Source organism: Nerophis lumbriciformis, linkage group LG05, assembly GCF_033978685.3.
Source record: "Nerophis lumbriciformis linkage group LG05, RoL_Nlum_v2.1, whole genome shotgun sequence".
In the NCBI taxonomy this organism is placed as follows: Eukaryota; Metazoa; Chordata; class Actinopteri; order Syngnathiformes; family Syngnathidae; genus Nerophis; species Nerophis lumbriciformis.
This window is the reverse complement of record NC_084552.2, coordinates 44,745,608-44,806,555: the sequence shown is the minus strand read 5'-3', so window position 1 is coordinate 44,806,555 and position 60,948 is coordinate 44,745,608. Positions and strand designations below refer to the sequence as shown.

At 43.2% G+C, this 60,948-nt stretch overlaps 3 protein-coding genes across 5 annotated transcripts in view; 1 reads left to right on the top strand and 2 right to left on the bottom strand.

Annotated features, from left to right (window-relative positions):
• Positions 1 to 2,872: 2,872 nt before the first annotated feature.
• On the bottom strand, positions 2,873 to 12,779 carry syt4 (synaptotagmin IV). The gene is made up of 5 exons (XM_061959261.1): positions 12,542 to 12,779; positions 6,316 to 6,899; positions 5,925 to 6,248; positions 4,551 to 4,671; positions 2,873 to 4,199 (listed from the first exon to the last, which is right to left on the bottom strand). The coding sequence occupies exons 1-5, from the start codon at positions 12,576 to 12,578 to the stop codon at positions 3,880 to 3,882; spliced, it is 1,386 nt and encodes a 461-aa protein (XP_061815245.1). The 5' UTR covers positions 12,579 to 12,779; the 3' UTR covers positions 2,873 to 3,879.
• Positions 12,780 to 24,813: 12,034 nt separating this feature from the next.
• LOC133605640 (carbohydrate sulfotransferase 12-like) lies at positions 24,814 to 34,059 on the bottom strand. 2 transcript variants are annotated; one of them, XM_061958871.1, is made up of 6 exons: positions 33,861 to 34,059; positions 33,655 to 33,777; positions 33,291 to 33,463; positions 33,001 to 33,144; positions 28,104 to 28,411; positions 24,814 to 28,020 (listed from the first exon to the last, which is right to left on the bottom strand). In XM_061958871.1, exons 2-6 carry the CDS (start codon positions 33,770 to 33,772, stop codon positions 27,774 to 27,776), a joined length of 990 nt encoding a protein of 329 aa, XP_061814855.1. In that variant the 5' UTR covers positions 33,773 to 33,777; positions 33,861 to 34,059; the 3' UTR covers positions 24,814 to 27,773. The 2 variants fall into 2 exon arrangements, with proteins under 2 accessions (XP_061814855.1, XP_061814856.1); XM_061958872.1 differs by having other exon boundaries at positions 33,655 to 33,773.
• A 12,904-nt stretch (positions 34,060 to 46,963) lies between these two features.
• Positions 46,964 to 60,948, top strand: part of LOC133605889 (carbohydrate sulfotransferase 12-like) — a 25,206-nt gene continuing 11,221 nt past the window's right edge. The window contains exons 1-3 of one of the 2 annotated variants that reach the window (XM_061959260.1): positions 46,964 to 47,075; positions 47,161 to 47,279; positions 47,446 to 47,618. In XM_061959260.1, the coding sequence (XP_061815244.1) occupies positions 47,162 to 47,279; positions 47,446 to 47,618 (291 nt within the window). In that variant the 5' untranslated portion in view covers positions 46,964 to 47,075; position 47,161. Of the gene's footprint in view, positions 47,076 to 47,160; positions 47,280 to 47,442; positions 47,619 to 60,948 lie in introns of both variants that reach the window. The other variant, XM_061959259.1, reaches the window with a different exon arrangement.

Sequence of the window (60,948 nt, the reverse complement as noted above, 5' to 3'; positions counted from 1 at the left end):
AACTCATAAACTTTATTTTATTTTTTGCAAATAATAATTAACTGAGAATTTCATGGCTGCAACACATGCCAAAATAGTTGGGAAAGGGCATGTTCACCACTGTGTTACATGGCCTTTCCTTTTAACAATACTCAGTAAATGTTTGGGAACTGAGGAGACACATTTTTAAGCTTCTCAGGTGGAATTCTTTCCCATTCTTGCTTGATGTACAGCTTAAGTTGTTCAACAGTCCTGGGGTCTCCGTTGTGGTATTTTAGGCTTCATAATGCGCCACACATTTTCAATGGGAGACAGGCCTGGACTACAGGCAGGCCAGTCTAGTACCCGCACTCTTTTACTATGAAGCCACGTTGATGTAACACGTGGCTTGGCATTGTCTTGTTGAAATAAGCAGGGGCGTTCATGGTAACGTTGCTTGGATGGCAACATATGTTGCTCCAAAACCTGTATGTACCTTTCAGCATTAATGGCGCATTCACAGATGTGTAAGTTACCCATGTCTTGGGCACTAATATGCCCCCATACCATCACAGATGCTGGCTTTTCAACTTTGCGCCTATAACAATCCGGATGGTTCTTTTCCTCTTTGGTCCGGAGGACACGACGTCCACAGTTTCCAAAAACAATTTGAAATGTGGACTCGTCAGACCACAGAACACTTTTCCACTTTGTATCAGTCCATCTTAGATGAGCTCAGGCCCAGCGAAGCCGACGGCGTTTCTGGGTGTTGTTGATAAACGGTTTTCGCCTTGCAGAGGAGAGTTTTAACTTGCACTTACAGATGTAGCGACCAACTGTAGTTATTGACAGTGGGTTTCTGAAGTGTTCCTGAGCCCATGTGGTGATATCCTTTACACGCTGATGTCGCTTGTTGATGCAGTACAGCCTGAGGGATCGAAGGTCACGGGCTTAGCTGCTTACATGCAGTGATTTCTCCAGATTCTCTGAACCCTTTGATGATATTACGGACCGTAAATGGTGAAATCCCTAAATTCCTTGCAATAGCTGCTTGAGAAAGGTTTTTTTTAAACCGTAAAAAAATTTGCTCACGCATTTGTTGACAAAGTGGTGACCCTCGCCCCATCCTTGTTTGTGAATGACTGAGCATTTCATGGAATCTGCTTTTATACCCAATCATGGCACCCACCTGTTCCCAATTTGCCTGTTCACCTGTGGGGTGTTCCAAATAAGTGTTTGATGAGCATTCCTCAACTTTATCAGTATTTATTGCCACCTTTCCCAACTTCTTTGTCACATGTTGCTGGCATCAAATTCTTAAGTTAATGATTATTTGCAAAAAAAAAAAAAAAAAAAAATGTTTTTCAGTTTGACCATCAAATATGTTGTCTTTGTAGCATATTCAACTGAATATGGGTTGAAAATGATTTGCAAATCATTGTATTCTGTTTATATTTACATCTAACACAATTTCCCAACTCATATGTAAACAGGGTCAGTAGTTTATTATTACTATTTAGGAAATTATCTTGATACTAACAAATATCACCAAAGACGCTATAATGTCATCTGTGTCGAATAAAGCACTTGGTTTTCCTGAACAACAACAACAACTTAAGCATTTAGTTTCTGTTATGAAAATGGACATTAAAAATACGGTAGATTGGACAAACAATCACAACATTTATTCCTCGGACTTAACATGACGTTAGTTTATTTTCACAAGCAGGTCTTCATAGTTATATTTAGGCATAGCAACCACAAAAGAACACAAACTACTGCGATCTCTTGTCCTTTCTTTAGGTTTAGTTCTGCTCTCAAACACTACTAATCTAGTAGAGAATAAACTCGATTGCATCACAGAACGTTTCTCAAACAAATCAAATGTTCAAACAAACGTTTTACAAAGTGATCACTGCAGACACAAGCAGCCCGGATGTATTCCACAAGATGATGACAGTGATATTTTTAAGAGCCATTTCCTTCAACGCACTTTAGTTTTTTCCTGACTTTATTACCTTTATGAACAACTTTATTCGGGACTCTACGAAAGCTCTTTCATATCTTTCTATTTGAACGACAGGAACACCCAAGAACAGAACAGCAATACGATATTTTCTGCTCAAACTGTACACTCACTCTCACTTCTTTTAATGCAACACTCAAGCCGCTTGACCATCGTGTTAATTAAGCCGCACAGAAGAAAAACGGATATGACGTCAGATGCTACCCTCCTATTGTGCGTGCAACCTCCGCCGTGTTTTACTGGCGTGCTTTTATTTTGAAGGTCTGACTTTTTACTGTATGTTTATTGAGTGCTTTATTAAGCTGTCCTGCTCTGGCCGCCGACAGAACAGGAGAGGATTTGTTTTCCTATGGACATTAAAAATGCGAGAACAAGAAGAATGGGACAATAGGGGAAGTTTCCCCGGGGAAAACAGAAGGGTTGACAGTTATGCGCCGTAGACCAATAAAAACAGACCACTATCACTCATTTTCAAAGATATGTAACAAATGTACATAATCCTTCTAATGTCTGCAAATACACTCTCATTTGTTCAGCTTCCGGAAGCTTCCAACCTATTTTACTGGCTCTCATTAAGCAGTGCAAGACTCATTCCCAAGCCGATAATCCATTTCTTCCTGCACTCACACAGCTGACATATGAGCTTCCATTAAATCCAGTTAATTAGTGCGTTGTGGGCCCGTGCGACATCGCCTGGATGGATGGCGGATGCCGCTATGAAAAACGAGGGTCAGGGGCGCCTGTGCAATGTGGGTGTGGGGATGCTTTAAATTGTCTACCATTTCCATGATGACTCATCCCCTCCGTGGGTCTGGAGAACTTTCTGCAGACAAACAAGTTAAACGCTTTGCCGTTGGAGCGCACAGACAAATTGAATACGGCTCGGAACGTATTAAAGTCCCTTTAATGGCATTTCATGAAGAACTGCTGCTGTGCATTGTGGGTCAATTGCAGTCAAAGTCAACACACTGGCAACACGGAGTCAACATTAAATTAAATGATGGTGACTTCATCCATCGTCTCCGCAGACAGCATGTGATGATGTCATCCCCACAGGGTTCTTTTATTTATTATTCATGTTGTGTTGGTCTGCCTTCACTAGTTATCATGTTGAACCCAAGAAGGTTTTCATTTCAAGACCAACTGGGAGAACATTATTTGGAATATAAATGGCGCTTTTTAGAGAAATAAAGACAAACTGGTTCTCTTCTCTTGCTGTATTTAATTTGCGGGTACTTACACTTACATTTCGGCTGTCTTTGTGCTCACAGTAGAGGGGACACAACACAGAGTAAACATTGTACACATACACACGCACACACGCACACACACACACACACACACACACACACACACACACACACACACACACACACACACACACGCAATCATTTGCACATTCTCAAATTTGACGCGTCAAAAACAAAAAATGCATGGTCTGCTGCAATCCTCGCTCAAATTTAGGTTCACGATTTAACGCTATATGAATACCAAATATACTTACGAAACACGTTCAACAAGTCCACCCAGAAGAGTAGAAAATAATAAATCAATCAAATCTACATATTTTTCCGGTCTTGCCAATAATGCACATTTTCTTAACGGCTTTCGATTTAAGAGGAAGAAAGAGAAGCACACGGTTACCATGACGACCTGCCAGGTGAGTGATAGCCAGCTGATGTTGGCGACAGTCTGTGGGCTCCTATGGCTATGATGGACACACCCCTACCCTTTACACCTATAACTTCAAAGATGAGTGATTTATTGATTAATGACATCATTTCAGTCCCCTCCCCTCCTTTACGTCCAATGGGTACAGGCTAAGCAGGACGCTAAATCCCGCCCACCTTCATTCAGTCGCACTATTGGTTGCGCCAGATGGGACATCCGGCATATTAATCCTCCGACATGGCGTGCCACTTGGCGATCTGGCGGCGCGGGTGCTCGCAGATCTCCCGCCAGTGCTCGCCAGCAGTGCCTGCTGCAGACGTACCCATCGCCAGGCGCCCGAGTACCGGCTTCAGGCGGCGGGATTTGCCCTCATCAGAGTCCATCAGCAGCAGCTCCACGCTGGTGTCTCTCAACCCCTCTTCGGAGGGCAGGTCAAAGGTGAAGGGCTCGTTGAAGACGGGGTTGGGGGCGTACTTCTTCACGTGGGTCTTCTTTTTACACACCCGCTTCTTTCCGTGGTAAAGGTTGACTTTTACGTACGGATCTATGACGGAAGGAGCAAGACAAGAAGGACGTCAGGGAATCAATAAAATGGTGTTTGTCCTGCAGCGCTTGCAGACTCAAGCGATTCTTTAAGAGGATCAATACGGCGATCAATAGGACACACATGGATGTTCCTAATGATGTGTGTGTGTGTGTGTGTGTGTGTACACGTGTGTGTGTGTGTGTGTGTGTGTGTGTGTGTGTGTCACATAAGTGCTCTCGACCACAACCCGATATGATTACAGCTCTGCACTGCTGGTGTTACTACGGCAACCCAGCATCCTCGTTCTACACCAATGAACCCCAGTTTGGATCTTTTTCATTCAAGGCTATAAAGTCACAGCGAGCGCACCTGTGGGTCCGTTGTTGTCAGTCTTGGGCAGGTGACGGGCCTTGAGGACGACCACAGTCAGAGTGTTGGTGGTGGACTGGTAGCACAAGGAGAGGAGCAGTTCGCCTCGGCCAGAGGACATCTGTGTGGACAACAAGATAAGACTTGCTGCAGAGTTTCTCAAACCGTGGCTTTAGCTAGAAGTACGCCAAAGAATCACTTAATTAAATATTCAAACACAGTGTTACTGTTCGAACTGTGTGTAATGTTACAGTGGCCAAAGTATTTAATGTACTTGTTAAATAAACACCACTGCCTTGTTTCTAGTGAATATTTAGGCCTACTGCACCACTGTATTCTAATGTTGGTCATTTTGGTGGTACTTGGAGAGCCAAGTGTTTTCTGAGGTGGTACTTGGTGAAAAAAAGTTTGCCAACCACTGATTTAGAAGAAAAGAGCTATCCCACCAGACACATTTCGCAGTTCTCCCTGAAGCCTTGGATCATATCAGAAGCTTTAAACATAATACAGCTCATATTCCCCTCTGACACTGTTTGTACTCTCTAATTACAAATATTTTATTATAACACGGCACGTTTAGGAGCTCGACAGAATCTATGAGGTGTTTGTGGTTCGAGAAACATCATACTGGAACTAAACCGTACCGACCAGCCGACAACTGATCAATGGAGGTATCACTCTGTCAATTCAATACACCCTTGGGATTGTAATATGGAGTCTCCTATTCCCTTGCACTCTGGAAGTGCACTTTAGTGTAGTGTTTCCAATGCACAAGGCACATATTTTACATTCGGGAAATCTCACAGCACACCACCAAACAAAAGTGCTTTAGAAAGTATACGCCCTGGTTAGTTATGCACTTTCTAATGGAAGAGCATGTCATCATTGTTCTGCCTATCACATCGCTACAATAGATAGATTAACAAAGGTACATTTTCTGGTCATTTTGCTGGAATGGGATAATTTCCACACAAATGTGCCACAGCACGGTAGTTGAGAATCATGGCTTTGATAATATATTGAAAAAAGCTGATGGCTGTGCTATATTATCATAATGCAGTAGGGGTCAGTTTGATACATTTTGTGCATCAAATATGCTAAAACCAATCCAATGTAGGTCTGAACAAAACATCCACATCTTAGTCTTGTGACAAAGCAAATTACTGTAGTGTGTTAGTAAATGATCTAATAATATATACTGTGTTAATAGTGATTTCCTTTTGTCTTTACAAGATTCTGAGAGCTAACAAAAATACAAGTTGCGGTCTGAAAATGGTCCGAAAGCCTCACTTTGGACACCCCTGTATGGTCCCAAAACATGCCCCCTCGTGGATGGGAGTAGAATGACAGATAAATACTTGCTCTGGTGCTCACCTTGATATTTCTCTTGATGATTTCCCGGCTCATCAGCACGCGGCCCTCAGACAGGTCGATTCCTGACAGTGGCACCAGCGTCTCGCCGATGACCTCGTCCCGGGAAAACCTGTCAAAGCTCAGCACCATGAACTGGAGGGCCAGTTCCGACACTCTGGCCAGCGAGATCCCGTAGAAGCTGAATGTCTCATCAAACATTGGGTCCAGCGTCTTCCTCAGGACTCTGGTCTTCACCCGGTGCTTCTTCTCCGGCAGCAGCGTCAGCTTGATGTAAGGGTCAGAGGTCAGCGACTGCTCATCAGTCGGACTCAGGCCATGGGCTTCCTGGATTGAAAATCAATCAGTCAGGCAATTTTTTGTACAAAAAGTAGGAGAATGGACTTGAAGATACCTTAATATGGACAATGAAGGCCTTCTTCTCTGGTTGGTACTCCAAGGCAAAGTGGAGGGTCCCAAGCCTTCCCTCCCGGTCCTCCACCTGGGACTTGTCCACAGACGGAGTAGGTGCCTGGCTGGTGAGGGTGCTGGACGGCGAAGGGGCGTCCCGGTGGTCTGTCACACCAGGCTGGGTGAAACCGGTGTGTGGTGAGGGCAGCTCCAGGTCAGGGGAGCTGCGCACCTTGTGGTGGTGGAAGGGTTTGGTGGTGAAGTTGCCGTTTAGGTCTCGTTTCTCCAGGTCCAGATGGAGGTCCGCCCTGGACCCGTCTGGGCTCAGCTTGGGGCTTGGCGGCAGGTTTCCATTCACGTCCGTTTTGCTAGCTTCTTTGGCCAGCGCGGCGGCAGATGCAGCAAACTTTTTCTTGCTGCTGAGGCTCTCGGGGTAGATGTCCACCCCTTTGAGCATGTGCACAAACTTGTACGGGGGCGTCTTTTGGCTTTTGGTGTTTTTGCGCTGGCAGCAGATCCATGCAAAGGCCGAAGCGGTGAAGACGAGTCCGAAGACGCTCACCACTGCAACACCTGCTGGGACCGTGACTGTAGAACAGCACAAAAGGGGTAATAATTGCAATGAACAATGGAGTCCCACACAAAATACATAAAACCATTCTATACAATGCAGTAAAAGTAACAGTTAACAAAATAAAGCATATACAATACAAAATCAAATCCAAGTGATTTGGAATGTGGGACTGGTTTGACTGTCCAGCAGCAATGATTTAAGGCTAAGTAAGGTGGCTGGTCATGTATTTCAGTAGTTTCACAGAACAATGTGAAACCTTTACCTGTCCAAACGTGGGTTTTGCTTTAAGTTTATTTTGAACATGCATACAGTTTCAATATGATACATCGCATAATTACAGTTTTTCATTACAACATGTCCATTTTCCATTTTATAGCAATTACTAACCCATTTATTCACTTCCTGTTCTCAAATAGTACACAATTTAAATCCAAACATAATAAATACTAACGTTCTCAATAAATAGTTAAATAAGCTGTAATTCACATAATAAAATAAACAAGATTATCTAATTGTTCAACAAAGTTTAAAATGTTTGTCAGTATTCTTGTTCTTGTTGCTTTAACTGGATCATAATAGTAGTTAGTTTGATTTATTTGCTTAATCCATTCCATAATTTAATTCCACATAGTGACATACTTAAGGTCTTAAGTGTTGTACGTGCATACAAATGTTTTAAGTTACATTTTTCTCTAAGGTTATATTTCTCTTTTTTTGTTCAAAAGAATTGTTGTACAATTTTGGGTAGAACGTTATACTTTGATTTGTGCATCACTTCAGCTGTTTGCGAACGCACTAAGTCATTGAATTTGAATTATTTTGATTCAATTAAAATAGTGTTTAAAGGTTATCGATAGCAAATGTAATGTATTATTCTAACTGACCTTTAGAATTATACAATAAAAACGATTAGAGAATAAAGTGTACTTTGTAGTTATTTCCATATACTGTATCTCTACATTCAAATATGGTAACACTAGCGAGCAGTAGAGAATATGGAGTATTTATTTTCCAGGACTAATTTTGCTTTATTCATTATTGACGTATTTATTGTCGAATTGGGATTTCTGTTTATGGTGCCATTCAAGTCCTGTGTGTTAGAGGTGCAGGGATTTATACAAATATCAATATTATCAATAACAGAGTAGTGTCGTGTCGAATCAAGACAAGCATGAAGAGAATAATATTTTCAGTTTCCATCTGTGTTTAATTTTCATAAATATAATTTTTTTTGTTGCGTTGTTCAAATATATACCGTATTTTTCGGAGTATAAGTTAAAGTTAAAGTTAAAGTACCAATGATTGTCACACACACACTAGGTGTGGCGAAATTATTCTCTGCATTTGACCCATCACCCTTGATCACCCCCTGGGAGGTGAGGGGAGCAGTGGGCAGCAGCGGTGGCCGCGCCCGGGAATCATTTTGGTGATTTAACCCCCAATTCCAACCCTTGATGCTGAGTGCCAAGCAGGGAGGTAATGGGTCCCATTTTTATAGTCTTTGGTATGACTCGGCCGGGGTTTGAACTCACAACCTACCGATCTCAGGACGGACACTCTAACCACTAGGCCACTGAGTAAGTGGCTCCGGAGTATAAGTCGCACCGGCCGAAAATGCATAATAAATAAAGAAAAAAACATATATAAGTCGCACTGGAGTATAAGTCGCATTTTTGGGGGAAATTTATTTGATAAAACCCAACACCAAGAATAGACATTTGAAAGGCAATTTAAAATAAAAAAAGAATAGTGAACAACAGGCTGAATAAGTGTACGTTATATGAGGCATAAATAACCAACTGAGAAGGTGCCTGGTATGTTAACGTAACATATTATGGTAAGAGTCATTCAAATAACTATAACATATATAACATGATATATACGTTTACCAAACAATCTGTCACTCTTATTCGCTAAATCCCAACCTCTAGTCTCTTAGGTGAATGAGCTAAATAATATTATTTGATATTTTACGGTAATGTGTTACTAATTTCACGCATAAATCGCTCCTGAGTATAAGTCGCACCCCCGGCCAAACTATGAAAAAAACTGCGACTTATAGTCCGAAAAATACGGTATGTATAATTCTAACATATTCATCAGTGCTGTCAAAAGATAATTTTTAATCAGATTGAGCACACTCTTGAATGTTGAATAGTCTACATTTTTAACAGGTATTTACTCCCTCGCATATTTTAAACCAACTTTATAAAAAAGAACAGAATATTTGGACACAAATGCAGTTTTAGTGTAAAAATGTCAAATGGAAAATGTTTTAAATGTTTTACTTGAATGCATGTCATTTATTTGCTCAAAACCTTTTACAGTTGTATCTAAAGTCCAGTCAGGGTGCATTTTTACATATAATTTGCCAGCGAGAACACCGGTCAAAGTCTCAAACTGATGTATACATTGTACGTATCACTGGCCGTGTAACAACCGGCGCCACATTTCAGGCAATCATCCATGTTTAAAGTAAAGGAGCATGGACGGTCAAAATATATTGCGTGATTAATCTGCAAATACACATGATTATTGCAATAATTTGTTGTGATTAATACATGTGTTAACTCTATTTTTGACAGCTAATATTCATAAGTTATATTGTTTACAAAAAAGGAGGGTTTTATGCGGAGAAATCCAAATAATTTGATTGAGAGCCAATATAATTTTACAATTGTATCTAATTAAAGGGAATAAAGTAGATCACTGTTATTGGCTAGCCGAAAAAAATATATGTATGTTTTAATCAAAAAGCTGTAAATTAGTGGGGAAGCAAATGCTAAACTGCTAATAACAAATTATTCTGTTGATATTGTTATATTTTGTCTGCGATGAGATGGGGGCAGCTGGGATAGGCTGCATCCACCCCCGCGACCCCGAGAGGGACCAGCAGTAGAAAATGGATGGATGGATGTTATATTGTGTTAGATTGTTGTGGTTAGGGGAGGGCAGGTGAGGCAGAGCTTCACTTATGATGACAAAACAATAATGATAAGATGAACTAAATATTAAAGAAATAACTGTTACAAATGTTTTTTCCTTATGTTTCCAACCGTTTTTTTAACATTTTCTGAAATAAAAATCTTAAAATTTGCTAATTTCTTGATCAAATACAAAGCGGAAACCTAAAAAATGAGGGTACTGTGAGTCTCTTCTTGGCTTAGTGCGTGACACTCTTGGTGCACTTTGCTCAGCGCTGACGGCACTTGCCTCTATACAGGGTATGGAAACCTTTGAGGAGGCTGCTGCGAGTCTTTCCTCTCAGCTTAAGTGCGCAAGTAAGTGTTCTTCCTGAGTGTGCTAAGAACATGCGGTCGTTTCTGTCAGTATGTGGCCAACGTTATGTTATTACTGTTAAAGTGGCATCATTATTATTACTTAATGGACAATCAAATACAAACACAGGATACAGAGAGGGGTGTTGCTTCTCTTCCCCACCAAGAAGTGGTGTGGGCGTACGTTAGTTAACAGGTGCTAGTGTCTGCCATCTGTCAATAACAAAGCACAGCTAACAAAACCTGCTCAGTGGCCTTGTGGTTAGAGTGTCTGATCTGAGATCGGTAGGTCGTGAGTTCAAACCCCGGCCGAGTCATACCAAAGACTATACAAATGGGACCCATTACCTCCCTGCTTGGCACTCAGCATCAAGAGTTGGAATTGGGGGTTAATTCACCAAAGACCTTCGCAACTTAGATTCAATATCCCTCTTCAAATCAAGACTCAAAACACACCTATTCCTGACTGCTTATTCATTGTAATCATCTTTTCTTTGTTGCTGTTGTTGTTTTTTTATCCAATTTGATTTTATTGTTGTACGGTGTCCTTGAGTGCACAGAAAGGCGCCTTATAAATAAAATGAATTATTATTATTATTATTATTAAAGTGATTCCCGAGTGCGGCCCCCGCTGCTGCTAACTGCTCCCCTCACCTCCCAGGGGGTGGAACGAGGGGATGGGTCAAATGCAGAGGTTAATTTCACCACACCTAGTGTGTGTGTGACTATCAGTGGTTTAACTTTAACTACGGTGGGTGGGATCTTAGTTGCGAAACAACATTACAAAGCAGCTGACAGACTTTTATAACTGAAAGAAAATAAGGAGGACTTTGACAATGTAACAGCTGCTTCCTGGAAAACATAGGCGCATGGGATTCAAATAAAAGGTATGGTTTTCAGTTTCATAAAAAAAATGAGATGCGATGGAAAAGTATTTAGAAAACATTTTTACTGTAATTGAAGTATTTTCTTTTTCTTGATATCCCCATAATGAGCAGTTTTTGTTAACATTGATTAGTGCACAAAAAGTGAAAAGTTTGAAAAAGGTATGAAGCTGTCACACTGTATTGTTGCATTCAATATGTTAATATGGTGATAGAAATACTGGTTTCATTCAATTCTCTTGAAAATTGTCGGTATTGGTAATACGAGCCCTGTGTTCTTCCCCTACTGCGTGCAACATCTTTGTGTCGTCTTGTGCAGGATTAAATCCAACAAGACACTCCTGAGGAGGTTCAGTAATTCAAAAGAAACAACAAATGCCATGACAGGACCTAATGTATATTTTCTGCTGGATCTACTCTCTCTTTTATGCTGCCCTATTTTTTGTTGTTTTTTTGTTTTTTTTGCTGCAGCTGTTACATTGTATATATTATATGCAAATATAATATAATAATATATCAGTATATATTATATACTGAATATATAATATGTAAATATTACATATATGTTATATTTTATATTGCTACTATGGTACATTTTTAGTCTACCTAATACCTGCATTATCCTTTCCATCCTTTGTAAACTGAGCTACTGTGTGGAACAATTTCCCTTGTGGATCAATAAAGTTTGTCTAAGTCTAAGTTGTGTTTTTGGACTTTTTCACCCGATAGCAAAAGAGCAAACGGTATGTTATGAAACACCCAAAATGAGATTGATGCTGTTTTTAGTGTTGATGCTGTGCCACTGAGGGGACTATTTGGATGTTTAACATCATTATTCTGATCAGATACACTTTCATTCTTGTCCACGGTACTTCGCTCGGATTGTCGACCGGGGACCAGAATGCTGTAGCTTTTGTGTCTAAGTGTGACTCAACAGTTTAACGCCTTGCAGGCCTGACGGCTCCATTGCAATGAGGGCTATAAAGTATCTGTGCAGGTCTTTTTTCCTGCTTTTCTTCAGCCAAAAAGAGCCAAACGAGGAGAGAAAGAAACAGAGCGACTGCCGCTCTTTTTGAAAATATGTGTAATGTAACATTTATTTAATGGCCAACTGGTCTTAATGTGCGTTGATCAGCTGCCCCGCCCTAGTGTGTGTAGCTTAGTTGTTACTGCGGACAACAACATCAACTCACTAATATGGCATTTATGACATGACAAGCAGGCATCTACAGAAGACTACTTGGATGTTTTGTGGGTGACAACAGGCAGTGTGAGGGCTAGAATGAGAAAACTCTAAAGTACATTACAAAAATAAAGCCAGCAGAATACAGCAATAAAGATGTTATTGCCAATAGTATAATAGGCTTTATGAAAAACACACAACATAAAAAGAAAGCTTGACCCAAACACAGCAGCCATTTTGAAGTACAAAGAAAATGTGCTACATGAGATGAATTCATGATAACTCTGGGCAGCAAAAGATTCTAGACTCACCGGGCTGGGCTCTGTCCTCCAGCATCGTTGGAGCCATGGATGCTGTTTGAGGTTCTGATGGCTCCGAAGTACCACACGTTGGATTCCACTAATGATGAGGAAGAAGAGGATGGATGCTGGAAGCTGGAAGTACCCGGGATGGAGAAGGTTGTTTGGTCTCTCTCCACTACTGCTTTTCCTCTGTGTGTGTGTGTGTGTGTGTGTGTGTGTGTGTGTGTGTGTGTGTGTGTGTGTGTGTGTGTGTGTGTGTGTTTTTGCACAGAGGTGGCGACACCCACACCCCACCCTCCCTCATCTTCACCCACACGCTCACCCCTCCCTCCCTAATGTGCTGAGCTCATCGGTGTGCTGACGCAGTCGTGACGTAAGGGCTGCCAAGCATCAATCTGCAGATGGACCAATGCATTTTCGGAAGGAGCGTACATCTCTGATAAAAATGTGTTGGTACACTCAGTAACCATGGCAATATTTGATTTGGTTTAAAGAACATGCTTGAAAAAGCGGGAAAGTGCATCTGGACAGCCGTACATACACTGTCAAATATTGCTATGCTGACATCTGGTGTTCAGAAAGTAAAATGCAGCGTTTTGTATTTTAAATCATGGAAAATTCCAAAGCCTTTGTTGCAATGTTTGTGTTTGTTCCTCCCGAGTTAAAACAAAAGTTCCATCCATCCATCCATCCATCCATTATCTACCGACTGTCCCTCTTGAGGTTGCAGGAGGGCTGGAGCCTATCCCAGCTGCATTCGGGCGGAAGGCAGGACAAGTCGCCACCTCATCGCAGGGCCAACACAGATAGACAACATTCACATTCACATTCACACACTAGGGCCAATTTAGTAATGCCTATCAGCATATCCCGGGGGTCAGCAACCCGCGGCCCGAGAGATTCATGAGGCTCTTTAGCGTCGCCCGAGTGGCTCCCTGGAGCTTTTTCAAAGATGTGTGAAAATGGAAAAAGATGAAAAAAAAACAACATTTGTTTTACTATGGTTTCTGTCGAAGGACAAACATGACACAAACCTTCTTAATTGTTAGAAATCCTACCGTTTATGTTATACTAGTGGTTAGAGTGTCCGCCCTGAGATCGGTAGGTTGTGAGTTCAGTCATACCAAAGACTATAAAAATGGGACTCATTACCTCCCTGCTTCACACTCAGCATCAAGGGCTGGGATTGGGGGTTAAATAACCAAAAATGATTACTGGTCGCGGCCACCGCTGTTGCTCACTGCTCCCCTCACCTCCCAGGGGATGATCAAGGGTGAAGGGTCAAATGCAGAGAATAATTTCGCCACACCTAGTGTGTGTGTGACAATCATGGGTACTTTAACTTTAATACATACTTTACTGATGAGAGAATTTGGCAAGCGCCGTTTTGTCCTACTAATTTCAGCGATCCTTGAACTCACCGTAGTTTGTTTACAAGTAGAACTTTCTCCGACGCGGCCACAGAAAGACGTGCTTTTCTTCTTTGTCTCTTTTTGTCCACCAAACTTTTTATGCTGTGTGTGAATGCACCAACGTAAGCTTTGTTGATGTTATTTACTTGTTGGAGAGTCCTCAATCTCGTTACCTTGCGTAATGACAATAAAGCTGATTCTGATTCTGATTCTAATCAGGCATATTTGGTCAATGCATTGATTGATTGATTGAAACTTTTATTAGTAGATTGCACAGTACAGTACATATTCCATACAATTGACCACTAAATGGTAACACCGAAAACGTTTTTCAACTTGTTTAAGTCCACGTAAATCAATTCATGGTAATTCAATTCAATTCAATTCATGCATGACAGCAAGCTAATTGGTGCTAACATGCTAAATAGGCTAGCTGTGTTTACATATTGCATCATTATGCCTAATTTGTAGGTATATTTGAGCTCATTTAATTTCCTTTACTTACGTGTATTTAATTATATATGCATGTCTCATGATACGTTATCTGTATGTAATATTGGCTGCTATTCCGTTGTTGTTTGTGTGCCATGTTGTTCCAGACCACAGCAAATGTTACCTAGCTTGCAAAGATTGTATTAAATCTATTAGAAGAAGACTGCCTGCCATTTCCTTTAAAATTGGACACAGACATCTATACCGTTGGCCATTCTAAGCCAGTAATTTCCAGAACTTATCACATCCTGTGAGAAGCCTCCATTGTCACGGCGCATGCGCAATCCCTCATGCCATCTGCAGCAAGCGCAGCCGGCAGCTCAGCCAGGAGCGCGCCGGGACACGCCCCTGCTCGCTCTTCCCGCATCGCGGGCACGCGCCTGCACGGCTGCAGGCAATTATCAAACAGGCGCACCTGGGTCTGATGAGGGGCGATGGCATAAAGACCAGCGGACCAAAAGATCCAGTGCCGGAACGTAGTTCACTCCCCGTAGTAAGCATCCCGTCTCTGGCTTCCCTCTGAGTACCTGCTCTCTCTGTGCTTTCCCTCTGCCCGTGTCTTATGTCCTCTGTGTACTCCGCAGTGATCCCTCTGTATCCTGTGATCGAGCTGTGCGCCTCGACTCCCCTTCGGACTCTGGACTGCTTCCCTCGTTCCTCGACCCTCGCTTGGACACGGACATCTTCGCCTCTCTCCAGGCAACCCGACCTCTCGCTTGCCCGCGGACTGTCTTCTTGCCTTGCCCCTCTGGACGTCTGAAGGATTCATCCAACACGCACAACACCCGCTCGTGACATTCACATTGCTAACACTACACATCGTCTTGCACTATTCCCTTATAGTAGCATACACACCCCAGCATATCATCAGATTCAATAAACCTATTGAACTGATTCCTGCCGTTGTGTCGTCTCCTTCCTCCGCCATACGTAACATCCATTTTACTAATGATTTTCAATGTTGCAAAAATGTGTAGAATAAAAATTAAAATACAACATTTCTGTCAACGAAGATTTGCATCAGCCTTTGACAGGAGGCTATTACAGCTAATATAGATAATCAACATCATGTGTTGTCTTCATTATAACACTTATATAAGGCATTTAATTTTTTGCGGCTCCAGAGAGATTTTTATTTTTGGTATAATATGGCTCTTTCAACATTTTGGGTTGCCAACCACTGGAGGAAGCCAAAGTACCCGGAGAGAACCCATGCATTCGCGGGGCATACTTTTTAAATGTATTAATTTCATTCCATATTATCAGATGTTTACCACTTGCTGAAAAGACCAGCACTGATTTTCATTTTGTCACGTTTCCCGACCAAAGATCAGGACTGTAACAATAGGAATTTCTATTTGTGGTTATGTTGCACACAGACATATTTGAGTGGCGGACACATACTGTACAGTATGAGTCTATGTAGTGCATAGTTTATAGATAAGAAGACCCAGTGAGCTAAACTTCAGAGTTCTTGACAACCAGATAAGGACAACAGGGTGCATTAACATTTTTAATATGGTTACAGTCTGTTCTTTTTACTATAGACAACTTGTTTGGTCAAGTGTGAACGCAGTCCACTGAACGCAGAGCTGATGGCCGAGACCACCTGAGAGATGGGTCTCGGCCTGCTTGAAAGTGGACTCTAGTTCTAAGTGATGCAAGTGTAAACGGCGACTGCACCAACAAGTCAAAACACCAAAAATGATGTCACCAAACCCAAGCAAAACCAGAGCATGGTTAGCTAAGCCCATCATACAGTAAATATGTCATAATGTTTGCAAAGGTGGGTAGAGTAGCCAAAAATTGTACTCAAGTAGGAGTATTATCATTTTAGTGTAGTATGACTAACGTAAAAGTAAAAGTAGTCATCCAAATAATTAAAAGTAAGTATTCAGTGAAAAACAATACTCTAATACTGAGTAACCGGTGAGTATCAATCAATCAATCAATGTTTATTTATATAGCCCTAAATCACAAGTGTCTCAAAGGGCTGCACAAGCCACAACGACATCCTCGGTACAAAGCCCACATAAGGGCAAGGAAAAACTCACCCCAGTGGGACGTCGATGTGAATGACTATGAGAAACCTTGGAGAGGACCGCATATGTGGGTAACCCCCCCCCCCCCCCTCTAGGGAGACCGAATGCAATGGATGTCGAGTGGGTCTAACATAATATTGTGAGAGTACAGTCCATAGTGGATCCAGCATAACAGTAAGAGTCCAGTCCACAGTGGGGTCAGCAGGAAACCATCCCGAGCGGAGACGGGTCAGCAGCGCAGAGATGTTCCCAATCGATACACAGGCGAGCGGTCCACTCTGGGTCCCGACCCCGGACAGCCAGCACCCCATCCATGGCCACCGGACCTGAGTGTCTCCCCCTCCACAAGGGATAGGGGGGAGCAGAGGAGAGAAGAAAAGAAACGGCAGATCAACTGGTCTAAAAAGGGGGTCTATTCAAAGGCTAGAGTATACAAATGAGTTTTAAGATGGGACTTAAATGCTTAAATGAGTAGTGTTTTTTTTATAGTACTAGCACTACAAGCATAGTTGGTATGTGTGTGTAAGTTTGTGTGTGGGTGTATGATGTCTGTGTATGTGTGAGATATAGAAAAACACTAGTTTTAGAAAATAACAAAAGTAAGACTTTAGTGTCATGATGTGTTAAAAAAGGCCTTTTTTTTTAACATCTATTTGGCCTGTTTTAACGTCGATTTATACTTTAAGACTGATGTCTTCATCTCCAGCATCTCTCCCTGCACTGTGGCCACTGTTTGAATACTGTTTTACAATGGTTCTTAAAGTGGATTCCAGGGACTCTGTGGGTTCCTTTAGGGTGGTCTTTATACTCCTACACTCCTCTGGACTTTGTATTACTGTCTACCTTCTTTCTTTATTTCAATTATCCTGCAATTTTTAATGACTTCACTTCTGCTTTACTGCATACTTGCCAACCTTGAGACCTCCGATTTCGGGAGGTGGGGGGTGTGGTTGGGGGCATGGTTAAGATATATATATATATATATATATATATATATATATATATATATATATATATATATATATATATATATATATATATATATAAGAAATACTTGACTTTCAGTGAATTCTAGCTATATATATATATATATATATATATTTGTTATTATTTTTATATATATATATATATATATATATATATATATAAGAAATACTTGACTTTCAGTGAATTCTAGCTATATATATATATATATATATATATTTGTTATTATTTTTTATATATATATATATATATATATATATATATATATATATATATATATATATATATATATATATATATATATATATATATATATATATAAATAAAATAAATACTTGAATTTCAGTGTTCATTTATTTACACATATACACACACACATAACACTCCTCTACTCATTGTTGAGTTAAGGGTTGAATTGTCCATCCTTGTTCTATTCTCTGTCACTATTTCAGAACACACACATTATACAAATATACATTATAAAATCAATAATAAAACGGGAGCTCTAATTTGGGAGTCTGAATTAGGATCAGAAGTTCCTATATAAACATTGTGTACTCACGTCGCCATTTTGTATTGATTACTGCAGCTGTGCACTGGATTCATTCACAAATACAAACTACAACCCACAAACACTTTAGAGTTAGGCTCCACCATCAGAATGTGTACTTAAACTTATAAAGATCACATGGATATTATTCAGTGAGTTGATTCACCAAAACTAACCTGTTATACAGGAGGAAAAAGCACACAGGACGTTTCAATTGTTCACAGACTGGTCGCTCTCATCAGAGAATGACAAGACACTTCCGGTCTGCAGGTGATAGCATTCAATTGGGAAGAAACGCCCTACTGCCCCCTACTGACCAATGTGAATACTGATAAATGTGTAATGACAGCTCCAAAAACGAATTCAAACCACAAAATAAAATAAATAAATCAACACAAAAATGTGACACATTATGGGTGGGTCACATATGCATGTACAGCAGATGGCAGTATTGTCCTGTTTAAAAGTGTCACAACATCGCTGTTTACGGCAGACAAACTGCTTTACGGTCGACGAAAACTTGACTGCTGTTGTTGTGTGTTGTTACCGCGCTTGGAGGACGTTAATGAAACTGCCTAATAAATAAATAAACCAACATAAGAAACCAAGAACTCGCCCTCGATCATTCTACAGTTATAACGTGATTGGGCAGGCATGCTGTTTATATTGTGGGAAAGCAGACGTGAGAACAGGCTGTCAACACGTCATTCAGGTCCGCATGGAGCTGGAGGGGGCGTGGCCTCCAGCTCCGCCTGAATTTCGGGAGATTTTCGGGAGAAAATTTGTCCCGGGAGGTTTTCGGGAGAGGCGCTGAATTTCGGGAGTCTCTCGGAAAATCCGGGAGGGTTGGCAAGTATGTTTTACTGTGTGTTGTAATGTTAATGTGCCATTTTTGATCAGGCTGCACCGTGACCACCACTAGGGGTTCAGGCGGGGTCCTAGGCAACAGGACCAGTGGTGTTTTGACAGCAGTAGAGCTAACGGCTGTGTATAATGTATCTGTGGGCTGGGCTTCATTAAAAGTTCGAGTTGAGCATTATAAGGAGTAAGTCACTTTACTACACTGCGATTCATTTCCATGTTTATTTCTGCTTTAGTTGTTGCTTGCTTTGCAAACCTATCTGCTAGTCCGTCAGTTGAAGTATGCACATTTTACAGTCACTTATGACTTTTTAACAGGGCTACTGTTAGCATATAGCAGCTAAAACATAAAATACTGTACATCTACAACTTACCACAACATGTTTTCTGTCGTTGGAAGTGGAATTCTTGTAGACTGAAATGTGAACATTTCTACTGACACAGATGTATGCTGTACTTTTCTCTAGTTTGTAAGATGAACATATTGAAGGTGTACTGCCTCTTCTGATTGCGAGTCACTATTGTTTTCGCTATTGTTTTGTTAATTGCTGCAAGACAACGACGTAAATATGTCCCGTTTTGCGGTGAGGCCACGAGCCAAGCTCTATTTGATTGGTGAAGTGGAGTCAAAAGTCAATAGCGCTTAAGTTGAATTAGTGAAACACGGTCTTGTAATAGTGCTGGCTGAAAGTAGTGTCTCTGACTAACCAAAACAATTTAGGTATTTGTAGGCCGTAATCAATAGAATAAAAATAAATGCAGTGATCGGAATGAAACTTGGGTTTCATGGCTTTCTCAGCCAAAAAGGTTCTCGACTCCTGCTCTAGAACTTAGCTTTAATCACTTCAGGAAACCAGGCCATAGTGTTTCCAGCTTTAACACTGCATTGTGACAAATATCTACAGTTAAAAAGTATTGCAAAAAGAATGTTCGCTCTGGGGGTCTCCTAGCTAGCGTGTCACTCCAGACACAGGCTTTATCCCGCCTTCTTTCTGTAAATCACCAGGAGGTCGCTAATTTTTTGGTTATCCGGTCACATTGTACACCTGTTGTTCTCGGCCTTGTTTGGTCAAGTGTGAACGCAGTCCACTGAACGCTCGCTTACTGCTCGCTGTTTCGAAAAAGCTAAGTATCGTTCTATTTGTGTGCTTTTAAATTGTTCTGCAGCTTTCTTTATTACTTTCTCAACATATTTAGTAGTACTATTTAACTTGCAAATCACCCGATCTCTGTCTCTCCACCCCTCCCGCAGCTAGCTAGCAGCTAGCTGCTAAGCTAACGAAGCTAGCGCGGAGAAAGGCGTCGCCGGGCGCCGGTCAGAAGGAGTCTACTCCTGCACACCGTGACCAGGACTTCTCGGAAGACAGCAGGAACTTCACTCGGTGACAGAAAACACCGTGAGTATGGCTTCCTGCGCGTCTTGCACCTTACTCACGGAGAGGCTGGCTCTGCTAGAGGGCCGTGTCCGCCAGTTAGAGCAGAGTAATCTCGTAACTTTAGATGTTGCGGACACATCTGCTAGCGTTAGCTGTAGCGAGCTAACTAGCCCAGCCTGTAGCAGTCCTAAGCGGCCTACAAGCTACGGTGTACCGGTTGAGACGCATAATAGATTTAGCTCTTTAGCTAGTCCTACACCCCAGTCTACCGGGCACCACACCTTAGTCATAGGGGACTCCATCACCCAAAACATAAAGCTTAGCAAACCAGCCACAATTAAGTGCATCCCGGGGGCCCGAGCACCTGACATTGAGGCTAATCTTAGGGAGCTAACTCGCAACAGGCCTAGTAAACACGTACGACAGGCTAATCGCACCACTAGTTATGCGAATATAGTTGTACACGTTGGCTCCAATGACACTAGAATGAGACAGTCAGAGATTACAAAGAGAAACATAGCCAGGACTTGTGATCTCGCTAGAAAGATGTCCAGGCATCGAGTAATTGTCTCTGGCCCCCTGCCTGCGAGAGGCAATGATGAGAGATATAGCAGATTAGTCTCGCTTAACAAGTGGCTGGCTAGCTTCTGTAGACAACAGGGACTAACGTTTATTGATAATTGGCCCTCTTTCTGGGGCAAACCAGGCTTGCTGATGAGGGACGGCCTTCACCCTAACCAGGAAGGCGCCATCATCCTGTCTAAGAATATAGACTACTGTTTAAGTCACATTTGACTAACTACACTAGAGCAAGCCCGGTCACAGGCAATTACAGAGCCTGCTAGTCCGGGTGAGGAGTCAGTTAAGCTAGAACTAGCCAGCACCAGGCTGGATAATTCCTGTACGCATAGCAATTTTCTTAGAATAACACACAACTCACATAATGTGTTTTCTGTTGTGAATGTGTCCGGGGTAGATATGCATTCTACTGAGGTGGCAAATCATGATGCGTTCAGTCGATCGCAGCATCAAGCAAACAATCTGAAAATTCCCGTCGTATCAATTCCTAGATATGGTCGAAACTATTTAAAGTGCACTACGTATAATAAACGCAACATTATTAATATTTCTACTACGGATAATTTAAACAAAAACTCGTCAAAACAGCCCAATACTTATAATATGGGCTTTTTAAACATAAGATCATTGTCTCCCAAAACGTTATTAGTTAATGAGGTCATTAGAGACAACAATCTTAACGTCATTGGTCTTAGCGAAACCTGGCTCAAACCAGACAAATTTTTTGCGCTAAATGAGGCATCTCCTCCTAACTATACGAATGCGCATATTGCCCGTCCCCTTAAAAGGGGTGGGGGGGTCGCACTAATATATAATGAAAACTTTAACCTTACCCCTAACCTAAATAATAAATACAAATCGTTTGAGGTGCTTACTATGAGGTCTGTCGCACCGCTGCCTCTCGATATGGCTGTTATCTACCGCCCCCCAGGGCCCTACTCGGACTTTATTAATGAATTCTCAGAGTTCGTTGCTGATCTAGTGACGCATGCAGACAATATAATCATAATGGGGGACTTTAATATCCATATGAATACCCCATCGGACCCTCAGTGCGTGGCGCTCCAGACTATAATTGATAGCTGTGGTCTTACACAAATAATAAATGAACCTACGCATCGCAACGGCAATACGATAGATCTAGTGCTGGTCAGGGGTGTCACCACCTCCAAAGTTATGGTACTCCCGTATACTAAAGTAATGTCCGATCATTACCTTATAAAATTCGAAGTTCTGACTCATTGTCAACAAACTAATAATAATAATAACTGCTATAGCAGCCGCAACATTAATGCTGCCACAACGATCACTCTTGCTGACCTACTGCCTTCGGTAATGGCACCATTCCCAAATTATGTCGGCTCTATTGATAACCTCACTAACAACTTTGACAATGCCCTGCGCAAAACCATTGATAGTATAGCACCGCTAAAACAAAAAAGGGCCCCTAAAAGGCGCACCCCATGGTTTACAGAGGAAACCAGAGCTCATAAATTATCATGTAGAAAGTTGGAACGCAAATGGTGCGCGACCAAGCTTGAGGTTTTCCATCAAGCATGGAGTGATAGTTTAATATCGTATAAACGCATGCTTACCTTAGCTAAAGCTAAATATTACTCAAATCTCATCCGCCTCAACAAAAACGACCCTAAATTTTTGTTTAGTACAGTAGCATCGCTAACCCAACAAGGGACTCCTCCCAATAGCTCCACCCACTCGGCAGATGACTTTATGAATTTCTTTAATAAGAAAATTTAACTCATTAGAAAGGAGATTAAAGACAACGCATCCCAGCTACAACTGGGTTCTATGAACACAGATACAACTGTATCTACGACGGATACTGCAATACAAAATAGTCTCTCTCTTTTTGATGAAATAACATTAGAGGAACTATTACAGCGTGTAAGTGGGATAAAACAAACAACATGTTTACTTGACCCACTTCCTGGGAAACTTATCAAGGAGATTTTTGTATTATTAGGTCCATCAGTGCTAAATATTATAAACTTATCACTTTCCTCTGGCACTGTTCCCCTAGCATTCAAGAAAGCGGTTATTCATCCTCTGCTCAAAAGACCTAACCTCGATCCTGACCTCATGGTAAACTACCGACCGGTGTCCCACCTTCCCTTTATTTCGAAAATCCTCGAAAAAATTGTCGCACAGCAGCTAAATGAACACTTAGTGTCCAACAATCTCTGTGAACCTTTTCAATCCGGTTTCAGGGCAAATCACTCTACAGAGACAGCCCTCGCAAAAATGACTAATGATCTACTGCTAACGATGGATTCTGATGCGTCATCTATGTTGCTGCTTCTTGATCTTAGCGCTGCTTTCGATACCGTCGATCATAATATTTTATTAGAGCGTATCAAAACACGTATTGGTATGTCAGACTTAGCTTTGTCGTGGTTTAACTCTTATCTTACTGACAGGATGCAATGCGTCTCCCATAATAATGTGACCTTGGACTATGTTAAGGTAACGTGCGGAGTTCCTCAGGGTTCGGTTCTTGGCCCTGCACTTTTTAGTATTTACATGCTGCCGCTAGGCGACATCATACGCAAATACAGTGTGAGCTTTCATTGTTATGCTGATGACACCCAACTCTACATGCCCCTAAAGCTGACCAACACGCCGGATTGTAGTCAGCTGGAGGCGTGTCTTAATGAAATTAAACAATGGATGTCCGCTAACTTCTTGCAACTCAACGCCAAGAAAACGGAAATGCTGATTATCGGTCCTGCTAAACACCGACATTTATTTAATAATACCACCTTAACATTTGACAACCAAACAATTACACAAGGCGAATCAGTAAAGAATCTGGGTATTATCTTCGACCCAACTCTCTCGTTTGAATCACACATTAAGAGTGTTACTAAAACGGCCTTCTTCCATCTCCGTAATATCGCTAAAATTCGTTCTATTTTATCCACTAGCGACGCTGAGATCATTATTCATGCGTTCGTTACGTCTCGTCTCGACTACTGTAACGTATTATTTTCGGGTCTCCCTATGTCTAGCATTAAAAAATTACAGTTGGTACAAAATGCGGCTGCTAGACTTTTGACAAGAACAAGAAAGTTTGATCATATTACGCCTATACTGGCTCACCTGCACTGGCTTCCTGTGCACTTAAGATGTGACTTTAAGGTTTTACTACTTACGTATAAAATACTACACGGTCTAGCTCCGTCCTATCTTGTCGATTGCATTGTACCATATGTCCCGGCAAGAAATCTGCGTTCAAAGAACTCCGGCTTATTAGTGATTCCCAGAGCCCAAAAAAAGTCTGCGGGCTATAGAGCGTTTTCTATTCGGGCTCCAGTACTATGGAATGCCCTCCCGGTAACAATTAGAGATGCTACCTCAGTAGAAGCATTTAAGTCCCATCTTAAAACTCATTTGTATACTCTAGCCTTTAAATAGCCCCCCTGTTAGACCAGTTGATCTGCCGTTTCTTTTCTTTTCTCCTCTGCTCCCCTTTTCCTTGAGGGGGGGGGGGGCACAGGTCCGGTGGCCATGGATGAAGTGCTGGCTGTCCAGAGTCGGGACCCGGGGTGGACCGCTCGCCTGTGCATCGGCTGGGAACATCTCTACGCTGCTGACCCGTCTCCGCTCGGGATGGTGTCCTGCTGGCCCCACTATGGACTGGACTCTTACTATTATGCTGGATCCACTATGGACTGGACTCTCACAATATTATGTCAGACCCACTCGACATCCATTGCTTTCGGTCTCCCCTAGAGGGGGGGGGTTACCCACATATGCGGTCCTCTCCAAGGTTTCTCATAGTCATTCACATCGACGTCCCACTGGGGTGAGTTTTTCCTTGCCCGTATGTGGGCTTTGTACCGAGGATGTCGTTGTGGCTTGTGCAGCCCTTTGAGACACTTGTGATTTAGGGCTATATAAATAAAGATTGATTGATTGATTGATGACACAAAAGCAGGAGGACGACGTGCAGGTTAGACAAGTATTTAATTACTGTAATATATACCACAATGAGGTGCAGCAGGGAAGGGCACAAAAGCATGAGCAGTCTACAAGCAACACAGTTCATGCGTGACAATAAACACAAAACAATCCTTGAACCCTGACTGAAGGTCGAGGCAGGCATAAATAGCAGCCTGATTGGCAACTGCAACCAGGTATGCCAGGGTGCCAATCAAGGACAGGTGAGGGAAAGAGCGCTCAGGGAGACATGCAGGAAGTGGAAGTAAAAGAAGAGCGCTGACCAGGAAATAAACAAGCAAATAAGGAAACATGACAAACAAGTCCTCTCTGAGCTGCCACCTTACCGTGGTAGAGGAGTTTACGTGTCCCAATCATCCTAGGAGCTATGTTGTCCGGGGGCTTTCTTTCCCCCTGGTAGGGTCTCCCAAGACAAACAGGTCATAGGTGAGGGATCAGACAAACAGCAGCTCGAAGACTTCTATGGGAATGCATCAACAAGGACTCAGATTTCCTTCGCCCGGACACGGGTCACCGGGGCCCCCCTCTGGAGCCAGTTCCGGAGTTGGGGCACGATGGCGAGCGCCTGGTGGCCGGGCCTGTCCCCAGGGGGCCCGGCCGGGCACAGCTCGAAGAGGCAATGTGGTTCCCCCCCTCCAATGGGCTCACCACTCATGGGAGGGACCAGAGAGGTCGGGTGCATTGTGAGCTGGGCGGAAGCCGAAGGCAGGGCACTTGGCGATCTGATCCTCGGCTACATAAGCTAGCTCTTGGGACGTGGAACGTCACCTCGCTGAGGGGGAAGGAGCCTGAGCTAGTGCGCGAGGTAGAGAAGTTCCGGCTGGATATAGTTGGACTCACCTCGACGCACAGCAAGGGCTCTGAAACCAGTTCTCTCGAGAGGAGCTGGACTCTCTTCCACACTGGCGTTGCACGCAGTGAGAGGCGACGAGCTGGGGTAGCAATTCTTGTTGCCCCCCGGCTCAGAGCCTGCACGTTTGAGTTCAACCCGGTGGACGAGAGGGTAGCCTCCCTCCGCCTTCGGGTGGGGGGACGGGTCCTGACTGTTGTTTGTGGTTACGCACCAAACAGCAGTTCAGAGTACCCACCCTTTTTGGATACACTCGAGGGAGTACTGGAAAGTGCTCCCCCGGGTGATTCCCTTGTCCTACTGGGGGACTTCAACGCTCATGTTGGCAACGACAGTGAAACCTAGAGAGGCGTGATTGGTAAGAATGGTCGCCCGGATCTGAACCCTAGTGGTGTTTTGTTATGGACTTTTGTGCTTGTCACAGATTGTCCATAACAAACACCATGTTCAAACATAAGGGTGTCCATATGTGCACTTGGCACCAGGACACCCTAAGCCGCAGTTCCATGATCGACTTTGTAGTTGTGTCATCGGATTTGCAGCCTCATGTTTTGGACACTCGGGTGAAGAGAGCGGCGGAGCTTTCTACCGATCACCACCTGGTGGTGAGTTGGCTGAGATGGTGGGGGAGGATGCCGGACAGACCTGGCAGGCCCAAACGCATTGTGAGGGTCTGCTGGGAACGTCTGGCAGAGTCTCCTGTCAGAGACAGTTTCAATTCCCACCTCCGGAAGCACTTTGAACATGTCACGAAGGAGGTGCTGGACATTTAGTCCGAGTGGAACATGTTCCGCATGTTCCTCTATTGTCGAGGCGGCTGATTGGAGCTGTGGCCGCAAGGTAGTTGGTGCCTGTCGTGGCGTAATCCTAGAACCCGTTGGTGGACACCGGCGGTGAGGGATGCCGTCAAGCTGAAGAAGGAGTCCTATTGGGTTCTTTTGGCTCATAGGACTCCGGAGGCAGCGGACAGGTACCGACAAGCCAAGCGGTGTGCAGCTTCAGCGGTCGTAGAGGCAAAAACTCGGACATGAGAGGAGTTCGGGGAAGCCATGGAAAACGACTTCCGGACGGCTTCGAAGCGATTCTGGACCATCATCCGCCGCCTCAGGAAGCGGAAGCAGTGCACTGTCAACACCGTGTATGGTGCAGATGGTGTTCTGCTGACCTCGACTGCGGATGTTGTGGATCGGTGGAGGGAATACTTCGAAGACCTCTTCAATCCCACCAACACGTCTTCCTATGAGGAAGCAGTGCCTGGGGAATCTGTGGTGGGCTCTCCTATTTCTGGGGTTGAGGTTGCTGAGGTAGTTAAAAAGCTGGAGTTCTGCCTGGAGTTCCTTAAGGCTCTGGATGCTGTGGGGCTGTCTTGGTTGACAATACTCTGCAGCATCGCGTGGACATCGGGGGCAGTACCTCTGGATTGGCAGACCGGGGTGGTGGTTCCTCTCTTTAAGAAGGGGGACCAGAGGGTGTGTTCCAACTATCGTGGGATCACACTCCTCAGCCTTGCCGGTAAGGTTTATTCAGGTGTACTGGAGAGGAGGCTGCGCCGGATAGTCGAACCTCGGATTCAGGAGGAACAGTGTGGTTTTCATCCTGGTAGTGGAACTGTGGACCACCTCTATACTCTCGGCAGGGTCCTTGAGGGTGCATGGGAGTTTGCCCAACCAGTCTACATGTGCTTTGTGGATTTGGAGAAGGCATTCGATCGTGTCCCTCGGGAACTCCTGTGGAGAGTGCTCAGAGAGTATGGGGTATCGTCTCAGTGAGAAGGAGAGACAAGAAAGAGTGAGAAGAGCCTGTAATGTAATGCCCGCAGCTAAAAGCAACTGCCTGAGAACGTACACTTGAATATCACGATATAGTCATTTTCTATATCGCACAAAGACAAAGCCCCACTCCTCTTAGGTTAAGTCGGCCCTGTCAGTGACATCCACTGACGTCACTATGTTTTATAAATAAAGTTGGTATGGTATGTGCGTCCAAATGCACAACTGTATCAAAGAGGAGAATACTGTCCAAGTCAAAATCAATGTTTGGCTTCTACAGGAGGACTGTGCTCTTTGGTGAACGCCCACTACGGTTTAGCAAATAGCCCAAAGAGGGCTCCGCCTCTATTGTATGTCGTTGAGTAAAAAGTAAGGAATTTTGTAGCCAAACAGCTTATAGTCCTTCTCGTAAAGCTTGTAAAGTCTCCTCCTGTCCTCCAGGGGCACTGCTTTAAACCACTCTGACAATGACGCAAGGTACGTCACATTTTGGTAGGCTGATGGAAACTTGAGGAGCTCCTGTAGGTTCAAGGACGTTATCAGTTGCAGGACATCTTCCTGAAGCGTTTCCTGATGCCCAATAAAGTCGTACCTGAGCAGAACAAACCAACATTAAACTGGGGTTTATTTTTCAGCACCGGAGATAATGAAGAAGATGAAGAAGATGCAGTTTACTCAATGAAGCAGGGCTGACACAGGCGGTGCATCTGCCTCCAGTGAGGCTCAAATGGATTTGTTTCTGTTGTCCTTGGGTCTAGCAGGTACTGGACAAAGTTATAGAAAGTGGGCTGAATGCCAGACACATATGTTTCTTCCACGTTCAACGGGGGGTCAGACTGGTTGCCGTAGCGACGCAGAAAGAGTCGGCCAAATTCTTCGTAGAAGACCTGATTGGGGGTCAGGAACTTGTCCCGAAAGGCTGACACAAGGCGCACAAAGGGTTCACGGACAAACACGAACTTGGTGTAGTGCTTCAACTTGGCCTGCAAGCAAAGTAAATTATTTGCATCATCGCCTTATCAATGTGTGTGTACTTTTTACATGCACCTGATGACATCTACTAGATCAACTACTGTAGGTTGTTTTTAAAGGGGTCATTATGCAAAACCAGCGTTTCTTACCTATTGGTGTTTTTGTATATTCAGGATGCCCATAACACCAGGAAGTGTGAATTCAAACCATGGAGGCATGGTGGAGATATTTATAAAACACTTTTGCCTCTTTTCAAATGTGTCATTTAGAATTTGAGACTTCAGTGACATATTTTGTCTTAGATATGTCAGCAGATCTGTCCATATATGTAGAGGTTTACTTGAAGAGCTTTGCACAAGTCCACCTTTTTTATTCAGTTTCAGTTCAAAGTTATAGTCAATACGTTCATTGTTTTCCTCCATCCTCTTATTGTGGGACAGACTGGCTAGTACTTGCACATGCATGCTAAAATTCTTTGCAATTGCCATTTCTAATAAATCCATCCATCCTTCTTGTGCTTATCCAAAGTCGGGTCAGTGGGGCAGCAGCCTAAGCAGAGAAGCCAAGACTTCCCTCTCCCCTGCTACTTTGTCCAGCTCTTCCCGGGGGATCTCAAGGCATTCCCAGACCAGCAGGGAGACAAAGTCTCTCCATTGTGTCCTGCATATTCCCTGTGATCTCCTACCAGTCAAACGTGCCCTAAACACCTCCCCAGAGAGGCGTTAAGGGAGCATTCTGACCAGATGCCCAAACCACCTAATTTGGCTCCTCTTGATGTGGAGGAGTAGCGGCTTTACTCTGAGCTCCTTTTGAATGTGTCCGGGCAAGGGAATACTGAGTTCCTGTTGTTGTTTATTCACAGAAGTCTTTGAGCTGCTTTTTGTCTGGTCCCTCAGCTAGGACTTGTTTGTCATGGGAGACCCTACCAGGGGCATTGAAGCCCCGAACAACATAGTTCCTAGGATTATTGGGACACGCAAACTCCTCTACCACGATAAGGTTGCAGCTCAGGGAGGAGCTGCTACCTTAATTTCCTACTTTTTGACTTTCTAATCAAAAGTAGCGTATAGTTCTAACCAGTGTTGGGACTAACGCACTACAAAGTAACGCGTTATTGTAACGCCATTATTTTCGGTGGTAACTAGTAATCTAACGCGTTATTTTTTATATTCAGTAACTCAGTTACTGCTACTACATGATGCGTTACTGCGTCATTTTACGTTATTTTTTATGTAGTATCAGCTAGAAACAGAAGATCTGAGTGTGTTTTATTGGAGCGCTGCGGTGTTGTCCTTCTGTGTCACAAGGAAAAGAAAAGGTGTGCTTTGTGTGGGAGGGGGCCGGGTGGAGGCTCCCAGACCGTAGTTGAGGGGCGCAGGGGAGACGTTTCTCCAGGGCCTATGTACTTCAGGGCTAACAACCTTCACTTTACCCGGAAGTGGGTCTTTACAGCTGAGGGTGAATGACGAGGCCGGCGTTTTGTTGCAACTTTGTGACTTTATTGGACGCAGCCATCCACCAAGCTAGAGCACCTGCACGCACTCACTGTTGCCGCTCCCTCACCTCTCTCGCCCACTCACTCACTGAAGTCACTCACCTCACATGCTGTCATATTTTAAAGGGCCACACACACACACACACACACACACACACACACACACACACACACACACACACACACACACACACACACACACACACACACATACACTACTCTCATAACAACTAACAAGACATCATGGCGAAGCCAGAAGTCGAGTTTCTTAACATGGAGACATTCTCAATACTTAACTTTTGTCGAGCACAAAGAAAATAACATTTTAGTTAAATGTAAGTTGTGTCTTGGATCAAAGATCCTATCTACTTAAAGTTAAAGTTAAAGTGCCATTATGTTGCAGCTATTTAAAATAGTTTTGTCAATTTGTTCTGGCCTGAAATAAATTGGCCCTTTGAAACATATCTTTGTCTTTGTGTGTTATATGTAGACCACATTGCTTTCTGAGTTCAGTGATGCAAATGCATGTCAAGTTGATCAACAGATTGTATTATTCTCCAGTGCAATAGCAGTACTGAAATGAAGGCTAAAAGGGCATTAATGGGAGCCTTAAAAAAAATAGAAGAGAAAAATAAATAACTAAATGTTACTTTTCACAGTAACGCATTACTTTTTGGTGTAAGTAACTGAGTTAGTAGCTGAGTTACTTTTGAAATAAAGTAACTAGTAACTGTAACTAGTTACTGGCTTTCAGTAACTAACCCAACATTGGTTCTAACCTATATCTGTCAGTAGACTCGATATGGAGGCGCTAAAAACTACATCAAGGCCAACATGGTGGAGACATAGTCGAAGCAGACTTGGCCTGGGGGAGGGCTTCGACACGTAAATAAGAGTGCCCATATAACTGTGCATTCGGAATTGACAGTCAGAAAGCGGCTCGAAGATGGTCTGTAAAACTAAATCTAGGCTACATTTTGACCAAAGCCCCACCATTCTACTATGTGTAGACCACAGGGAAGTGTTTTAAAGGGGTCATATTTTGATGTTTTTGCACATTTAAATCACTTCCTTGTGGCCGCTTTGTGACCGTCTCTTCAGGAAGCACCATTTTGTGAGCGGTCTTATTTACATACCTTCACTTCGACAGCCATGTGGTAGTTTTTAGCTTTTAGCACTATCATATTGAGTCGGCTGACAGATATAAGTTAGAACTCTACACTACTTAGTATTATAATGGCAACAGCAGAGGATGCATTTGCATGTACGAGCTCGTCTGAACCAAAACAAGAGGATAGAGAAAAATAAGTTTATTGATTACAGCGTCAAAACTACAATGACAGACTTGTGCAAAGCACTTCGGGTAAGTCTCTATCATATACTTTATGGAGATATTTGCTGAACGTCACAAATTGGGCAATTATTTGGGCAAAGTATGCCATGCCTCCATGGCTTCATTTCAAATTTTGGGGAATTATGCAGACCCTAAGTACACAAAATCAATTACCAATACATAAGAAAAGTCGGTTTTGCATAATAGGGCTCCTTTGAATGTAAAACAAATATCATAATATGACCTCTTTGATGTGTTGGGAGGATCTCTTTCTGAATGTTTTGAACTCCTGTTTTAATACCAGTTTTATGCCACAGCAGATGTCATGATGTTAGACCAGGGGTGACCAAAGTGGGGTCTGTGGGCCAAATTCGATTTGCTGAGTCACCCTGTTAGATTTACATGCCCACGCCCATTGGTACATTTTCACTTTGGCCGTAGGACGCAAAAAGTTTGGGCACGCCTATCTTAGACTGCTAATTAAAGGGGAACATTATCACCAGACCTATGTAAGCGTCAATATATACCTTGATGTTGCAGAAAAAAGACCATACATTTTTTAACCGATTTCCGAACTCTAAATGGGTAAATTTTGGCGAATTAAACGCCTTTCTAATATTCGCTCTCGGAGCGATGACGTCACAACGTGACGTCACATCGGGAAGCAATACGCCATTTTCTCAAACACCGAGTCAAATCAGCTCTATTATTTTCCGTTTTTTCGACTGTTTTTCGTACCTTGGAGACATCATGCCTCGTCGGTGTGTTGTCGGAGGGTGTAACAACACGAACAGGGACGGATTCAAGTTGCACCAGTGGCCCAAAGATGCGAAAGTGGCAAGAAATTGGATGTTTGTTCCGCACACTTTACCGACGGAAGCTATGCTACGACAGAGATGGCATAAATGTGTGGATATCCTGCGACACTCAAAGCAGATGCATTTCCAATGATAAAGTCAAAGAAATCTGTCGCCAGACCCCCACGAAAAGAGAGCGGATGAGGGTATGTCTACAGAATATATTAATTGATGAAAACTGGGCTGTCTGCACTCTCAAAGTGCATGTTGTTGCCAAATGTATTTCATATGCTGTAAACCTAGTTCATAGTTGTTAGTTTCCTTTAATGCCAAACAAACACATACCAATCGTTGGTTAGAAGGCGATCGCCAAATTCGTCCTCGCTTTCTCCCGTGTCGCTGGCTGTCGTGTCGTTTTCGTCGGTTTCGCTTGCATACGGTTCAAACCGATATGGCTCAATAGCTTCAGTTTCTTCTTCAATTTCGTTTTCGCTACCTGCCTCCACACTACAACCATCCGTTTCAATACATGCGTAATCTGTTGAATCGCTTAAGCCGCTGAAATCCGAGTTTGATTCCGAGCTAATGTCGCTATAGCTTGCTGTTCTTTCCGCCATGTTTGTTTGTATCGGCATCACTATGTGACGTCACAGGAAAATGGAAAGGTGTATATAACGATGGTTAAAATCAGGCACTTTGAAGCTTTTTTTAGGGATATTGCGTGATGGGTAAAATTTTGAAAAAAAACTTTTAAAAATAAAATAAGCCACTGGGAACTGATTTTTAATGGTTTTAACCCTTCTGAAATTGTGATAATGTTCCCCTTTAAAGTTTAGACTAAATTGAACTGTGCCCCCTGCTGATTGAGGCATAGAAGTGCACTCCATTTGAACATAATTGCAGTTTTGGAAACAAAGAATGGAATGACATCAACCATTCCTTACTGTTCACACTAAATAAGAGCTAAAAACTCACCTCCCTTTCGTCTTTCGAGTAGGTAGCAAGATGAGGCAGACCCTCTGGGTTGTGGGCCGCTTCGGAAGATATGCTCATGAGATCAGGATATGGCTTGCCATGATTTAGTGCAAGGAACAACCTCTTCAAATTAGTGCATGCCACCTGGAGAAAGGAACAAGATAAGCTACAGCAAACTTTTAACACAAACCTAATCATTATTTCAATAAAAGATAAAGTTATCTGAAGACATCAAATATTTGATAGAATATTTGTTCATGTTGGTCTGTTGTTTGTGTGCTCCCCCCCACCTTTGGTATGAAGCAGTAAATGACGCCATGTTCATCATCCACAAGGAGTTGTCGTAGCACTTCCTTGATACGTTCGTCCGAGCTTTGCTTATCTTTTGGAAATTCCTCTATGTCTTCTCTGCACGCGTCTCTCAGTATCCTCTTCCTCAGCTCCTGCTCCTGGACCATGCTCCCTGCTCAAAACCACAAAATGTACTGACACATAAGAGCAAAGATTGCCATACTCAGGCATCATCCCAAAGCAAGTACTGCTATGTCAATACAGATGTCACAGCCAAGAGAGAACACAAACAAAAATTCAGGTGGACCTCGTTCTTCACATTAAAGCAGGAGTCAGTAAGAATGAAAAGTCCAACATTCCTACCTGTTGACATGTCCCCGTGGTTATAGAAGAAAATCACATAGATCCATGTCACTAAAGCAAGGAGTGGCACAACATATCTACGAGGTACCATTGTTGTCAGCTTTTTACAACATGTCATCCTGTCTGGGAAGAAGAATAGGTAAAACCTACATAGTACTATTTTTTAAGTCTAGTACTTTTTATTATAACATAGTTGCAGAACTCACCTCACAGTGTTGTCACCTGCCAGCACGTCTGTAACTTTGTGATATCAATCCTAGTCAATGTCTCACCAAAAGACAGAAGTATAAAAGAAACATTCAAAAGGTGTAGTCAACATCCACTCAGCGGCACCTTATAGTTCGCCTTTTCGTGAAGTATAAAATAGAGATTTGTTAATAACAGAGAGCTCGTCGTTTCTTGTTGGCCTTTTCGACAGTAATTAGCGCCAAGCGGAAGAGCAAGTTTGGCTAGTTAAACATGTAACCAACTGATGTTGAAGGCAGCAACATAACATGTAATTACAAATCATCAGGCAAAGTCGTTTCACAAGTATCAAGCTTTTATAAGTGCATCAAATTGCAAAATAGTATTTTTAACAGAGTGGGTTTTGTTGACACACAGTTGATCAAATATTGATCTTCAGCTTGAACAACTTTTGGATGGATGATATTTAAATTATTATAAAGTAGTTAAATGATTGTTTTTGGTTTCTGAATTGTCAGGTAAGATTAAAAATAGCTTTACTGTGTATGCAACAAAGAATACCTCATTTATGTTGTTTTTTTTGTTTTTTTTTTGTTCTTAAAGGGGTCATGTTATGATTTTTTTCTAGATTTAAAGGGGAACATTATCACCAGACCTATGTAAGCGTCAATATATACCTTGATGTTGCAGAAAAAAGACCATATATTTTTTTAACCGATTTCCGAACTCTAAATGGGTGAATTTTGGCGAATTAAACGCCTTTCTAATATTCGCTCTCGGAGCGATGACGTCACAACGTGGCGTCACATCGGCAAGCAATCCGCCATTTTCTCAAACACCGAGTCAAATCAGCTCTGTTATTTTCCGCTTTTTTTCGACTGTTTTCCGTACCTTGGAGACATCATGCCTCGTCGGTGTGTTGTCGGAGGGTGTAACAACACGAACAGGGACGGATTCAAGTTGCACCAGTGGCCCAAAGATGCGAAAGTGGCAAGAAATTGGACGTTTGTTCCGCACACTTTACCGACGAAAGCTATGCTACGACAGAGATGGCAAGAATGTGTGGATATCCTGCGACACTCAAAGCAGATGCATTTCCAACGATAAAGTCCCTGGTTCCCTGGGCACCACACCTACTGTTTGTGGGTTGGGCTCTCGGGGAGGCTGGGGCCGTACTCTGGCTCCCACGCACACTGGGAGTCAAATATATTGTACATACAAATTCACATACACTCACATACATACATAGGTACCTACGCTCCCACATACATATACAAATACAGTACATATTTACATACTCAAAGTTCGTACATCCACACGTACATTCATTATACAAACATACACATACACATACTGTACATATACATTCACTGTACAAACATACATATACACATATTGTACATATACACTCTCTGTACAAACACAAATACACATTCTGTACATATACATTCACTGTACAAAAACATATACACATTCTGTACATATACAAGTACATATGCATACATACACTTATGCACATAATCACGTTTCATCAAACATATATTAACGTTGTTGCCCTAGGGTAAACTGGGTATAACACATGGCACACCGACAAAGCTTAACCTATTGTTACTATAACAATCTACAAGGTTAATGTAGGTTGCTTTCTTTCTTCCCCTCCATTTTTCTGCATTCTTTCGTATCTCAAGTTATCATTACGTATATGTATTGTTGCATTTGAACAACTTTATTGTTGATAATAAAGGTAAAGTATTGGTATTGTTCATTATCAATAGTGCTATTTCTATTGGTATTTGTATTGCTCCATTTGTAGTGTAATAATGCTCATTATCATTTCTGTATTATTTTTTATTTTCGCTAACTGCTTATTTGCTATCACTTTTACCATCATATTTGTACATGTCTTATTTGCTGATGTTGCTCTATTGTTGTTGTTGTTGTGTTTGCTGTTGTTGTTTTTGTCTCTCTGTCTAATCCCCCTCTTGTCCCCACAATTTCCCCCTCTGTCTTCTTTTTTTTCTCTTTCTATCCCCTCCTGCTCCGGCCCGGCTGCACCAAATGATAATATAAATACATTTAATAAAGTCAAATACAAATAAGGCAACAAGAGAAGTATCCTACACTTCTCTTTTGTAAAGTAAATCTGAACAGCCGATATGGGCATTTACATCAACTATATGATTTGCCCGAGAAGCTGGACAGGACAAGAAAAAAAAAAGAAAAGAAAACACTATCATTGCTACATATATGAACAGAATCGGTGACAAAGGGCAGCCTTGGCGGAGTCCAACCCTCAATGGAAACGTGTCCGACTTATTGCCGGCAATGCGAACCAAGCTCTGACACTGATCGTACAGGGAGTGGGCCGCCACAATCAGACAGTCCGATACCCCATACTCTCTGCCAATCCAGAGGTACCGCCCCCGATGTCCACGCAAAGCTGCAGAGTCTTGTCAACCAAGACAGCCCCACAGCATCCAGAGCCTTAAGGAACTCCGGGCGGATCTCATCCACCCCCGGGGCCTTGCCACCGAGGAGCTTTTTAACTACCTCAGCAACCTCAGCCCCAGAAATAGGAAAGGCCACCACAGATTCCCCAGGCACTGCTCCCTCATAGGAAGACGTGTTGGTGGGATTGAGGAGGTTCCCTCCACCGATCCACAAAATCCGCAGTCAAGGTCAGCAGAACACCATCCTCACCATACACAGTGTTGACAGTGCACTGCTGCCCCTTCCTCAAGCGGCGGATGGTGGTCCAGAATCGCTTCAAAGCCGTCCGGAAGTCGTTTTCCATTGCTTTCCCGAACTCCTCCCATGTCCGAGTTTTTGCCTCCGCGACCACTGAAGCCACACACCGCTTGGCCTGTCGGTACCTGTCCGCTGCCTCCGGAGTCCTATGAGCCAAAAGAACTCGATAGGACTCTTTCTTCAGCTTGACGGCATCCCTCACCGCCGGTGTCCACTAACGGGTTCTAGCTAGTATTACCACCACGACAGGCACCAACTACCTTGCGGCCAAAGCTCCAATCAGCCGCCTCGACAATAGAGGTGCATAACATGGTCCACTCGGACTCAATGTCCAGCACCTCCCTCGTGACATGTTCAAAGTTCTTCCGGAGGTGGGAATTGAAATTCTCTCTGACAGGAGACTCTGCTAGACGTTCCCAGCAGACCCTCACACTGCGTTTGGGCCTGCCAGGTCTGTCCGGCATCCTCACCCACCATCGCAGCCAACTCACCACCAGGTGGTGATCGGTAGAAAGCTCCGCCCCTCTCTTCACCCGAGTGTCCAAAACATGAAGCCACAAATCCGATGACACAACTACAAAGTCGATCATGGAACTGCGGCCTAGGGTGTCCTGGTGCCAAGTGCACATATGGACACCCTTATGTTTGAACATGGTGTTTGTTATGGACAATCTGTGACAAGCATAAAAGTTCAATAACAAAACACCACTCGGGTTCAGATCCGGGCAGCCATTCTTCCCAATCACGCCTCTCCAGGTTTCACTGTCGTTGCCAACATGAGCGTTGAAGTCCCCCAGTAGGACAAGGGAATCAGCACTTTCCAGTACTCCCTCGAGTGTATCCAAAAAGGGTGGGTACTCTGAACAGTTGTTTGGTGCGTAAGCACAAACAACAGTCAGGACCCGTTCCCCCACCTAAAGGAGGAGAAAAGCTACCCTCTCGTCCACAGAAGTTGTGGCAGGTGACAACGTTTGAGGGGAGTTCTGCAACTACGTTATGTTAAAAGTACTAGACTAAAAATTAGTCATTTGCTTTAGTGACATGCATCTGTGTGATGGTCCTCTATTACCACGGGGACATGTCAACATGCAGGTATGAATCTTGGACTTTTCATTCTAACTGACTCCTGCTTTAATGTGAAGAACGAGGTCCACCTGAATTTTTGTTTGTGTTCTCTCTTGCCTGTGACATCTGTATTGACATAGCAGTACTTGCTTTGGGATGATGCCTGAATATGGCAATCTTTGCTCTTATGTGTCAGTACATTTTGTGGTTTCGAGCAGGGAGCATGGTCCAGGAGCAGGAGCTGAGGAAGAGGATACTGAGAGACGCGTGCAGAGAAGACATAGAGGCCTGTCCCAAATATAAGCAAAGTTCGGACAAACAAAGTGCTACGACAAATCCTTGTGGATGATGAACATGGCGTCATTTACTGCTTCATACCAAAGGTGGGGGCACACAAACAACAGACAAACATGAGCAAATATTCTATCAAAGAGGCGGTGCTAAGATTTGACGTCTTAAAAAAATATGAGCAGTTAAACAAGATGTTTATCGTGTTGGTGTTAAAAGTATGCTGTAGTTTATCTTGAACCTTTCTCCAGGTGGCATGCAGTAATTGGAAGAGATTCATGCATGCACTAAAACACGGCAAGCCCTATCCTGATCTCATGCGCATACCTTCCGGATCGGTCCACAATCCAAAGAGTTTGCCCAGTCTTGCTAGCTTCCCAAAATCCGAAATGGAGATGAACATTTAGCTCTCATGTAGTGTGAAAGATAAGACGCTTCATGTTAGTCCATTCATTGATGATCCCGACCAGTAATTAGGGGTCATATTGTGATTCAAAACTGTTTAACATAGTTTACGATGACAGGCAAATTCAGTCAGATATGAAAAAAAATAGATTTTTATTACCTTGCCAAAGAAAGCAGGAGCCACAGACTGTGATCAACATAGGATGATAAGTCTTAAGAGTCATACCACCAAAACCATTGTAAAAGTACTAATGGCAAGAGCAAGGAATAGAAGTACATCCAGAGCCCTACGCACCACAATTCGGATTTCTCCTGGACAAGGGCACCAGAAATGCTTTACTTGGACTGGGAAAAAGAAGCAGCAATCAAAATAGACGGTGAATACAGTCAATTCAAACCTATACAAAAGGGCAGCTAGACAAGGTTGTGTACGATCTCCTGATCTGTTTAACATCTAGAGCAAAATTCTCATACGCAAGATCGACGATCAAGCTGGAGTAAAATGTGGCGGAAATAATATTAACAACCATGGCCTTGTACTTGTGGCAGACTCTGGAAAAAAGCCACAGAATATTGTAAACTTAGTAGCCCACAGTGAAGTAAACTGACTCGCTCTAAATGTTGACGATTCAAATACAGTGTATCCGGAAAGTGTTCACGGCGCTTCACATTTTCTTATGTTACAGGCTTATTCCAAAATGCAATAAATACATTTATTTTTGTACTCAAAATTCTACACACAATTCCCCATAATGAAATTGTGAAAATATATATTTTTTCAAATTTTGCAAATGTATTAAAACTAAACCAAAAAAAAAAACTCACCTAGCTGTACCTAAGTGTTAACAGTCTTTGCTCAATACTTTGTTGATGCACCCTTAGCAGAAATTACAGCCTCAAGTCTTTTTGAATATGATGCCACAAGCTTGGCACAGTTTGGGCAGTTCCATCCATTTCTCTTTCCAGCACCCTTCAAGCTCCATCAGGTTGGATTGGAAGCATTGTTTTTTTTTTTATCCAGGATGTGTAGCGCTGTGAATACTTTCCGGATGCACTGTACCTTGGCTTCAAAGTAACATCATATAGTAGATGCAAAAAAGAGATGAACAAACTAACTGCCATATTGAAAGACTGCTTAAAAAAAACGGTACTATATTTACAAATAGAAACATCTCACTTCACATCAAACTCAGAGTCCTCTAACTGTGTGGTCAGTTCTTTTTGGCTGTCAATGCTAGACTTTAAATAATCAACAAGTGAAAAAAAATTAGAGGCGACTGAAATGTGGTTTCCAAGATAAATGCTCTGCATATCATGGACAGATAAAAAAGTAATGAAGGGATATTAGCAGTAATAAAAAATAAAATATCTCTTATTACAAAAATTTAAAAGAGACATCTCAAAAGGCATTAATAAATCATGTTCTTTTTGAATACCTCTATAACTGATAACGGTAGCTCAGCCGGAATATGCTCATTTCAAAATTTGATTCACAGCCCCGAAATCTTAGGCTCCAGTGTCCCCCGCGACCCCGAAGGGAATAAGCGGTAGAAAATGGATGGATGGATGAATCTTGTTATTGTTTTCATTTCGATGTGCCGCCCTCCACCGTTTTAACCAATTAGAAAGTGTGTGAGTGTGTTCCATCCAGGTTGTCAGTTACGCACCGCCATCTTCGTCTAGCTACTGCCACTGGTAAAGTTACTCAACATGTCAGACCTTAGTAAATCTAAAAGGCCTCGTTACGATTCTCAACTTATTCATGACGAAGCCAGGAACAAAACGAGGATTTGTATCGGGGATGCCTTTGAAAGATGGAGACAATTGAAGGAATATATGCCCGTTAGCCTGTATGTCGATGTGTAATCGAACTGACAGGGCAAAATATATTTTCAACAAATAAAACCTTTGTGGATATGGGTAGTGTCAGTGCCTATTTCGTTCTCAATATGCTGATACGCTGAGGAAATGGGTTCCAACATTAGCACGGTTGTCATGGCAATGTGAAACATATGGAGACAGTCAAATCACACGATAAAAGAATTCCTCATTCGTGTTTGCATATTGTGGACTACATATACCAAGTTAAATGGCAATCTGAAATGTTTGAAACAGTAGCCTATAGGCATTACTTGGTAAAATATCGTCTCTTTAGTTTTGGGCGTACATTAGGCTGCTAAGCATGCTCTACTTATTTTCAACAGTATAAGCATTGCTAGCGTTGGTTGTAGTTCGTTTTAGTCTTTGTTTTCTGATCGTACTGACAATAACCATATGATTGCCATTTGTTGTAATATTATATGCAGGCATGACGTACTTCTTCCTGAAAATAGCGTAATTTCTGTGTAAAATGTGTTGGTTATATCGACCTGGATCCGGCTGCGAATCTGGCAACCTCAGTCAGGGAGAGGGGAAGGGGAATACAGAATTTTGACCGTGATTGCAGTACCATCTCTGGCCAGATTCTTACATATGGCTCCTTTAAATATGAGCCTTCCCTGTCAAATCTGGTTTCCGCATATTCTCTAGTCGACTTAAGTATCACTGCGGCTCACTGGTGCACACTGTTAATGATCTTCACTGACATTTTTAACACCTCTCTGGAGCTATGCAGCGTACCGTCCTGCTTTAAGACCTCAACCATTGTCCCTGTCCCCAAGAAAGCACGGATCACTGGACTTAATGACTACAAGCCGGTTGCGCTGACGTCTGTGGTCATGAAGTCATTTGAGCGCTTGGTCCTGCCCCACCTCAAGGACATCACCGCCCCACTCCTGGACCCACTGCAGTCTTCCTACAGAGCCAACAGGTCTGTGGATGATGCAGTAAACCTGGCCCTCCACTTCATCCTGGAGCATCTGGACTCCCCAGGAACCAACGCTAGGATCCTGTTTGTGGACTTCAGCTCTGCCTTCAACACCATCCTCCCTGGACTGCTACGATACAAGGTCTACCAGCTCAGCGTGCCCGACTCTCTCTGCAGTTGGATCAATGACTTCCTGACAGACCGAAGACAGCACGTGCGGCTGGGGAAGATTGTCTCGGACAGTCGAACCACGAACACTGGTACTCCTCGGGGCTGTGTACTTCCCCCTGGCTCTTCTCCCTGTATACAAACTGCTGCACCTCCAGTCACCAGTCCGTAAAACTACTCAAGTTTGCGGATGACACTACCCTCATCGGGCTCATCTCGGATGCCGATGAGACCGCCTACAGGAGAGAGGTGGACCGGCTGGCGTCCTGGTGCAGCCTCAACAACCTGGAGCTGAACGCCCAGAAAACAGTGGAGATGATCATGGACTTCAGGAAAGTCACAGCCCCACCATCCCCCCTCACCCCGATTGACTCTCCCACCCACGTCTCCATTGTGGACTCCTTCCGTTTCTTGGGCACCACCATCACCCAGGACCTCAAGTGGGAGCCGACCATCAGCTCCCTCATCAAGAAGGCCCAGCAGAGGATGTACTTCCTGCGGCAGCTGAGGAAACTTAAGGTGCCGACCGAGATGCTGGTGCAGTTCTACTCAACCATCATCAAGTCCATCCTCCTCTCCTCCATCACCGAGTGGTTCCCCGGCGCCACAGTCCAGGATAAGCATCGACTGCAGCGCATCGTACGTGCTGCTGAGAAGGTGATTGGCTGCAAGCTCCCATCCCTCCAGGACCTGTTCTCCTCCAGGACCAGGAGGCGTGTGGGTCGGATCACTGCTGACTCTTCTCACCCTGGACACAAACTGTTCTCCCTTCTCCCCTCAGGCAGGAGACTACGATCCATCCAGACCCACACCTCCCGCCACCTGAACAGTTTTTTCCCCTCGGCCATCAGGCACATGAACAATAACAAGATCTGAAAGCTCAGTTACAGCTCTTTTTATTACCAAATCTGTGTTATATGTATTTTATGTTGCTCGATTGCACCAAGAAAAATTCCTAGTTTGTGAACCCGTTCTCAAACTATGGCAATAAAAACTATTCAGATTGTGATTCTGATTCTGATCACTTTGGTAATTTCCTCCATTACCGCAAAAGGGACAAGCGGTAGAAAATGGATGGATGGATGGATGGATTTTTGGTTAGTGTCATCAATGTTGAGATGCAAGCTCTGTATCCGTATTGGTTGTCCACTTTTAATCATGAAATTGTCCAATCTGTTGTTAAATGTTTTTTGTACTGATTTTATAATATTGTGGAAGTAAAGAAACAGGTCTATAGTTTGTAAACTGGTGTTTGTCTGGAGTCCTATAAATTTGTGCAACTTTTTCTATTTTTATTTTGTTTGAGAATTTACCTGATTGAAATGATGAATCTTCAATGTACATTCATGGTTCTAAGAATAAAACAAAAATGTCTAAATAAGTCTGTGAGATTTAAGGAAGTTTAAAGCTGTAGTATTGAAAAAAGTTACACTGTCGTTGAGAGAAACTAATCTTTTTCTTTGAAATATTTAAACAAGCAAACAATAGAACTAAATAAACTTTGGAAATATATTGATGGGGTGACCAATAACATAATAAATGTTAGAAAAATAAACTTAATGTAAATGTGATTAATGAACTAGATTCTCAGTTGTTGTTTTTTTTAACTAAATTTTTGCATATACAGTTTTAAGAAAATACGAAAATATATTAACTAAATATATTACATAATATAGGAACAAAATGTTTGATGATTAAAAGTCCTTGATCTTTAAGGGAATACAGTCACAAACCAAGGAGCTGTTTGTTCAGCCTCTTCTTAAAAGGCATGAATGTGGCAAAATCTCCTGTCAAGGCATTTTGTGTTCAACTTTTGACGTTGACTTTTTTCTAACCCTAACAATTTTTATTAACTCAGTATTTTGAGTTAATAAAAAAGAATGTATTAATGAGTGAATAAAAAAACAACTAATAATACAACTTTTATGGTCTATCACAGTTTAACTAACTGAACATCATTAAATTGTTCATTGTGCATACTTGTAACTTTATTTTAAAACTATTTGTTAGTGTTTCTTTTTTTAATATAGCTAGTGTAGCAGGGGTGAGTCATTGACCGAGTTAATAGTGACAGGAGTGTCATGATCGTTACCCGGATCATGGCATGATTTATGTTGGTTATGTTTCTGGTTTTAGTCTGTTTCCTGGTTGCACCCTCTTTCCCTGTTTATTCTTGGTTTCCATGGGCACTGATTCTCCTCACCTGTCTTAGTTTTGCAATTAGTGTTTCCACCAGGTGTTTTGGCTAATCACTCCCCTTTATAGTTTCCTGTCACCCAGCAGTAAGTGCTGGGTCAATGTTTGCTCTACGCAACATTTACGTTTCCCCTGGTTTTCTCCTCATAGTAAGTTTGTGCACGCTAGATAAACAAGCATTCCTTGTTTATCACCCTTGGTGACATTTTGGTTTTTTGTTTAGCTCCACGTTTGCTAGCGTCCTCTGTTTTGTATTTTTGTCCTGCCTTTTATTTATTAAAAATACTTAATCCTACCTGCACACTCCTCCTGCTTGTCTCCTGTACTGGAAGGAACACACCAGCACAGCTATGCGTCCCCGAAGACGTAACAGATTGACCCAGCCAGACGAAGTGTTCCTGTCCAACACGGACAAACAAGAGATCCTCCTGGAGCTCCAAGCGGACACCCAGCCGTGGCAACACGAGGACGAAGCCGAGCTGTCCGAAGAAGACCTTCCGGCCGACGCCATGGTAGCATGGGAGCAGCTAATGGCGAAGTTGTCGGAAGCAGAGACCCGCTTCCTCCCCCACTCTCAAGCCACCCGGACGTCGTCCACCCCACCTGATACGCGAAGGCTCCGGCAGCGGGCTAGCTCAGCGCAGGCGCAGAGGGGGTACAACACGGACACTTTGCCCTCAACATTGTCTGCCAGGCTCTTCCCTTGCGGCTTCTCCTCCCCTCAAACACCATCTGCTGGCAACTGTCCAGAAAGGCGCCAACGGCGCACACGCACAAGGCCAGCTTCCAGGCTTCCTAGAGCCCACCCGCCCGTACCCTCTGCTCCCGCCGAACAAGCGCTCCCCCCACCAGCTCCATCTAGCATCTGGAATCTGCTTCCTGAGGGGGGGGCCAGTGCTGGTAGCATATCAGCGGGGCAAGCAGACCTCATTCCACTGAGGATGCTACCTGCCTCTCCTCCAGCGGGGGCGCTGTCTGCTTCGGCCCCACTTCCTGCTCTGTCTGCTGTACCACATGCTGCTCGGTCTTCTCCACTTCCTGTTCCAGCCCAGTCATCTTCTGGAAGAGACCTTGAAGAATACAGTCCGGCTTGGGTGGATGAGTGGCACCGCAAGGTACTTATTGAACTGCAACTGGAGGAACAATCCCAATCAGCAGAGAACACTCCGCCCACTCCTCTTTCTCCTCCCACGCCGACAGCCCGGATGACTGCCACTCTGACGCCACCATCAACCCTGGTGGTCCTGCAAACGCCATCCTCTCCACCTCCTGCTCCAGCGCTGCAAAGCACAAGAGACCCCGCAGAGACCGACCCAGTAAAACGGGCATTGCACCAACAGTCCAAACAACTTGGACAACAGGAGGAACAGTTTGGCGTTCTTGGGGCTTGCGTCAACGCCATGGCGGAGCACCAAGATGCCCGCCTTGATGCATTGGAGAAACAGATGGGAAGTATACTCTCCGCACTGCAGGTGATGATTCCCCCTACGGCCAATCCAGCAGTCCAGCTGAGACATCCACCACCCACAGAGACTCCGTTGCCTGATTCGTCCTTGGCTCCGCCCACGCCGACAGACGAGCCGCCTGCTCCGCCCACGCCGACAGACGAGCCGCCTGCTCCGCCTCTGGCTCCGCCCACGCCGACAGACGAGCCGCCTGCTCCGCCTCTGGCTCCGCCCACGCCGACAGACGAGCCGCCTGCTCCGCCCACGCCGACAGACGAGCCGCCTGCTCCGCCTCTGGCTCCGCCCACGCCGACGGCGCCTCCTGCTTCCATGGCGACGGCGCCTCCTGCTTCCATGGCGACGGCGCCTCCTGCTTCCATGGCGACGGCGCCTCCTGCTTCCATGGCGACGGCACCTCCTGCTTCCATAGCGACGGCGCCTCCTGTTTCCACGGCGATGACGCCTCCTGTTTCCACGGCGACGACGCTTCCTGTTTCCACGGCGACGACGCTTCCTGTTACCACGGCGACGACGCCTGCCTCGCCTACGACGTACCCACCTCGTGTCCGGCGGGCCGCAGCACGGCGCCGCCCACCTCCTCGTGTCCGGCGGGCCGCAGCACGGCGCCGCCCACCTCCTCGTGTCCGGCGGGCCGCACCTCGGCGCCGCCCACCTCCTCTTGTCCGGCGGGCCGCACCTCGGCGCCGCCCACCTCCTCTTGTCCGGCGGGCCGCACCACGTCGCCGCCCACCTTGTCATTTCTGGACTTTTCATGGACGCTTTTGGCGCCAACAGCAGCGACGCCCCAGACTTTGGTACAGGACTCAAAGACTGCTGAGGTTCTGGCGCCAGTCTCGTCCGCCTCCTCAATGGCCACAGACATGGCCGTTCCGAGGTCGCCCGCCTCGACGATTGCGGCGACAATCGACCCGCCGCCGCCACCTGACTTGTCCCCGGTGGCTTCGGGGACACATGGCCTGGCGGCCCACCACCAAGTCCTCCCTCCACCCTCCCGTGACTTTTGACTTTCTGGGTTTTTTTTGTTGGGGAGGGGTTTCTAGTTTGGGACGTCTGGGATCCGTCCCTTAAGGGGGGGGTTATGTCATGATCGTTACCCGGATCATGGCATGATTTATGTTGGTTATGTTTCTGGTTTTAGTCTGTTTCCTGGTTGCACCCTCTTTCCCTGTTTATTCTTGGTTTCCATGGGCACTGATTCTCCTCACCTGTCTTAGTTTTGCAATTAGTGTTTCCAACAGGTGTTTTGGCTAATCACTCCCCTTTATAGTTTCCTGTCACCCAGCAGTAAGTGCTGGGTCAATGTTTGCTCTACGCAACATTTACGTTTCCCCTGGTTTTCTCCTCATAGTAAGTTTGTGCACGCTAGCATTCCTTGTTTATCACCCTTGGTGACATTTTGGTTTTTTGTTTAGCTCCACGTTTGCTAGCGTCCTCTGTTTTGTATTTTTGTCCTGCCTTTTATTTATTAAAAATACTTAATCCTACCTGCACACTCCTCCTGCTTGTCTCCTGTACTGGAAGGAACACACCAGCACAGCTATGCGTCCCCGAAGACGTAACAAGGAGCCTCCCAGCAACCACTTCGATTGCCACGTTAAAGTTTCTTACTCATGAACCAGCTCTGCTAAAGTTAAAGTTAAAGTACCACTAAAAGTCACGCACACACTAGGTGTGGTGAAATTACTCTCGGCATTCAACTTATCCCCTTAAATGATTTGTAATTACAATGCTATGTTGCTGCATTCAAACCTGTTCATTCACTGTAAGTTCATTGTATATAGCCCGATTACACATCAGACAAGTTCTCTTATTCCTAGGCTGAGATTTTGCTAAAGAGACTAGCGACTTTTTAAACTCACGTTTTTTCTCTCCCTACAATATTCATGTCTTCTATAGTGCCAATTGCATTCATTTATGCAACTGAGGGGATGACATTATCTAATGACTGATTTCATTATTATTATTATCATTAGGGAGTTGGCCACATTGGAGGTGGTGTGTTGACCACACCTTTAAAATGTTCCCGTCATACTTCTGTCGTTGGCCACTGATTAGATCACAAAGACACAGACGTGCTGGCAGAACGCTGTGAGGTGAGTTCTGCAATTATATTATATTAAAAGTATTAGACAAAAAAATGTTACTATGTAGATTTAACCTATTCTTCCTCCCTGGCAGGATGACATGCTGCAAAAAGCTGACAACAATGGTAACTCGTAGATATGTCCTGCTGCTCCTTGCATTAGTGACATGCATCTGTGTGATGGTCATCTCTTACCACGGGGACATATCAACAGGTAGGAATGTTGGGCCTTTCGTTCTGACTGAGAAGAACGAGGTCTACCTGACTTTTTGTTTGTGTTCTCTACTACCTGTGTTAACATAGCAGTACTTGCTTTGGGATAATGCCTGAATATGTCATATTTGCTCTTATGTGTCAGTACATTTTGTGGTTCCCAGCAGGGAGGATGGTCCAGGAGCAAGAGCTGAGGAAGACAAAACTAAGAGATGCATGCAGAGAAGACATAGAGGCCTTTGCCAAAGATAAGACAAGCTCTGACAAACTCATCAAACAAATGCTAAGCCAACTCCTTGTGGATGATGAACATGGCGTCATTTACTGCTTCGTACCAAAGGTGGGGGGCGCACAAACAACAGACCAACATGAGCAAATATTCTGTCAAAGAGGCGGTGCTAATGTAGAAGGATAGACACAGTCATCCTAGCTTTTCAGTAAGGATGGTGTGATTCCTCTGTTAGCCTATTGCCGCACAGGGCCGCTCAAAAAGATGGGTCGTATTACTCCTTCTAGTCACTGGTTTGTTATGCCTACTTCTCGGTCAACTTCATGTCGTCCTTGCCGTCACTGGTATATTTTTCCCTCCCGTCATTTATTGGCGTTACAGAGCGACCTTGGGCAGCTTGGCTTTGTTCGACCCACCTTCTGTATTTGAGGCCCTGAGTCTCATTGAGGCATGTAAATGTGCCTGTAATATTGATTTCATATAGCGCTTTTCAGCAAAATTCTAATTTAAACTGTTTTTTGAAAAATTGTAGAGGGTCAGAGGCACAGATGTGTGATGGAAGAGAGTCCCAAAGGGTGGGGACAACTATGGCGAAGGCCCTATCCCCAAAGGTACGGGGCTTTGATACAGTGATGGGAGTGATTAGGTTGGAGTCAGAGGATCTGAGGCAGTAGGAAAGGTGGTAGGGCTTCAGAACGTCAGTCACTGTGTTTCCATGCACTAAATTAGTCAGATTTCTCGAATAGTTAGATTTTTTTGTATTTTCACATCTACGTGTGAAGTCCAAGTGTCCATGCACACTCTCTAATGCGACTATTAGTCATACGCCATGTGCCTCCGGTACATTGGGGGGCACTTATTTCATTAGAATTGCTTTTCCGGTTGACCTATGACAGGGGTCGGCAACCCGCGGCTCTAGAGCCGCATGCGGCTCTTTAGCGCCGCCCTAGTGGCTCTCTGGAGCTTTTTCAAAAATGTATGAAAAATGGAAAAAGATGAGGGGAAAAAATATATATATATGTTTTTTTGTTTTAATATGGTTTCTGTAGGAGGACAAACATGACACAAACCTCCCTAATTGTTATAGAGCACACTGTTTATATTAAACATGCTTCACTGATTCGAGTATTTGGCGAGCACCGTTTTGTCCTACTAATTTTGGCGGTCCTTGAACTCAGTTTGTTTACATGTATAACTTTCTCCGACTTTCTAGGACGTGTTTTATGCCACTTCTTTTTCTATCTCATTTTGTCCACCAGACTTTTAACGTTGTGCATTAATGCACAAGGTGAGTTTTGTTGATGTTATTGACTTGTGTGGAGTGCTAATCAGACATATTTGGTCACTGCATGACTGCAAGCTAATCGATGCTAACATGCTATTTCGGCTAGCTATAGGTACTGTTGCGTTTTGGACCAGTTGTTCCTCCCAGGGAATTCAAGTCACAATTCGCTCCCAAGTTCTTTCCGACACTTAAAGCTGAGTTGAAAAACCACCAGAGACAGAATAGGTGTTTTCTTGTATACTCTCAAAGCTTTGACAATATACATTTTAGATTGAGACCAGTCTAACCATAGAACATTCTCTTGCGCCTCCACCAAATGGTCTGTCTTCCCAACGCCAAAAAACCTCTCTTTCCTTCCCCCTCACTAGCCATAACAAAAGCACGTCTCCCTAGCCATAATACATTCCAAAGAACTCAAGGTTATCACACATAGTATGCTTACTGACAGAGCATCAAGAGAATAAATGGAAAAGACAAGCTGTTTTCAAATATGACTAATAAATGAAAGAAGTACAACTTAAATTCGGATATATGTAAATATCTGCCTCCGACAATTCCCCCTTCAGATCTTCTAAAAAGATCTTTATCACTAGTACAACACTTCTAAAATACGCCCCTCTTTGAGCAAGCTAGTAAAAATTAAAAGCATAGTTACATGGGAGATAAACGGATGGAATCTATGTCAATGTCGTCACTCTCAGGGAAGGAAACTAGCATTTCTCGAAAGTCACCACTTTGCCTGACCCCCTTCAGTGACATAGCAAACCCAGGTTGTTCAGCAAGCCCCTCAACAGCATCACGAGTCAGGTTGGTCAGTCTCAACAGATTATAAAAAACATAGTTAATGCGTTCTACATTTTTAGTAGCAGTCACAGGGAAAATAGCACCAATTATAGGAAGGTTCTCGAAACCTGCACAGGATTCAAACCACAATTTATGTTGTGGTGGGACCCTCCTTGGTTGTCCAATTGCATCAAAGTACCGTATTTTCCGCACTATAAGGCGCACCTAAAAACCACAATTTTTCTCAAAAGCTGACAGTGCGCCTAATAACCCGGTGCGCTTTATTACGATTCATTTTCATAAAGTTTCGGTCTCGCAACTTCGGTAAACAGCCGCCATCTTTTTTCCCGGTAGAACAGGAAGCGCTTCTTCTTCTACGCAAGCAACCGCCAAGGAAAGCACCCGCCCCCATAGAACAGGAAGCGCTTCACCCGCCCCCATAGAACAGGAAGCGCTTCACCCGCCCCCGGAAGAAGAAGAAAAAACGCGCGGATATCACCGTACGTTTCATTTCCTGTTTACATCTGTAAAGACCACAAAATGGCTCCTAATAAGCGATCCGGTTCATAAAAAGACGCAATCTCTCCATCCGCACACGGATTACTACCGTATTTCACAGCAACTGATATTCCTGTGAACCGCACTGTGGAACGGGAGCACGTACGGTGAATATTCGCACCACAGGGAATGAAGTCATCCTTCACTGTGGTTCTAGCTTGCCATGCTAACTTCCACTCATGGTGATATTCAAAAGGAAGACCTTGCCAAAAGAGACCTTTCCAGCCGGCGTCATCATAAAAGCTAACTCGAAGGGATGGATGGATGAAGAAAAGATGAGCGAGTGGTTAAGGGAAGTTTACGCGAAGAGGCCGGGTGGCTTTTTTCACACAGCTCCGAAGGCGAACACACCTTCACTAAGACGGGCAGACAGCCTCGGACGACATACGCCAACATTTGCCAGTGGATCGTAAATGCTTGGGCAGATATTTCGGTCACAACTGTGGTCCGAGCTTTCCGGAAGGCAGGATTCACAGAACAACAGCGACACTGACTCCCGATGACTTCTACGAGACGGAACCGGCCATTTTGGATACCACGCTTGCGCAACTTTTCAATTCGGACACCGAAGACGAAGAATTCGAAGGATTTACGAATGAAGAATAACTTCAGAAGGTGAGCGCTATGTTTATTTTGTGTGTTGTGACATTAACGTTCGAGCAACATTATGTTACTATTGCTCTACACCATTTTGAATTTTACTATGTTTGTGATTGCACATTTGCGTACATTTTGGGACAGAGTTGTTAGAACGCTGGTTTTCAATATATTATTAAAGTTTGACTGAACTATCTGACTGTTTTTTTGACATTCACTTTAGCGCAGCGTTTTTTTGACATTCACTTTAGCGCAGCGTAGGCGCGGCTTTTAGTCCGGGGCGGCTTATTGGTGGACAAAATTATGAAATATGTAATTCATAGAAGGTGCGGCTAATAATCCGGTGCGCCTTATAGTGCGGAAAATACGGTAAACACCCTCAGGGTTTCTCATCAAATCAAAGGAGCCCGTTACACTCCTCCGAGATAAAACATGGCGTCCTCTGCGGGAAGTTAGAGAGGCCGCTGAAACAGGAGTTCCAAGGGGTGTTAATTTGGTACCGTCTAGGGTGACTGGGGTCACCAGTCTAACCATAGCACAAAGTCCAACGGCTGACGTCGGGATTCTAATGTACAATCTGTGCTCCCCACAATACCAGAATAAGTCAGCTCGTGCCCAAGGGCCTATCCTTGAGCCATCTATCAGGGTGGTGCACCAGGAGGGGGTAATGTCACCCAATTTGTAGGGGGATGAAGGGGTTCCTGTAAATTGCCACAAAGGGAAGAAGTCGGGTGAAATTGTCAACAGGAGGGTGCACACTAACCAACAATCACAACCTGGCGGTGTGGGTTCAGAAAACAAGGAGATAAGACAGTTTGAGCCATTAGTGTCAGTCAACTCAAAAGGGGCGGGGTAAGTGTGGGGAAAGGGACGTCCACCTAAGCCACAGGTTGCCTGCACCTGCTCCTAAGGTCAAAGCTACCAGGTCTTCAAGGGGGCAGAGGTAGTTAACGCCCTCTCAAAGACATTAATTTTAATAATTCCTTTAGGGTCTGTACCTGTCTGGTCAACCCCCAAAACAACATAAAAGGGACTAGGTATAACACCTGTTCTGGCAATTGTAGGGAAAAGGGGTTGCTGGGACCGATCAAAGTTCCTCTGAAAGGTCATCCCTCTCAGAATAACTTTGAATTGTGGAGGTATGTTGGCATATTAAGGGTCATGGTAGTCTAAGGGCCCTGTGTAGTGGGTTACCTGCTTCCATAAGGGGCACCACTTACCAGAGTATGTAGTCCGCATCCGACACCAATAGTTCAGGTTTGAGTCGTAACAAAGATAGAGGTTACTAGCATGGTAAGAACTAATTTTCCCCTCGTACTTAATCACACTACACAGGTCAGAAAAGTAAGTCTTGCTGTCCTCCTTGACCAAGTCTATTTTAAGTCCGCCGTACGTTCTAAGACACTTGTCAGTCACTGTCGTCGGGAAGGAAGAATTGAGACACAAGGTCAGTAGAGCAAGCCCAAACACCAGTCCGTCAGGGAATCCTACTGGGTATAACATCCTGCCTTTCAGAAATCAAAATCAGAGTAATTCAGGTAACGAGACAGGGATAAATATCAAACTTTTCACTTAATGTAACGACACAAATAGTATACTGAAAGCAAGCAAGAAAAACTAAGAAACATCTAGCATATGGTGTTAGACTGGTCTCACAATCAATGGTATACAATATTGAAGTTGATCAGAGTATTGTAGGTAGAAAATCTGGAAGATCTACACGACGGTAGACGGCAGCTCAACGGAGAGAGGTGTCTCTCAGCGTCGTCTTTTGGGCCCCTTCCGTGGCAGGCTCCTCCGCGGGCGTGCGGAGTTAGAGGTGGTACCAGGTGTCCCCTGTACCAGCTAGTCGAAGGGCCCATTCCACCTGGGCTCCATAAACTTGCGTTTGATCTTGACCCTCTCAGTGGACGGAAGGGAATCTGGAGTGGCGGGCTGTCATCCTCGAATCTGTACAGAAGAACTGGCACACAAATTCTGCATTTTGTGTAAAATACCATTTTGGTTTTACGCTGATTCCTTCTTCCAGGGGGGTGTTGATCCTGGGAAGGGGCTGACCTGTATGCAGTTCATAGGGTGAAAAACTCAAAGGGCGGTAAAACAGTTTTATTCACGGACATTCGAATGATCATTAACGCTAATTGCAACATGTCAGTCCAATCCAATTTGGTCTGTGCACAGATTTTAGCCAATTCGTTTTTGATATTCTGGTTCATCCTTTCAACCTTACCTTGGGACTGAAGATGATACCCCCAAACCGAACCTGTGTTCTAATCCAAGAGCATTTTCGACCAAGGCTAAGTGAGTAATTTCAAAATGGGTGCTTTTGTCTGACCTAATCTTTTTGGGGAAACCATGTCGGGGAATTAGGTCATTCACAAGCCATTTAATTACTGATTTTGCATCCTCTTTTGAGGTTGGGGTTGCTTCCGGCCAACCACTGTGATTGTCAACACCAGTCAGCAAGTATCTTTTCCCTTTCACCGGATTGATTATATCAATGAAGTCAAAACTATACACGGTTCACCCTCACCTCCTCCATATTCCAAATTGATTTACTAAACTACTATCGATGTGAAAAATGGCTATTTTCAAGTTAAATTTACAAACTTACAACAATTTAGTTATAACTTCTTCCCCACAGGAATATTGTTAAAGCTATTTTGTTGTACGGAGTCTGAATCCAAAAGTCTGAATCCACCCTCACCTCCTCCCCCTTCTGTTTCTGAAAAAGAGACTGTCAGTAATACTATCACTTTCAGAAACATCTAAGAAAAAGGTCAGCTAATAGTCAAGTACAGCAAGAGCAGGGGTGGAGGACAGGTCATGTTTGAGGTCAATGAAAGTCATTTCAGTCTCTGTGGACCACTGGAGGGTGGTATTAGGGTAGGGGACCCCTTAGCGAAATCAGAAATAACTCAACCTCAACTAAATCCTACATTTTATGTAACTTATTCAATATGGTGAAAGCTTCAAAATATGCCTATATTTATATCGACACAAATACTAGAAAAACACTAACCTTATGGCGGATGCTTTTCGCAATAGTAATTTGACATTTCACCACGCCTGGTGGCCACAATGACAAATTAAGTCAAGCTCATGTTGTAGAAAGTCGAATGATGCGGACACGTTTGTTACTGAATACTTTCTATCAGACTTCTGTCATGTAACATTCTTGTGACCTCAGCGAAGCCTTCGACCTTCAAAAAGGAAGCACACAGTTTCTTTGGTACCTCTGCATTCAGAAATGAGTGGGTGGCACCAGTGTCAATCACAAACTGATAACATTGTCCGTTGACACTTATGTCCAGCAGGGGGCCTGTCTGTATTTCCTGCTGGGGCTTCTGCCTTGGGCGTCTTTTGCCATGCCTGTATGATGTTTTGGCTGCAATTGGGAGCCTGTCTCGTTCAGAGGAGTTAGGACATTCACGTTGCCAGTGACCCGGCTGGTCACAGATGAAACAGTTTTCACCCTGTCTTGGCCTTAAAGCACCGTGTCCACCACCCGAGTCCAACCGTCTGGTCGCACGTCTGTTGAGGTTTCTTTCCTCCACCTGCTGGGACTCAAAAGCAAGGTCACCCACTGCCGAATATACCCTAGCTGATCTTTGACCTTTTGGTTCTTTTAACTTTTCATCTTCAGCGATCTGTAATTTAAGTAGTTGTTTCCTTGTTATTCTACCACCGGCCTTGTTGTTTTCATCCTGCTCTGTCCAATTTTGCATATCACGTTTAAAATCACAGCATTAATTGTCCCATTAAATGTTAATCAATACTCCTAAGTCAAAGATTATTCGTACTACTTCATGTGTATTTAAGTAACTTTTTAATTCAACTAAAGATTATCTATAAGTTAATTAAACTATCATTTGTCTAACAGTTGGTTCGAGCACGCTGTCATGCTACACTTCACTTGTGCACTCTGACCTCCTGTCGTGCGTGATATTCTACAAAATAAAGCATGTATATATTCTCGTTCCTCCATCTGCTTATTCAAACCAGTCACAACATGCACACACACACAGTGTTGTGCGCCAGTTATTTTTGATAGCGCGGCACAAACACACACAAGGCCGTGTGCTAAGTGATAAGCCGAACCACACTTCTCCCCTTTATAACACTTTACAGATGCTAACCTAGCTCAATGCTAACCTAGTTCAATGCTAACCTAGCTCAATGCTATGCTAACAGTGTCACACCTCTCCGGCCCACGTCCAGCACGTCACACAGCCTCGTCACACCGACACATCTCTCATCTCAAAATGTCTCCCAGCAGAGCCTCCTTTTTTTTCTTTTTTTTTTTTTCTTACTGCGTCTCACACACACACACACAAGGAAAAAGCTGCACGAAAGCTCTTTCTCTGCGTTTCACTTTACCATAAAACTTCCAGTTACTTTTCTTTATTTACCAAACGTTTGAGTTCACGACTTTTCGAGTATTGTAAACTCCCTCTTAACCCTTATTTTTCAAACGTTCTCCTTTTTTCTTTTTTTCTTTTTAAACTCTACCTGCCAATTTCATTGTTGACAACAGTACATTCATCACACTTTCCCTCCCCCCCACCGCCATCACATTCCGTGGCCATCCATCCATCCATTTTCTACCGCTTATTCCCTTTGGGGTCGCGGGGGGCGCTGGAGCCTATCTCAGCTACAATCGGGCGGAAGGCGGGGTACACCCTGGACAAGTCGCCACCTCATCGCAGGGCCAACACAGATAGACAGACAACATTCACACTCACATCCACACACTAGGGCCAATTTAGTGTTGCCAATCAACTTATCCCCAGGTGCATGTCTTTGGAAGTGGGAGGAAGCCGGAGTACCCGGAGGGAACCCACGCAGTCATGGGGAGAACATGCAAACTCCACACAGAAAGATCCCGAGCCCGGGATTGAACCCAAGACTACTCAGGACCTTCGTATTGTGAGGCAGATGCACTAACCCCTCTGCCACCGTGAAGCCCCATTCCGTGGCCATCTCGTCTATTTTTTCTCAATCTTCACCTGTGCTCTTTATTGTATCATACAAAAGGACTTGAACCCAGAACTCTTTTAGGGGAGACCAAACCCCCAGGACGAGCCACACCCGACTATTTGCTTACTCGTCAGTGAAGCAGCCCGTCACGGTAATCTATCTTTATCGTATTATTCAAACGGACTCTAACCCAAGAATATAACATACGAAAGGACTTGAACCTCCATCTTTATCGTATTATTCAAACGGACTCTAACCCAAGAATATAACATACGAAAGGACTTGAACCTCCATCTTTATCGTATTATTCAAACGGACTCTAACCCAAGAATATAACATACGAAAGGACTTGAACCTCCATCTTTATCGCATTATTCAAACGGACTCTAACCCAAGAATATAACATACGAAAGGACTTGAACCTCCAACACAGGTGAAAGATTTAAGACGCAATGACATGAGTTGGCCACCATATGCAATGACGGACAAGGCAAAATGCACCCAATCTATCAAAATGTCCACTCTGTGTCTGGGGTACAAACAGTGTTTGACTTACATACTTCAAGACAGACTCCTAAAGCAGATTTTAGAAAAAGGCTCTGCTTACCTTGTTTTTGTTTGGCCACTCGTGAGTCTGTCCAGAAGAGTGTAAGAGGTGTCCAATTCTCAGCGTGTCGCCCGGACGGGCCCCCAATTTGTTGCGTTTTGGACCAGTTGTTCCTCCCAGGGAATTCAAGTCACAATTCGCTCCCAAGTTCTTTCCGACACTTAAAGCTGAGTTGAAAAACCACCAGAGACAGAATAGGTATTTTCTTGTATATTCTCAAAGCTTTGACAATATACATTTTAGATTGAGACCAGTCTAACCATAGAACATTCTCTTGCGCCTCCACCAAATGGTCTGTCTTCCCAACGCCAAAAAACCTCTCTTTCCTTCCCCCTCACTAGCCATAACAAAAGCACAACGTCTCCCTAGCCATAATACATTCCAAAGAACTCAAGGTTATCACACATAGTATGCTTGCTGACAGAGCATCAAGAGAATAAATGGAAAAGACAAGCTGTTTTCAAATATGACTAATAAATGAAAGAAGTACAACTTAAATTCGGATATATGTAAATATCTGCCTCCGACAGTACATATTGCATCATTATGCCTCATCTGTAGGTATATTTGAGGTCATTTAGTTTCCTTTAAGTCATCTTAATTCAATTTATATCTCATGACACACTATCTGTATGTAATATGGCTTTTAATTTTTTGCGGCTCCAGACAGATTTGTTTTCGTATTTTTGGTCTAATATGGCTCTTTCAACATTTTGGGTTGCCGACTCCTGACCTATGACATCACACTAGGCATTGTGGATCCTCACAACTTGTTTTAACTGATGTCTGTTGTAATTAGAGCTGCAGCTATCGAATATTTTAGTAATCGAATATTCTATCGAATATCCCGATCGAGTAATCGAGTAATTGAACAAATCATATTTTTGCTTAATTAAGGTTTAATTATACATGTTAAGATGTGCCCTCAATTATTGTGTTTGGCCTAATTTAATTGTATTTCCTAAACGCATGTTTTCATTATTGAAGGCTGACACGCACAGCTCAAATGCGTCCGTGGTTGATTGTGCCAATTATTGTGTAGTAATAAAAACAGGTGCGCTCACAGCCCTATGTGCTGTGTGGTGTGACCGCATAAACAAAGTTCTTGTCTCTCGTGCGTTTTTGATGATTATTATACGATGCCGTTTAAACGTTGGTTTCTCCACGCAAATCCGCTGAGCTGTTTTCAACCTGCCAACAATACATTGATGGATTGATTGATTGATTGAGACTTTTATTATTAGGTTGCACAGTGAAGTACATATTCCGTACAATTGACCACTAAATGGTAACACCCGAATAAACAATATAAAAAGACAAACCACTTAATAATGACAACAACAGTTTTAAATTTTAAGAATGCAATACAGTTCACTGTATTCATTGCATGCAAAATAGTAATCAATGTTAATTTTGCCATTATAATATGTTTGAGATGAAAACAAATATATATAAAAAAGTGTGTGAATGTGAGTGTGAATGTTGTCTGTCTATCTGTGTTGGCCCTGCGATCAGGTGGCGACTTGTCCAGGGTGTATCCCGCCTTCCGCCCGAATGCAGCTGAGATAGGCTCCAGCACCCCCCGCCACCCCAAAAGGGACAAGTGGTAGAAAATGGATGGATGGATGGGTTCAAAATTAATATTCACTGAGAAAGTTAAAATAAAAATATATTCTTAGTATCAAAAATAAAACAATAAGAACAGTTTTCATTATATCAAACATAAAAAGTGGATTAGGTATTGCCTCTAATACTGAATTTTGAAATATGAAACTTCATATTCAGAACAAATATGCCTGACAGAAACTACCACTGTGAACAAGGACTTGGAACTCTTACACTCTACGGAGACTATAGTGGGTGCAAGTGCAAGCTATCAAAGTAGCATGTGGTTGCATGACTTGAATAACTTTGCACGACTACTTTTGAAGTAGCCGCACCTGCATTTGCTCGGAGCCCTTATTTATTGTAGTGTCATGTTCGTCGTAATATGTGCCAATATTGCAGCGGACATCGGGTACAACAGAGCTAATTTGTTTTTAATCCACAGTAAAAGGAAATAAGTGCCCCAAGTGTACGGGAGATACACAGCGTATTACCAATAGTCGCATTAGAGCGTGCATGGACATTGGGACTTCACATGTTGGTGTGAAAATACAAAAAAAACTAACTATTTGAGAAATCAGACTAATTTAGTACATGGAAACGTAATGTGTATGTCATATATTTTTATGCACTGTATCTGTATTTTTGCTGCACATTGAGTGTTTTTAATCTCAAAAAGTAAAATAAAGGTTAAATAAATAAAAATAACAAAAAAATGCTAAACCCGTAAAGGCGAATTACACTTTTTAAAAAAATGTATTTTCCCTTTCATTCACAATCGTTATGAGAATGAAAGGGAAAATAAATTTAAAAAAAAAAAGACAAACACGTTTGTCTTTTTTTTTTATTAGGATTTTAAAGATGATAAAAAAACACTTGGTAGATGTGACTAATGGGAGTCACTGTTGTAGCCTTCAACGCAGTCCAAGACAATTTCAAAATCCTCCATTAATGTTTTGTATACACACTGCAAGTCTATATATTATGTAGTAACAGACACATTCATAACAATATGTGATATGTACAATATTTACCGTATTTTAACCATTTTAATTATTTTCTTCCGGGCATTGATTTCTGTTTCTATAACAGCGCACGTCCGACTTCCAGTCTATTCCTAATTCCGGATACAAAACGCTTGTGTGTGTTGTAATCATGTCAGACTTGGTAACAGACAACAAAGACGACTGAGGATTCACAACCTTATCTTTTTGAAACGGAATGTATGAAGGAAGAACTGCTGCTTCTAGAAGCTAGAAGCAAGCACAAAGATCAGCGTAACTTTTTTCAATACTACACCTTTAAAGTTAATCAAATCTCACACAGACTTATGAATCCAATATTATACCGATTGAGACATGTTTGTTTTATTCTTTGAACCATGAATGTACATTGGAGATGTATCATTTCAATCAGGTAAATTCCCAAACAAAATAAAAAGAGAAAAAGTTTCACCAATGTATAGGACTAGAGACAAACACCAGTTTACAAATTACAGACCTGTTTCTTTACTTCCACAATATTCTAAAAGCATTCAATTTCATGATTAAAAGTGGAATTCTCGCGGACAACCAATACGGATACAGAGCTTACATCTCAACATCAATGACACTAACCAAAAATAATGGAGGAAATGACCAAAGCGATCATTAACAGTGTGCACCAGTGAGCCGCAATGATACTTAAGTCGACTAGAGAATATGCGGAAGGCCAGATTTAACAAGGAAGGCTCATATTTAAAAGGAGCCATATGTAAGAATCTGGCCAGATATGGTACTGCAATGACGGTCAAATTCTGTAGTCCCCTCCCCCTCTCCCTGACTGAGGTTGCTAGATACGCAGCCGAATCCAGCTCGATATAACCAACACATTTTACACAGAAATTAGGCTATTTTCAAGAAGAAGTACGTCATGCCTGCGTACAATATCACAACAAATGGCAATTATATGGTTATTGTCAGTACTATCAGAAAACAAAGACTAAAACGAACTACAACCAATGCTAGCAATGGTTGTACTGGTGAAAATAAGTAGAGCATGCTTAGCACCCTAATATACGCCCAAAGCTAAAGAGATGGCATTTTACCAAGGTATGCCTATAGGCCAAATGTTTCAGATTGCCATATAACTTGGTACATGTAGTCCACAATACGCAAAAATGAATTATTTTATCATGTGATTTGGCTGTCGCCATACGTTTCACTTTGCCATGACAGCCATGCTAATGTTGGAACCCATTTTCTCAGCGTATTAGCATATTGAGAACGAAATAGGCACCGACACTACCCATATTCACGTAGGTTTTATTTTTCGTAAATATATTTTGCCCTGTCAGTTGGATTACACATCGACATACAGGCTAACGGGCATATATTTGCCCCGTTAGCTTATGCTCGCATTGACCGGGCTAGCATGCTAAGCATTCGTTGCACGAACATACTAGCTTTGTTCGACAAGATCATAGACTGTATTGGACAATATAGTTTACATACAAAATGTCAATTTCCATTTATTAAAAGTAATAAGAAAACGTCAATGCCTTACTTACCTATCAAGGAGGAAATTAGCAAGTTTGGCGTCAGGTAAAAAAAATCTTCTCCGCCTTCAATCGTCTCCATCTGTCAAAGGCATCCCCGATACAAATCCTGGTTTTGTTCCTGGATTTGTCATGAATAAGTTGAGAATTGTAACGAGGCATTTTGGATTTAAAAACCCTGTTTCCATATCCATCCATTTTCTACCGCTTATTCCCTTTTGGGGTCGCGGGGGGCACTGGAGCCTATCTCAGCTACAATCGGGCGGAAGGCCGTACAAGTCCCGTTTCCATATGAGTTGAGAAATTGTGTTAGATGTAAATATAAACGGAATACAATGATTTGCAAATACTTTTCAACCCATATTCAATTGAATGCACTACAAAGACAAGATATTTGATGTCCAAACTCATAAACTTTATTTTTTTTTTGCAAATAATAATTAACTTAGAATTTCATGGCTGCAACACGTGCCAAAGTAGTTGGGAAAGG

Coding starts and splice junctions, on each gene's coding strand:
- syt4 (XM_061959261.1), bottom strand. CDS start 12,578: ATGGCTCCAACGATGCTGGAGGACAGAGCCCAGCCCG. Junction 4,672..5,924: donor TCATCAAGAGAAATATCAAG/GTGAGCACCAGA, acceptor TTGTCCACACAG/ATGTCCTCTGGCCGAGGCGA. Junction 4,200..4,550: donor TGACAACAACGGACCCACAG/GTGCGCTCGCTG, acceptor CTTCCGTCATAG/ATCCGTACGTAAAAGTCAAC.
- LOC133605640 (XM_061958871.1), bottom strand. CDS start 33,772: ATGACATGTTGTAAAAAGCTGACAACAATGGTACCTCGTAGATATGTT. Junction 33,464..33,654: donor CCACGGGGACATGTCAACAG/GTAGGAATGTTG, acceptor GGTTTTGAGCAG/GGAGCATGGTCCAGGAGCAG. Junction 33,145..33,290: donor TTTACTGCTTCATACCAAAG/GTGGGGGGGAGC, acceptor TCCTTTCTCCAG/GTGGCATGCACTAATTTGAA.